Source organism: Myotis lucifugus, unplaced genomic scaffold (genome assembly GCF_000147115.1).
Source record: "Myotis lucifugus unplaced genomic scaffold, Myoluc2.0 scaffold_11, whole genome shotgun sequence".
Lineage (NCBI taxonomy): Eukaryota > Metazoa > Chordata > Mammalia > Chiroptera > Vespertilionidae > Myotis > Myotis lucifugus.
In genome coordinates, this window is record NW_005871059.1 from 2,559,654 (window position 1) to 2,631,742 (window position 72,089).

Sequence of the window (72,089 nt, forward strand, 5' to 3'; positions counted from 1 at the left end):
GGAGCTCCCCAACCCCCTGATGGGCCCTGCTCTGTGCATGACAGGGGGCAGCGCCCAACCCCCTGATGGGCCCTGCTCTGTGCATGACAGGGGGTGGCGCCGCAACCTCCCCATCGACCCCGCCTTGAGTGTGACAGCGGGCGGTGCCCCAATCCCCCAATCGGCCCTACCCTGAGCGTGACTGAGGGTGGCATCGCAACCTCCTGATCCACCCTGCTCTGTGCATGACAGGGGGCGGCGCCCCAACTCCCCAATCAGCCCTGCTCTGAGCCCGACCAGGGGCTGCACCTAGGGATTGGGCCTGCCCTCTGCCACCCGGGAGCAGGCCTAAGCCAGCAGGTTGTTATCTCCCAAGGGGTCCCAGACTGCGAGAGGGCACAGGCCGGGCTGGGGGACCCCCCCCCCCCGAGTGCACAAATTTTTGTGCACTGGGCCTCTAGTCTATATATATAAAAGGCTAATATGCTAAGTGTCCAACTATCCGACCGGTCGCTATGACGCACACTGACCACCAGGGGGCAGACACTCAATGCAAGAGTTGCTGTGACACACACTGGCCATTTACATAGAAACGGTACCGTGGACCTGGCACCTACAAAGTAACATTCAGCTTCCCCCAGGAGGGACACAGACCCTGCCACCACCCTGGAGCAACAGTCCACCAAATGGCAGCCGATACTGCCGAGACCCCATGGCGCAAAATGCAGCCCCCAGCCCAGCCCAGAAACGGTCGCTGTGGGTGCCGGGTAATGATGTCACATAGCAATGCCCGGCTTCCTCTCCCTAGCTACAACCAGCCTCCTTGCAGTTTCTTCAGCACAGGAACATGACTTGCTTTATAGCCAGGTGCAAACATTTCACACTTTAATCAAATGTCTGTGAAGCGTTTTCCCGTGCCTCATCTCATTTGATCCTCGCAGAGTCCTGGAGTAGGTAGATAGGAGACTCGGTGGAATCCTATTTTTTCCCCCCAGAAAATGGAGATTTAGAAAGTTTAGAAACTTGACTCAACTGAAAAGAAATAAGAAAAGGTGGACCCTGAAAATGACTTCAGGTTTTCAAGCACTGCTGCAGTTAAATATTTTACCCTTTGTTCTCCCTGCGTGATCTACAATAATAATCTGCTTCAAGTTGATATTTACTGCTGTGTTGCTGACAATTACCTGAAAGAGAAGTTGAGGTGCTTCACTGGGCTGGAAAAAGTTTAGCTAAATCAGAAAGCAGGTTTAATTAAGAAAGTTTACTCTCTATATATAAAAGGCTAAGTTGACTTGTGCATGTGCAGTACATATAAACCTCTCACTGAAGCCAATCACATGCGTATGTTTCAATCTGTCATTGTCGATCATGAATTTGGTTGGCACTTCTATTATAGAGAAAGGGCAAATAGTGATATTAAAATATTCTAATTAATTTCCTTTCAATGTGCACAATCTGTGTACCAGGCCACTAGTTGTTAATAAAAGTTGATATAGTTTAAGTTATCCAATGTTCTAAGTTATCTGTTCTAATGAAGAATATCTGACTTTATAGGCATTTTTATATAAACACTTCATTTCAATACATTGTTATTACCATATCAGCAAGAAAAATAAGAATCTATTTTTATTGAAAAGGTATTAATAAATATATTTTCTCTTTCTTTACACAAATCAGAAAAGATTGATAAAGTATGGACTTAAAAAATTTATCCAATAAGATAGTTGTTTAATGATACGGTTGTAATAAGATTTTGGTATCTTTCATATATTTGTCAGCCACTTGATTTCTTCTTTTGTATGGAGCTTATTCAGGTCATCTGGTCATCTTGCCTATTGATTTATACCAGTATTTAATATTCTGGATAGTGGGGTTTTGTTTTTTTAGTAATATGTGTTCTAAACACTTTCTCCATTTTGGTTAGATGCTCAGGTGGACGACGCCACAGCCAGTGTTGTTGTTGCTATTATTATTATGACTCTAGTCTTATCTTCCACTTCCTATTTAATCTGTTAACAAATCTCTAAATATAAAATCTGGTCTTCTCCTTGGCCCAGATCTTTGTATCTTGATTGAAAATACATATAACGATGGGTCTCCAGCCTCATTCTTCTGCACCTCAGACCTTTGACCAAGTGTGTATTCAGAGGTAAATTAAGCATGTGGGAAATACACTTGTCATTCATGTTATCCAACATCATGAGTATTTGTTCCCTAGACACCTGATATTGAAAACACATAGTATTACTAAAGGAAATAAAGAGTTGATATAGCTACACTAATCTTAGCTTTCTAATTGTACTGATGAAGGAGAGGGAAATAGGCTGGCATAGATTTTATACAATTTCTGCATCACACAAACTATAATTCAGTGTGTTCATATAAAATAAAAATACTGTTTCCTCCAGGCCAGTGTGGTTCAGTGGATTGAGCCTGGTCCCATGCACTACAAGGTCACTGGTTCCATCTCTGTCAGGGCACATGCCGGGGTTACGGGCTCATCCAGTAGCCAGCGTGCAGGAGGCAGCTGATCAGTGCCTCTCTCATTGATGTTTCTATCTCTCCCTCTCCCTTCTTCTCTCTCTAAAAAAAAAATCAATTACAGAAAACATTAAAAATACTGTTTTCTCCCATGAGGTTCTCAATTCTGCAGAGAAAAACACCTCTGTGAAGTACTTAGCTGACACAGTGAGTGGCCTTCCACTCTGGAGGAGAAATTACACAAGAACGTCACCACCACAACCTCCAGAGTGAAAGGTCTCTGGAGTCACATCACAATCAAGGAGGGATCCCAGAGCCGCAGAACACAGGGCAGCCGCAGGGAGCCACCTGAGGGAGTCCCTGCGTCATCCCAGTGACTTCCTGCTGCGGCCAGGCCAACGGAGATGGGGTGGCAGAAGACAGGAAAGAAACTAGACCCACAATTAGCAGGTGGCTGGCCAACGCTTGAGGGAGAAAGTAACTACCTTAGAAAATACTTGCCTAGGATGCTCTTTCTTAGAATGATATTAAGGGTTGTTAAATGTATCCTGATGCTAGAAAAATTAAAATTTTATGTTTCTCCGGTTGAGTAAGAAAAAAAAAATAAGAAGAAAAGTAGGGCTCTAAAGAAGAGGTATAGTTTATCAATGATAAAAATAAAAAACAGAAAAAGTCAAGAACCATATATGATTTCACTCATATGTGGGATATAAAACCAAAACTCGTAGACACAGATAACAGTATGGTGTTTCCCTGAGGAAAGGGGGTGGGGGAGTAATAAAGGGTAAAGGGAGTCAAATATATGGTGTTGAAAGGAGATTTGACTTTGGGTGGTAAACACAATGCAATATACAGATCATGTATCATAGAATTGTACACTTGAACCTATATAACTTTATTAACTGTCACTCCAATAAATTTAATAAAAAAGAACACACACAACAGCACATGTTTCTTTTCAATATTTACACTGAACTTCCTTCATCATCCCAAATGCAACCTTATGAACTTGAGGTGGTGAGTCCTTAGGATTTGTACACGTCCCTGTCTGCTCCCCCTGCTGGTCAGGAAGATATTCGAAGGCACACTCTGTGGGTAACTCAATAGATACTGACTGAATTAATGTTTATGGAATGAAACCATCAGCTCTGCTGTTAATATCATCCTTATTTCAATTCACTGACCTTTATCCTAAGGCCAAAAACATTACCATCTTTACACTTTGTTAAAACCATCTCTGCAAAGTTGGCAGAAATTGAAATGCTATAGTAAATTAGAGTTAGTAATAGTCTCCACATGCATAATTTTTTTTAAATTTTCATAAAATTTTTGACATCAAACCTCAAAGCATTTTAGGAAGAAACACTGTTGCATCTTTTTATGGGAAAAAAAAATAGAATGCAATCTAAATAATCGCCAATATGAAATTAGTAAGTAAATTATAGTAATTGATAAAACAGTATACTATGCAGTTTTTAAAATTATGATGCATTTCTATTAGAACCCTATCCTTGGAAAACATTTTATTTTAAAAAGCAGTTTAAAATATGTATAGTAAATAGCTTTTTGGTAAAAATATGTATGGATATAGAATGAAGAAAATCAAATTGAAATTTTTTTCTGAAAATCAGTCAATAAAATTAACACGTAAGTTGACCATTATAAAAGTATAATTCAAAGGGAATGTTCATACCAGCACAGTATGTTTTGCATGCAGTGAGCACTCAATATACAGGGTGGAGCAAAAGTCGGTTTACAGTTGTTTGTATGGAAAATAAAACATTAATAAGTAATAATACAAGAGGAAGAGCTGAGAGGAGGGGGCAAGGAGGGGAAATGGAAGATATCTGTAATACTATCAACAATAAAAATACATTAAAAAATAAATAATATAAGAATAAACTCTGTTTTGTGTACTCACAATTGTAAACCTACTTTTGCCCCACCCTGTACATTTAGTGATAGATTCCAGGTAAATTTATTTTAAATATGAGAACTGTTGCTAAAACAACACATTCAAACATGAGAAATCTCATTTGTTGAGACAAAAAATACGATTAAAATAAATATAAAATACAGATGACAGTGTGAACTGTAAGATACAGTAATTCGATAGCCACCATTAACTTTCTGATTAGAAACATGTGGAAACGTCTTTTGGACCTGCTAAAACTTGTTGATTCACTCGGATGGAAGACTGGCTACAATTTAGCCATCCTGATAACAAAAAAAACAACAACAAACCACTGCCCGCTATAATCCTAGTTTTTGCACTCCAAAAACACATTTATGTTGATGCAAAAGGAATGCAAAAAATTATCAGAGGCTTTTGTTTTCTGAAGAGTGATAAGCTTCATTTTTCTAAAAGGATCAAAGGATGAGAGATCTGTATTGAAGTTTCCTTTCTAAGAGAAAGTAAACCTTGGCTCCAAGTTCATTTTCCAAATCAGGAAGCAGGAAATTTTTTAGGAAAGCATTGAACTTGAGGAGAAAAAACCATTTTCCACTGGTTAATTATTTTTATAATTTGGTTCTAAAAACATCAGCACTTTATATATATTTCTAAAAAAAAGAAAAGATTTCAGGGTCTAATGTAATCAGTAATGCAGTCACTTAAAAAGCATGTGGAAATTGCAGAGCTAAAGAGCGGACATGTATTTATTACACTTGGTCCTGCCCATACTCTGGGGAGAGCCACATGTGTGTATAGTCCTCCTTTGTCTCCTCTTAGAAACCCCTCTAGAGCTCTGTTATGAATTATATTGTTTAAATATGTCCACACAATTTCGGGAGAGTTATTCCCAAGTCATTTTCAAACTGAACACATGTTGCATCTGTTTTCTGTTTGTGAATACTGAATGCTTGGCACTTTAATTGGGATATTTTTCTTGGGAATGAAATAATTTCAAATATTCACTTAATCAAAACATCAGTTTCCTTTTCCACTTTCCATCGTGGATTGTTGGTAGGGTTCCCAGACCTGGTCTCCTGTGCGTGGGGCGGGGAAGAGGGCCCCGCCTCCCTGGTGAATGGGAGGGAACAGAAGGGAAAGCAGGCGAGAGGGGCCATGGCTCCGCCCTTGTCCACATCCTCTGCCTCGTCACATTCACCTGCTTGAGGGCTCATGCGATTCAAGTACTCGTGAAGGTTTTAACTGCTTCGCCTTCTTCTGATAGTTTATCATCTTTTTTTTCCTTTGAAAATTGCAATGGAAGCAGAAAATGTTTTGGCCACAAGCTAAGGAAACTTCACAGACCCCCCCTAATCCGCACCCCCCCTCTCCTGCCAGATCAAATCAGAAGCTAGGGTCCTGGTTTGGGCTTTATATGTGTTTAAGAGAAATCTACCTGACAGCAGGGTATAGTGCGAAGCAGGGCGATTGAAGCAGAAAGAGACTGGAGGGAAAGAAGACAAACTAGACATGCTGTCGCCTGGGGAAATGAGAAGGTCACTGCAGAGGAATGGAGAGAAAACATGTGTTACTGGCCAAAGCATGGGCTTCGGAGTCAGAAGGTACTGCTGGGATCATGCATGAGCTCCGTGACCAGAAAGGTTCCGTCTTCCCTAAACCTGTTTCATTACTTAGAAAACAGATGTGAAATTACCTGACATAATTCCTGTAAAGATTAAAATGCCTAGCATATAATAGAAGCTCAATGTTAATATATGATTTTAAGTGGACACATTAGAAAGACATGAGGGAAGAAACAATAAATGCCAGTGGGTTAAATGCAGGAAATGAAAGAAAAAGGTATTCCAATATGCAAAGGTATCTAGCTCATTGACACACATTTCTCTGATTTACTGACCACAGAACACTTTATCTCCCCACCTCCGTGCTGCCCCCCAGACACCCCCCTTACCCCGACAGAAATAAATAATTTATACGTACCGCACGCTAGTGTAGGTAACTAGGAATGAGGTTAACTTGACTTTCATCAGGCATTAGTAGTGACAGAGACAAGATTCCAGTTTTGGCCGTTAATTCACTCTCTTCCCTTCCTTAACCGTCTCTTTCTGGAAAAAAAAAAAAAATGATCCAAAAGATTGTTAGGCACGCAGACCAAAGTAGGCCTCCAAGTGGGTTAGCAGGGTCAGAGCAGGCGGAGGGGGCATCCATCCCATCGGGGAGCAACGTGACCTTTGGAGTCAGTATGAGCAGGGGATGTCCATCAGAGCTGAGCTGGGCAATCCTCTCCTCCCCAAGGGATTGAGAAGCCACTGGCTGGCCCTCCCTGGAGGATGGGCTGGGCGGGCGGGCGGGTCCAAGATGGCCTCACACATGTGCCTGGTGCCTTGGGGGTGGGGATAGTGGCTGGAAGACTGGGCTCAGCTGGGACTATCAACTAGAGCACGTGCACGAGCCCCTCCGGCAGGGCAGTTACGTGTAGTCAGACTGCCCACGCGCCGCTGGGTTCCCCCAAAGGGCATGCCCAAGAGCACAAAGAAGAACCTGAAAGGTCTCTGTCTGACCCAGCCTCAAAAGTCCTATACGTCAGTGCTGTATTCTCTTGTTGAAGCATAAGAAGCCCACCTACACCCAAGTGGAGACAACAGACACCACCCCTCGATGGGAGGGTTGTCAAGAATTTGCAGGCAGTTTTTAAAATGCCATGTCTCCCAACTGATCTCACTGCTTGCATTCCTGTCTCTCAACAATGTATGCACCGCACAGCAGCCAGAATAATCGTTTTAAAATGTGAATCGTGCCATGCTACTCTCCTGCTTCAACCTGCTCAGCGGCTTTAACTTTCCCCAGAATACCATTGGATGGCCCTCTCTCCAGCTCCATCTGGCACCTGTCTCTTGCCCTCTGGGCCCAGCTGCACTTCTCCGCTTTCTCGAATGCGCTGAGCTCCTTGCGCCTCCGGACACTTGACATGCTGCTCCCTGGGCCTGGCGGGTGCGACACCCAGCTCCGACTCCTCCTTACATCGCAGCGAAGTCACTTCCTCAGGCAGGCGTTCCGGACACCGCTCTCCCGTTATCCCCTCCCCTCGCCCCTGCCTAACTTCTTTTCCTCGCTATCCTCTTCTGCCACACCTGTTCCTTTACTAGTATATGGCACTCACACCATTGGGACTCTGCATTGGTCAACCTGCTTGCTGGTTTAACATCTGTCTCCTTCATTAGATTAGAAGAAAGCAGAGTAAGTTTGGGGGCAATGCTGTGAACACCACAATACATACATCATTTAGGAGCAGGCCCAACACAAAATAAACATGTAACTGCGCCTCTTAGAGACAGCAACCAATCTTCCCACGTTCGCCTGCAATCAGCGTTGCAGCTTTCATCCATGCCTCCCTTGGAAGCCTGCCTGGAGTTCCGGCAAAGAGGAGGAGTTTCAGGCACTAAGCTCGTATCTCATTTTTTCTCATTGTATCTATCTGAAATTGGTATTGTCCCCATTTTATTTATTTTATTTTATTGTTATTTTTGTTAATCCTCTCCCAAGAATATTTTTCCATTGAGTTTTAGAGAGAGTGTAAGGGAGGGGGAGAGACAGAGAGAAATACCAATGTGATCGACACATTGACTGGTTGCCTCCCGCATGCGCTCTTGACTGGCAGGGCTGGGATCGAGCCTGGTACATGCCCTTATCCGGAATTGAACCCAGGGCCCTTCAGTGCATGGGCTGACACTCTAGCCACTGAGTCAAACCACTAGGGCAAGTATTGTCCCCATTTTAGAGATGAGGAAACTGAGGCTTGGGGAGTTTAGGAAACTTGTCCAAGGTCACAGATGGTGAGTGGTGGAGCCCAGTTTCAGCGGCCTTTCTACTATTGCAGATAGCTTCAGTAAGCATAGGAAGACACAATTTGCCTCAGTGTCATCTGGCTTCAGCAAGTGTTCTAAAACAACTTCTGTTGTCCAGTCCCCTCCGTTTCCTACGGCAGTGATCAACAAGTTCATTCCCCAGGACAAGACAGGTTCATTCCTTTAACCTTCACTCAAACTCAGTGTTCCTACAGACACAGGAATCTGTGTTAGACAGTTACTAGCAAAAGGTCAAAAGGCTGTAAAGAAGAAACCAACTAGTGGTGACAGTGGCTGAGAGGTAACACTCATGCAGAAGGAAGAACAGGTTTGCTTCTAGGGAATGGAGGGCAAATGACCTGAGTCTAGCCAGCTGGAGCCCATAGAGAGAACGGCTGATGATTTACTCCCCCATCCACGCAGCAGCCAACACAGAGTCCTTGGGAAGGGGAACAGGCCCGTTACCAGTTTATTGCCTCTCAGCTCCACATTCCTCCTGCATGGCCTGCACTGCAGTATTAGTTGAATCTTTTCAGTGTTCACGGTACTAAGCTCTGTCAGTAGAAGGTGCTAGAGGAGGCAGGGGCTTCTCTCCTCTGGTTCTGGTGGGATCTCCGCAGGCCCCGGCGGCTTCCCCAGCATCTGACCTCCATCACCAGTCAGGTCTCCAGCACTTGGCCCTTGCAGAGCACGAGGGCCAGCGGCACCCGCAGCTCGCTTTCCCAGCCCTGCTCAAGCAGCTTCATAGCAGAAGGCCTCCCACGGACACTTTTCCCTGACCAGCGCCCCCTAGCACCTAGAGGAAGATTTCTGGCAACGTGCACCCATGCGATACCCCAGTGACCTCTCTGCCATCCAGGGAGCCATCAATGTGCCCTGTCCAGAGCCTGGATTTCAGTCTTGGGTGGGGGTGGTTCTTTGGGGTCTCTCTCAGCCCTAGGGGTTGCACCTGCGCGCTCTCTCTCTCTCTCTCTCTCTCTCTCTCTCTAGCATCCTCTTCACTTTTTACTAGGCAACACCTCATTACTCCAATCCCGCTATAATAAGTGATTATATTTCCTTTTCATGCTCCGTCAGTGTGGTTCCTCTCTCCTGACTGGACTCTGACACAGGGAAATGCTGGTCTCTGTAACCTTTCTATTATTGCAATAGCAATTTTTGGCATAATGAACTGATTTAAGTTTACAAATGAATCTCGCTGGGTAGTGTTTAGATATGAGGAAAGATTAACATTGAAAGAGAATTTCTAATGACTATGTCATATTTGACAACCAAGAAATATAACACATACCTATTATGCATGAAGACATAAAGGCACACTTGGTTTTGGACTGGAAAGATCTGGCAGCACAGGGCCAGCAACAGCTTTTGTCTCCAATGCCAGCTCCGATGACTCGTGGTGGTGATCTGGGTTGAGAAGGATTTTTAGGCCAGAAAGCAATGATCAGGTTGTGATATCTACCCCACAAAAGTGGAAAAGCATGGTTATGTGCCAGCTGTTACCTAATGAGTCCTACAGATTAGTGAACTGAGGCAGAGGTTTCAATGACTTGGCAAAGCAAAGCTATAATGTAAAGGTTCATGTTTATGACCTCCTGTGCACTGCTCTTACCTTCGGCTTCTCTAAGTGGTGATGGTGTTTTGAGGTCACTTACGAAGCACAGACAGGTTTAAGAAGGGGCCACTTATCTTACCTAACTATTAGGGCCCAGGGTGCACAATATGGACAATCAGATTGATTGCACACCTTCGTAACTCTAGAAATAGGTTGGCAGAAGAGTCGTTAAATTAAGAAAGCCCAGTGCATTGCCATTTACTTAAAGATATATCAGACCTTAATTTGGGTTTCAAACAGATTTCAAAATGGCATTCACCATCAGAAGGGAATAGCACAGAAACTGGACCAAAGCCTGTTACCTGTAAACATGAAACCACACAAATAAATGTGTCTGAAAATAATACTTGTAAAAGTAATTCAGCACAAGAAGTTTTATTTGCATTTGATTGATGGGGAGGATGATAGCTAATAATAGTTTGGACTTTGGATTGTAGAGAAAATCTTTTCCTGGAAAATAGTGTATGTCTCCTTCAGGGAGATCCAGTGAGAATTAGAAACCCAGCTCTTTTAGCCCATGTGAACCATTCGGAGTATAACTTCTAAACCACTAAGGACTCTTGCACCTGGCAGGCTAATATCCACCACCAGAGGACCCAAGGGTGCCCTCAAGCATGACAAGCTCACCTAGAATTTAGTCTCAGGCAACACAAATTCAAAGTCTCCCGTTAGGCTGCAGAATAAGAGTTTTGAAGTACCTTTCTCGCCTAACGACATAGCCTACGTGCAATTTTAAAAGCCAAAGGAGAAATCTTGCCTCTTTAAATCAGTTTATTGGTTGCCAGACATGATGACCTTGTGTTGGTATTTGCTAAGCAGAAGCATTTTGATAATGTTTTCTTTTAACTTAGAAACCGCCTTTCTATACCTGCCTGTTTATTAAAGTTTTACCTGTACATCAGCCTGTTAATTACATAGCAAGTGACTGGAGGTCACCCTTAAAATGTTGGTTTCTGAAGAGACAAAAACAGGTAAGAAGTTAGGTAATACGTAAGAAAAGCTGGGAGCTTCTGATTTTATCAATGGACTAATAATTTACAACTCAAAAGTGATTAGAGTCTTAGATTTCAATTCATAACTTTGTTCAACTCATTCCTAAACACACATACCACTGGACCCAAGATGGGCCTGGCAAAAAATTGTACCTATTCAGAAATCCATTAATCTTATTTTAGAAATAATTAATTTATACATATCTGCTCAACTTTTAAACATTCTTAAATTATTAAACAAAAGAGAAAATAACAGAATCTAATCAAGGAATGAATCTACTCTCCCTCCTAATTTATTCCACCAGAACAGAATTTATTAATACTAATCACGACGCTGTAAAGTGTCATAATTTAAAAGGTCAAAGAGGTTAGGTACTTAGTTTAGTAATAGGAGTTATGAAACAAGAATCCAATGCCCCTGAATATTAACATCACTACACTAAGCTATTTTCCTAGAAATGAATTTCAATTCTCCTTTTCTATTATGTATGTAGGAGAGGCCCGGTGCACAAAAATTCGTGCACTGGGGATGGCGGGGGAGGTCCCTCAGCCTGGCCTGCCCCCTCTCACAGTCAGGGAGCCCTCAGGGGATGTCCTACTGGCCTGCCTCTGCGGGAGGCGACCGGGAAGATCATGGGAAGGCACTGCCCCATCACCCTGCTGCTGCTGCCCCTGCTGGCCACTGCGGCTGCTGGCCCTTGGTCCTTGCTTCTTAGCGCTGGCCCCGCCCCCTGCCCACTGGTGGGTAGGGGGCGATCTTGGGCCAGGCTGGCTGGGGGAGAGGCTGGGGGAGGTTGAGGCATAGCAGGTCACACCCCGTCCAGCCTCTGCGGAGGCATGGCGCCGGGACCGGGCCTGCACCGCTGCCTCTGTGGCTGCCTTTGTGGAAGGGGCATCACTGGGACCGTGCAGCCCCCTCTCCCGCGTCGCCTCTACGGAAGGGGTGGTGGTGGTGACAGCTGCGCCGCCTCCTCTCCCATGGCCTGTGAGAAAGGGGCCGCGCTGCCGTGCCTCTCCCACGCCCCTCGGCCCTCGCAGCCACTGTGACTGTCCGGATGGTCATCCAGAAGACGTCCAGTCTAATTAGCATATTACCCTTTTATTAGTATAGATTAAATTATTCCACCCTCAGCCAAAATAGAAAACTATTCTGGTTTTAATATTCATTTCCATTCCACTTTTGACTATAAAGTCACAAGAACTGTTTACTACCAGGTACACTACTGTGTTTTATGCATGTACAGTTCATAAGTTAGTGTTATAATTTCTCTACTTAAAGAAAAACCCAAGCCTGGCTGCTGTGGCTCTGGGGTTGAGCATCGACCTATGAACCAGGTGGTCATGGTTCAATTCCAGGTCAGGGCACACACCTGGGTTTCAGCCCTGATCCCCAGTAGGGGAGGTGCAGGAGGCAGCCGACTGATTATTAGCATTGATATTTCTATTTCTCCCTCTCCCATCCTCTATCGGAAATCAATAAAAAAGAAAAACCTAAATCAGTACACCAATTTGTAGTTTAATTCAAGTAGTATTAAATCCAATATTGCATTCAAAAGAACTTGTTATATGTGTTACTCAACTCATTAAGTCACCAAGTGAATAGAGGGGGAAACAACAAAATAATAGAAAAATATTTAAACAATGGAATATCTGCCATCTTGTGGTGGAGTGGAGAAATGCAGCAATTGTTGAGCAGCTTCTAAATACCATAGCTCTTCTAAGCATTAGATCGTCACATTAACATTGCTACTCATGTAAATAGCCAATAACAATAGTCTTGTGTTTTTTCTACAATCCATTCACTACCATTTTGCTTGACAGATTATCTTCAAATAAATTGCAATGGCATCAAGATCCCCCTAAATTTGACAAATCTTATTAGTGTCCTTGCCAAAATTAGTTCTCAAATGATTGCTTCTCTCTCCACCACGACCTAGTACAGTGATGGCGAACCTATGAACTCATTTTTTTGGTTGATTTTTCTTTGTTAAATGGCATTCAAATATATAAAATAAATATAAAAAATATAAATCTTTGTTTTACTATGGTTGCAAATATCAAAAAAGTTCTATATGTGACATGGCACCAGAGTTGTTAGGGTTTTTCAAAATGCTGACATGCCGAGCTCAAAAGGTTCGCCATCACTGACCTAGTACTTTGATACTAGTAGGCAACAAAAGGCTCAAATGCAATCCATTCGATGTCTAAAGAACACCTGAAGGTTTAATTCCTCCCGTACCCATTTCGGCCCCATCTACCTCCCTTTACCTAATATTAGAACCACTGCCACCACGACACTTACTGAGCATTAACTAACTCAATCCTCACAACAATCCTTTGAGGTAAGAACTATTATCCTTTTCCTCATTTTAAAAAAGAAGCAACTGAGGCACAGAGAAGTTAGTACCTTGCACAAGATTATGGTGAAGAAAAAGGGATCTTAAGCCATTGAAACTTGTGATGGCACACAAAGAAAAGTTTTTATTTAAAACCTTGAAAACCCATCTCATTTGTATCACAATATAAATAAGAAATGTCATGATGTCATGAATCCCAGATACCAGAGAAGCTCCAGCAGTATTTCCACTGAAGCCATAAAACCAGAAGATACAGGTAAAAATGCAAGAACTTCAAAGAATCTCTTAGCGACAGAGTGCTAGTAACTTTGGTAGAAGGGCTAAGACTAGTTAGATATAACCAGCATTAACCCATGCCATGAAGAAAAATTAAGGACAACACAGAATGTCTTTATTAAAAAAGAACTACCCTCCGCCCCTAGTTGGGGTCTTAAAGTGTCATTTTTAAAAATGAAATGACAGGCATATTAGCATAACCAATGGACACAGACAGTGGGGCGGTGGGGGCTTACCCAGGGTGGGAATGGCTGGGGGGCGGGAGGTGTTAATCAGGGAAAAAGGAGACGTATGTAAAACTTTAAACAATAATAATAAAAAATGACAGCAATAGTTGATAGCTACTTTACCCCGATTGGAACACAATTCTCTCAGATGATTTATATAATCTTGTCTTTGGTATTGGGACTTTTAGTCACATGGCAAGTCTTCCTAATTGTAAGAATTTATACTGTCACTGCTGTACCAGTAACACTGACCTGAATATATACCTGCAAGTCATCTCAAGACCTAATTTGAGACAAGGCAAAGAAAGCTGTAAGGTTGTGTAAAATTTCTATCCTTTTGAACAGAAATTGTGTGCTTCCTTTTTTTATTAAAACTTTTGTATATTCACATGGTCCGGCATGCAAATCCTCATTAAAGTAGCCAGTGCTCCGATGGTACCAGATTCATGGTCATCTTTCCTAGATGTTATTTATAGAACTGGTTTTGTGGATTTTTTTTTTTTACACAAAAGGTAGTATGTCATATCCCACATCTTCATTGCTTTTTTCCCCACTTGATAGTGAAGATCTTTACATATATTATAGTATGTAGTCCTCATACTTAGGCCTGTAATCTTTTGTATTCTTCATCCATCCTTTATTGAACATTAGGTTGTTTTAGCCTTTTATTTTCAACAATGTTGCATTAATTCTGAAACTCACTTTGCAAATGAAGTATGTTAAATTTTCCAAAATGAAATTTTGAGTCAACTATTTGTAACCTTGATATAGAATGTCAAATTAAGCTCAAGGGGTTATACTGACTTATGTACCCTACTAAAATGACAATTTCTTCAAACTTTTTATAACATAGGTTTTAAAAAGTAGGTTAAAAAATTAAAAGTATCTTCATGGCTCTTAATTTGCTAAGGTTAAAGATCTTTTCATATTTAAGAACTATTCATATTAACTTCACATCCTTTATGCTAAAAAAATACACAAAAAACAACACTCACCTCTCTACAATCTTTAGATATTGACCATTTGAATTGTGAGAAGTTGCAGTCCTGTATACTCACCACCCCACTTTTCTTAACGAAGTTTGTTTGCCTACAGAATTTTAATCAAACCTATTTGTTTGGGTTTGCCATCATACCTAGGAAGGCCTCAGTTCCTAATATTTAAGGTTTTATTTTCCCTTTCCAATTAATCCGATATTTCTGGTGTAAGTCATTACCTCCCTCTTCCCCCAATTTGGCTACCCATTATCCCATCACTTTAAGGCAGCGGTTCTCAACCTGTAGGTCTCGACCCCTTTGGGGGTCAAACGACCTTTCACAGGGTTCGCCTAAGACCATCAGAAAACACATATGTAATTACATATTGTTTTTGTGATTCATCACTATGCTTTAATTATGTTCAATTTGTAACAATGAAAATACATCCTGCATATCAGATATTTACATTACGATTCATAACAGTAGCAAAATTAGTTATGAAGTAGCAACGAAAATAATTTCATGGTTGGGGTCACCACAACATGAGGAACTGTATTAAAGGGTCGCGGCATCTAGGAAGGTTGAGAACCACTGACTTAAAGAATAATCTTTTTTTCCCTCGCCAATGAAATATTTTTATCCAGTTAATTTCCAAGTGTGCTAGGGTATTACATCCACTGCTACACTGATCTCATTATATACCAGAACCATCGTTTTACACTTTTACTTCTGGAAATTGTTATTGCTATTGTAAAGCGTTTCTTTGTTCTTCCAAGGTATCTTCTTGTTAGATTGCTGGCTTCTGTGTATTATCAATGTAACAACTCACCTGGCTGAATTTGCTCATTTCATACTCTTGAGGCTTTAGTTTTATATAAATGCTTCTGTTTGTAAATAGAACAGAACTTGAATGTGCCCAAGGAGGTTCACTGCAGTACTGAAATGTCCTTATAATAAGTTATAGATGTGCACATATGATACCATGTTTAACAAACACGACAGTTCACTATTTCCTCAATGAAGGACTGCGTCCCATAATTCTAATGCCATAAAGGTTAGCATGCTGACAGATATGCAACAAGAATAACAACATGGTAAGATATGCACAAGTTTCAGAGTACTGGTTACTTCAAGAGTGGGGAGGGGGGCAGTATTAAACAGCAAAGTGCATAAAGAATGCTTCAACTCCTCTGTGTAATTTATTTAAAGAAAGAACTTGAAGCAAACATGCCCACAGTGTAACATGTTAAATCCAGGGATGAATGGTTGTTCATTACAAAACTCCAGATGCTTTTGTGAATGCCTAAAATACCTGTCAAACACTTGGCTTTTAGAGATAAATTCTTCACTGATATGTCTTCTGGCATTGCTAATTTTTCTCTTAAAAGAATCAATTTGGACATGGCCAAAGAGAGATTTCACTAATTTTGGCAAGTTCCTAAAATGTTTTCTCCTTTGTACACCTTACAGAGAAGAAATTACCTCATTTGTCTGTTTCCTACCACTAAATGTAAGCTGTGGGTGCAGGCATTTTCCCATTATGTTCAGTTGCATACCCAAAACCTTAAAATGGGTACACAATCAACTAGTTAAAAGATAAATTACTTTTTAAAGTATCTCCTTGATTTGGAAACCTGGGTGTAACAGTGGAACCTGGATGTCATGTAAATTCAGTAAAAACACCAGGTTTTGTCAAAATAGCAGGTTTTAGATGAACTTAATGTTAGTAAGGTTTTGACCAAACACAACCACATAATTCCTTGTTTACTTGGTATATAGTGGGAGTTGGAAGTCTACAGGTTCCTTGTGTTTATGGATTTCTTGTTTCAATTTAGAATTTCCATTTCCAATTTTGGGGAATCTTTGGTTCAGCTCAAAGATAATGCCTATGTCTCAATTATATAGTACAGCTTGTACTATTCATTTGAGATAAATGACTACGAGATGTCAATCTTCCAACAATATTGACTGGCCAACCTATAGAAGACAAGATGGTAGAACTCCCATTGCATTAAAATCACTACTGTAAATATCTTTCCTGAAGAAATAGTAAGTGGATGTCTTTGAAGTTGTAATCAGTATCTTTCACTTCTGATGAGTCTTTTTTTTAATCCTCACCCAAAGATATTTTTCCATTGATTTTTAGAGTGGAAGAGAGGGAAAGACAGAAACATCCATGTGAGAGAAACACATTGATTATTTGCCTCCTGCAGGTGCCCCAACCAGGGCCCGGGCTGGGGAGGATCTGCAACTGAGGTACATGCCCTTGACCCTTCAGTCCGAAGGCCAACGCTCTATCCACTGAGCCAAACCGGCTTGGGCTGATGTGTTCTAATTCTAAAAAAATGGTTATATCATTCTATGAAAAAGAATTTCATGTTATAATAAATAGACAAAAGACAATCCAAGTAAAATTTTTTAATAAAGATAATTACAAAAGATGGAAAAATCAGCTCAGAAAGGCCAATTACTTCTTTAATAGATCAGTTTTTGACATAATAACTCACATCAATTTTAAATACTATCACATAAAGCATGGTGGAGAAAAGAAATTTTGCTTCATAATTAGAAACTCACACTAAAACTTGCCAAGAACAAAAACAAACCAAAGAAAAAAGCCATTTTGAAAATAAATACAGTCCATGCCAAAGTAGTATAAAATGAAGCCAGAAGTCTTCAAAAAGAAAACACTTTTCTTGCCAATATTTTCTTATTTTTTAATGTTTTCTGAAATTGGAGACTTTCAAATTCAAGGGTTGCTGAGCTGTTCTGATTTGGCTCTGTTAAAAGAGGCAACATGAAAGATTAAAAATGACACAGTCTCAATTTAAATACACTGACCAATCTATCGATCAGGTCCTGTACGCTCATGCCAAGCAACACGTAAGCTGATAATATGCTCTCAGTGTTTTTGGAGTACTGACTGCCTTAATCTTTCTAGTGATTTTATAAGTTTTTCCAAGTTATCCTGTAAAGGCTAGCACAAAATTACGTGGCCAAGCATTCAAATAAGCTTTCTGATAAAAATCTCCATTATGTTTTTTAAAAAAACTGTATGTTTCTTAAATTTACCCATCTCACAATAGTAAAAAGATCACATATGTAGAAACAAGCACCATGAAAGACCATTAAGTGCCCATATAAAAATAGCAAAAAAGGTATCATCTATAATCTATAATAATAAAAGCATAATATGCTAATTAGACCGGACGAACTTCCGGACAAAGCTGGGGCTGCGAGGGAAGCCCTGGTCCTGGGTGCCTGCCAGCGGGACCGGAGGGAAGCCCGGGTCCTGGGTGCCAGAGGGAAGCCGGTGCCGGCAGCCAGGGGAAGGAAGGCCTACTCTTGCACGAATTTTGTGCATTAGGCCTCTAGTAAATTACATGAAAGAATACAAATTGATTCAGTTTCAATATTAATTAGTACTGGTCTTTGTGACTTTTTTAAGGCAAGCTACATCAATGATAGATGAGTAGCTAAGCAGATGACATAAATGATGGTTAAGATGTCATATGTTGTCTTATGAGCCAACATAGATAAAATTCAGAGCATCTCATACAACTTACTGATGTTCTCAGGCTCAGTTCAGTAGTTCTCAAAAGAATACATACCCAAATAAATGTGTTTATTGTTTATATAGCATACAAAAAATTACTAGTTAAGAAATATAATTTACCCTTTGGTATCTGTTTTTTCACCACTATTATCCTTGGATTTATCTTCTTCCTTAACATCTATAAACAAAAATTAGAAGAGATTAAAACCTATTTTGAAATATAAAACACTTTAAAGTATACCTTACTTAAAATATAAAAAGCTGTCATATATATACACAGGGTCTCCCAAAAAATGTATAGACTTTACAGCTGATAGCTCAATTGATGTTTCTTTTCAGATTTAACCCATTGGAATTAATAAATTTTCAAAGTGTGTATACATTTTTTTGGGACACCCTGTATATTACTATTTATTAATTCAGTAATTGAATAAGCTTTGTGCTAGGTTCTGTGTTAAATGATAGATTCACAGTATCCATGTAACAGTACAGTCCTTGTCCTGCTGGAAGTTTTGTTTCTGTGGGAGCACAGTGTTACAGCTGGAATATGTGCTGTGAAGAAATTAAGCCATGAGAAAGAGCACAGCACTGGAAGATCAGAAAAGGTAACACGAGGAAGTGACATTTAAAAGTTTCCTTAAGAATAGCTTTGGGTGAAAAGGAGGAAGTATTTTGAACAGAGGGAAAATTTAATAGAACTTTGAGAAAAGAAGGAAGTAGTAGGTTGCTGAGAAAAACTGGAAGACCAGTATCACTGGAATATTGTCAGAAGGGGCGAGAATTAGATAAGTCCAAAGACAAAGCAGAGGTAAACCCTACTGTTTATAACATTAGTTTTTAATCCTTGTTTTCTTTTTTAAAATATTTTATTGATTTTTTACAGAGAGGAAGGGAGAGGGATAGAGTGTTAGAAACATAGATGAGAGAGAAACATCGATCAGCTGCCTCCCGCACACTCCCTACTGGGGATGTGCCCGCAACCAAGGTACATGCCCTTGACCGGAATCGAACCTGGAACCCTTCAGTCCGCAGGCCGATGCTCTATCCACTGAGCCAAACCAGTCAGGCAATCCTCAGTTTTCTATGGTAATATTTCACCTGCAGGGTGAGGGATTTTTAAAAAATATATTTTTATTAATTTTTTACAGAGAGGAAGGGAGAGGGATAGAGTTAGAAACATTGATCATGTGCCTCCTGCACAACCCCACTGGGGATCAAGCCCTCAACCAAGGTACATGCCCTTGACTGGAATTGAACCCGGGACCCAGCAGTCCGCAGCCCGATGCTCTATCCACTGAGTCAAACCGGCTAGAGGAGGGTGAGGGATTTTAACAATTGCAAGGCCCTTTAAGAATCTTATAAAAAAAGTTTTTAAAAATTTTTAAATTAATATCAGCAATATAATAAGTACAGAGGAGGTAAAAACCGTGAGATTAATCTACTATCAGGACATTAAACCGAATCAAAAGGTACTCTCATTTTTAGCTAACAGCAATGAAAGACAAATACCCTAGTGTACCCACTTTCCCATTTGAAAGAAAAAGCAACAAAAAAAGGTTTGAAAATGAGACTAAACACCAAAAACAAGACAAGAAGACCTACTGACTGAGAAAACAAACAAACAAACAAACAAACAAAAACAAAAATCCTACAGCTAAAGTCTAAGTCCTTACTTCAATCATAACTCAAATTTCTGGTGTCAATCAGTACAGAAGAGCAGAATGAACCATCACTGTATCACTGCAATACACTGGAAAGTTAAATTTATAAAATGGAAGAGAACAGTAGCCTATAGAGGAGTAAATCCATAAAAGAACAAAACTAGATGTACCAAGATATGCTATGAATTCCTAACTCTACTGAAAAAGAAAAAAAATACCCAAGAGCTAGCTTAGTGGAAAACTTCAATGTGACAGAGATAAGGTAAGGATGCTGGACCAGTATCTGAGTCAGTTTTCCACAGGCTAAAGTGTCAAAATTAGCAGGCCAGCTAAAATTCATGCCCACCACCATTACTTTTATAGGGGTATCAGGTATCCATTCAGGAAATTCACCAAGTGCTGAAAATACAGATATTTAAGACAATGCGTTCCCCTGGTCATAAGCAGCTCTATCTAGCAGGGGAATTATGTAAATCGTGTAATGAGGCACTAAATTATGATGTGTTAAATAAAATGACTGAGATATGTATAAGTGCTCTGGAAACTCAGATAAAAGATAACCGATTCTCATAGCAAATTCAATGCCCTAAAGCAGGGATCCTCAAACTACAGCCCGCGGGCTACATGCAAATACAAATATTGTATTTGTTCCCGTTTTGTTTTTTTTACTTCAAAATTAGATATGTGCAGTGTGCATAGGAATTTGTTCATAGTTTTTTTTTAAACTATAGTCCGGCCCTCCAACGGTCTGAGGGACAGTGAACTGGCCCCCTGTTTAAAAAGTTTGAGGACCCCTGCCCTAAAGCATCTATTTTCTCAATAGAGAAGCTGACAGGGCAAAGTACTATCTCCTCCCAAGCCAGCTCCTCAATTCCTTCCTATCTTTCCCGTTTTTGTTTTCTTCAAACAATTTCTGAAAAAGTCTATTCTCTGAGCTTTTCCAAAATGATCCAATTGGTCTAAGGATAATGTAACTTCTTATGTTTCATTCTCAGCAAATAAAATTTAGGGAGTTAAAAATTATTTTAAATTTCAGCTTTGCTCACAGCCTGTAAAGGATCTATAATCACTTTGTCTTTCCTCTCACCCAATCTATGTCATAGTGCAATGTTCCCTATGTTAAGCCCATGTCAACCAAGAGAAGGTAATAAGGTTTCCTATATTATAAAAGCAAATGTGACTAATAACATTTAGAGAGCTTTAAATAAAAGATAGTTAAGAGCTAAGCACCACTTATATGGGTAAAAAGGTCACCTACCTAGTACCCCCTACCTCCAATATTTGTGTAATTGACTCCAGGATCTCATAAAAACCGCACTGCTGCTTACTTTTAAAAAGTTACAATTTTATTATTATTTTTTAAAATATATTTTTATTGATTTCAGAGAGGAAGGAAGAGGGAGAGAGAGAGATAGATCAATGATGAGAGAGAATCATTGATTGGCTGCCTCCTGCATGCCCCAATTGGGGATTGAGCCCGCAACCTGGGCATGTGCCTGACTGGGAATCCAACTATGACCTCCTGGTTCATAGGTCGACACTCAACCACTGAGCCATGCCGGCCAGGCTAAAAGGCTACAATTTTAAAACACATCTACCAAAACAATAAATCTCACCAGCTTTTTTGTCTTCTGTTTCCTTCTTGTCTTCCTCAATTCTAGCTTTCTTTGCTCCTTTCTTATGATCAGCCACATTTCTACGACCTCCTTCTCCTTCATCCTCTGAATCTGAGAATTCTTCATCACAAGCTATCCGTTTGTCTGATGCTCGAACTGATATATAAAAATTAAAAACAAAGTTCTGATAAAAGTAGTCATAGGTTTTTTCACTGTCACAGCGTACTTTGTACAAATGTACTAACCGGTCACTACATTTAAAAGTACAGGATAAGAAATACTTAATAATTTTAAGGTTAGAACTTAATGCATGGTTTGCTAAATACTAAAAATTTAGCTTTGATCTAGGAAGAAATATGAAAAACATTTCGGAAATCTCAAAAAAAACTTTGGAAGAAAAAAATTATGTTCTAATAGGAAGTGAGAGGATGATGTCATTATTTAAAAAGTAAACTTTTATTTCAGAGCTGAGAGGGAAAGCAAACAAAATAAAAAAGCCGTCAACCAAATACGTCAATGTCTACACCAACAGCATACCATTAGGCTATACATCGGGCAATCATTAAGTGGATGAGACTAGAATCAAACAGAAGTGCTTCAGGTCATTCAACTCACTCTACTTTAAATAATTTATTTTCCAATTTATTCCCAAGTATACGTAAATAGATAGTTTGTGGAAACTTCTGGTCGTATACAGGGGTGGGCAAAAGTAGGTTTACAGTTGTTCACATGGAAAATACAATTAATAAGATAAGAATACTCCGTGTTTTGCATATTCAATAGTAAACCTACTTTTGCCCACACCTGTATATTCTATATATATATATATGTAAAAGCCTAAGAGACCATTATTACTGGAACGACTGGTCAGCCAGTTGCTATGACGTGCACTGACCACTTGGGGGCAGACGCTCAATGCAGGAGCTGCCCCCTGGTGGTCAGTGCGCTCCCACAGCCAACCTCCCATGGCCAGCCAACCTCCCGTGGTCCCTCCCCTCCCCAGTCCAGCAGCTGGTAGGCCCCCAGGCCCTGGCCGGCCCCCATCGGAACTGGGCAAGATGGCCCCAATAGGCCCTGATTGCCAGCCAGGCCTAGGGAACCTACCCGTGCACAAATTTCGTGCACTGGGCATCTAGTAGTCATATAAATTGAAATCACTGACACTCAAATTAGTCTTCAAGACATATGGAAGTTAAACTATTTAAGATTAAAAATGGAAGAGAGACAAAAACAATAGTGTGCTAATGAAACATGACCCATTGTGTTCTTGGGCAATTAAAACCTTCAGTTTGTAGTGTTATTTTAATAAACCAGGAAAATGTAACAGAATACACATCAAAGCATTATCTTACTAGAAATTCTCTTGTCTGGGTCTTCTCCATCTTCATCTCCACTGTCTTCATGGACAGCATCTTCTGGAATAGCTTGCATTTGGACACCAGGTGCATGAGGCAACATGCGTAAATTTTCAAATAAACGCTGTCTAAATTACACACGCAAAGCTATTAGACACAATTCATTCTCTTTCAAGTTCCTTTTAAATGTTGATGAAACACATTAAGCAAAAAACTTCATCTTTTATTTAACTTAAACCTCTGAATTAAAATAACAAATTAACTTAGCACTGATACTTTACATATTATAAACCCATCCAATCTTTAAAACTTACAATGCAGGTACTATTTCATCCCCATATTTCATTGGTAAGAAAATATAAGCACAAAGGTAAATCAGCTTGCCAAATGTCACAGATCTAGAGAACACAAACCCAGGCCTAAGTACTACAATGTCTATGAAAATACATTTTATTTCACTTTCATGTAAAGCAAGAGTATAAACTTTACAGTGCCCCTTGCAAACTAAAAATAGAAAATTAAAATATTTTTGAGCTATGAAGCCCACATATTTGCAATTATGTTTAAAAATTAAAGAAATCAATAATCTTAAGATTTCAAATGCTTTTGAAAAAGACAAAGGGAATATCTTATGTAGAAAGATAAAATGACCTACTGCACTTGGCCTTCTAAAGATTCCTGAAGTTATAGCAAATGTTTATCAAAACAATTCACTGATGTCTTACTTTATCTTTTCCATATATTCTGGAGTGTTCTGGTTTGTCATATTTGAAGGACTAATATGCAGTTTGAAGTCTGGTCCAAAATACTCAAAGTAATCATTATATGGCAATTCTATTAAAAACAATGAAATAAAATTACATATTAAAAGCTTAGTTTTCACACAAATCCATACACAAAATTCCAGATTCAACTTGAGAAATATTTCCAAAGAAAATGTTTAAAAGTGAATGCAAAGTGAATTCATTAATTGACTGCTCTTCTATTTACATGGTTTTGGAATCTAATCACCCACCCATCTATTTCTGTATATTGACAGCTCATCCAATAAAAATATAATAAAAATACTTACCATTAGGAATCTCACAATCAAGGGCAACTGCAGTCTCATATGTCCAACAGCGAGCAACGTTACGAATTGTGTATCCACCTCCCCCAAGCATCAGTAATGGTAAATTGAAAGTTTTTACAACTTCTACACATTTAGCATGACCTAAGACAAAGAGATTTGGGCAACAATAAGTCTGCATTGTTAGAGTTTGAAAAATAAAAATTAAAAAAGATAACAAGATTTTAAAAAACCAAAATGGCATTTCAAAAACAAATAATATGTAAAAATTTCAAGAAATTTCTCATCTTAAATTTTTAAAATAAAACAATAAAGAAAACAAAACTGTTTTTTATAAAAACACCTTTCACAATAATATACAAAGCACAGTAAGACATAACTGGCTAGTTTAGCAAGTGTCCCTGATAGAAAAGTCAAATATACAACTACATTAAGATCAAAATATAAATACAACACATTTTTATTAAACAGGAAGATATTATGTGATATGAAGATGTTTTATTCATGTGTAGTTACACAAGGGAAAAGAAATCAAGTAACAATGAAACATTATGCACAATGAAAGGCTATCCAACTAAGTTTAACTGTAGGTTATCTTTAGGTAGCAGTATTATAATTTTCTTAACTTATTGAAAATTATAAAATTAATACCTATTACTATTAAAAACAAGTTCAATAATTTTCTATGTGTAGAAACTCGTATACAAAGTAAACATAATATAAAACCAAAATATTTCCTTTGGATAAATGTTATAATAGTCAATAACAAGTTACCGGTAACTTCTTAGAACATCATCACTCAGACACATAAGTCAATATTTTAAAAAAGAAAAAAAAATCTTTTATTTATAGAAGCCATGCCTGTTAAAGAATTTGGAAAAAAAAATAGAAAAAGTACAAAGAAAAAACTACATAAAACTCCATCATCCAAAGGTAATTAAAAAAATATATTCCCTTTCAATTCCCTCTCAATCAATTTTTTAAAGTTTAGTGATCTTGTTACTGTATATTGTGAACATTCTCATTAAGTATTTTTCAATAGTTGTACTATATGATTCATAACTCATTTTTTATTATTGCTACTAGAAAAACATAGCTTTCTTATATTAGACTAGAGGCCCAGTGCACGAATTCATGCATGGGTGGGGTCCCTCGGCCTGGCTGGTGATTGGGGCCAATCGGGGCATCTTGCCCAGTCCCAATGAGGGCCGCAGGAGGTTGGCCGGTTGGGGGGAGGGGCCGTGGGAGGTTGGCTTTTATATATATAGATAGACTGTTTGGATGTTTTATAAGAAAACAGAAAGTTAACTTACAGACTTCCAAGTAAATATAGCTGGCTAGACAAAGAAATTTACTTATATCTCAAAACCTGACAAAAAAGGATTATAAAAGGATTTTCTAAAAAGGCTAAATTCCACAAAAAGAAAGATTGAGACAAAACAGACATTAACACTGTAAAGGTAGGAAAGAAATGAACAAGAGGTAACTGACTTTAGCAGACCTGAGAAAACTGAATAGAGGATGGCAGCAGAGAAAATTACAATCAAGTTTAAGATTTGGGATTATAAATCTTATATGCTTTATATAACTAAAATGCTATCAGTCAATTAAAATATATAGATTTATTATTGTAAGAGTAAAATGCTGCAGTTTATAATTATGAAAGCTATTGCTTTTAAGAATGAAAGCATTGAGAACTTTCAAAGAGTTAAGACAAAAAATTGACAGTTAACATATATCTTAAGAGTGCATTAGGTAGATCATTTTTGGGAAATCATATGCATCTTGAGGCAATAGATCGTTATCAACACATATGAAGTTACAATATGAAACTTGCTATTTGGCCATTGTTACTTAGAAAAGTGGCAATTAATTTCATATAGTTCAACCTAAAAATGTAGAATAGATTATACCATAATTCTAATGTTGCCTGGTATAGTAACAAGCATAACATTAAACAAAAGAGCCTTTAATATCTGCACTTATTTAATTCCAATTAGGCCAATAGTTATTCTGGAAAAGTTCTATTTGAGAATTCTTCACATCTCTGAGAGAATTCAAAGCAAACATCAACTTGTTACCTTAAAATTCACAAGGAAAACAACTCCAAAATTATGTCCAATATCCATGATGAATTACTACTGATCCATACATAATATATTAAATAAAATTTCAGATTTATTTTTATTCCTTAGAAGTCCATTCCATAATGGTCATTTTTCTTTAGTTTGGTCTAGACTTCTTTATGTTGATTTCAACACCTGGTCAAATATAAGTGTTGAAATCAACATAATCTCCTTATCTCCCACATGACTTTTCTCAGGCAGCCACTTGAAAATGTGCTCCACCAAAATGAGAGACAAAATTAAGAGGAAATAGCAATCAGGGGAGCCGATTCAACAGAGAAGCAAAGAACAGCTTACTTTCTACCAGGTCTAGAGAGGAGACTCATCCAAATAGGACCAGATCAGAAGGCTGTTCTTGTTCTCCAAGAAGGTTAAACTGATAGGAAATGACAGAATACTTGATGCATCTGAACATATGAAGCTACTTAGACACTGGCCATTTAGTAATATGTAAAGAGAAAATTAAGGAAACGAAAAACTGGAAAAAGCAAGTTATGCAATAAAAAAAATTGATAAGCTAAAATGTACTTTAATGTTATTGATGATGCTGTAAAACAGTGACTACCATACCAAAGTTCTGTTATAAATACCAGAGTTATATGGTAAAAATGAAGCTATGAGAAGGGTGTGTGCATATTAGTGATAAAGTGTGAAAAGGAACGGAATCCCTCCTTTCAAAATAAAAAGTGAATATACAAGACTAAAATAAAAAACTGAAAGTAGGAAAGTTTGCATGTTTCTTAGAGAAAGATACACACACCAAAAGAATCAACCAAAAACAATGAAAATAGCTGCCCTGGTTGAGATTGCAACAAGCTCTATAAAACTATTCATGTATGACTGCATACATAAACTTGACAAAGTGAAAAAGACCTAAATAAGACCTTACTGAAATAAGAGTAATTGTAGTTAGAAAAATCAATTTCAAACAAACACATACATAATTTTCTGGAACTATCACCCTTTAAATTGCTTACCTTTGACTGTCAGATTGAAGCAACCAAGTCTATCACCAGACAGCGAGTCTGCACCACACTGTAGCACCACAGCACTAGGCTGATACATCTCCATCACTTTTGAGATGATCTATGTACAAAATAACAAATGTTAATATTTCTAAAAAGATTTTCAAATTCATGTTGAGTTTGAAAATAGTAATACTTACAGGCTTAAATATTTGCCCATAAGATTCATCATCTATACCATCTCTCATTGGAAAATTGACAGCATAGTATTTGCCTTTTCCTGCACCAATATCCTAAAATAGAGAGTTAAACAGATGTTAGAAAATACTTCATAATAAAAAGTTTGACAGATTTTTTTAAAATTAAAATATTTTAGGAGATTAAAAGAACAGGTAACAAAAAACAATTCTGAATTCATCATGTGGTTGAGAAAGGAAATAATACAGAATAGAATAAGGGCATATTTTAACATTAATAGACTGCTAATAAAGCTGAAAAGAACCAATTCCAACAAACTTGTAATGATTTTGGGAAATTTAACATAAGCAGTTAAAAGGCAATATTAAGTTACATATTACATTAATCCAAAAAATTCATCATAAACAGAGAATGTAAGAAATTTTTATGAGTAAAACTTACAGAAGATACACTCTGAGCCAAAGGACCCTGTCTCCGTAATGCAGAATCCTTCTTATGGCTCACAATCTGGCAGACTTTATTGATATTTTAATAGCTTCAGACTAAAGCATCAAAATCTCTAATTGGGTTTGAAATAAAATTCTTTCTACTTGTTCAATAAGTACCACTCTAGGCACTTAACACCTCCCAAAAGAAGCAAAGGAGAGAAGTTGATGTCTAGATTCCAGCTATACACACACTATACATATATATACACATATACATACTTGTATATGTATGGATATATACAGGTATATATGGACATATTCCTAGAAGAGATGGGATAGGGGACATTTCTACAAAATAGTGCTTTAACAACACCAAAGGATTGGAAATGACTGATTCTTATGTATTTTAAATTATGTCTCAATAAATATGAATCTTTAGGGTTAACACCTGTACAAGTTCTTCCCTTATCTCTCATGGAAAGATCCTGCACTAAAAACACAGTTGGAATATACTCTGACAATAAGTACAAGTTGATTAGGAGTTATCACTCTAGGTAGGCAACTCAGAGCTACTGCTTCTGTTGGACCAAGCTGTGTCCCTTTCATTTCTTTCACCACTGCTCTTTTATCACACCTTTGTTTTATTCTACTATCTAGTCACTACTAATCTAATAAATGCAAGCAGGGTTTTAACAATGATCTAAGCTCAGAGTAGCCTTTTCTGATTTACAATGAACTGTCAGGTAGAGAAGGGAATGTTCATTAAAATAACATCCAAAGACACACTGAAGTTTCACAAAAATCCAAATACAACTACACATATAATGTAATGATTGACTTCAGTTTCCTTACAAAATTCCTTATATCCAAAAGGAAAAAATTATGAAGGCTTTTCATATAGTGGGTATAAAATCTTAGTGAGGAAGAGATGTTCAAAGTCATTCTTAAATATTTTTAAAACATGCATTCTCCAACAGCTTCAATCATAATACTGACAAAAAGAAAACAGAGACCTCCATTTGCCATTTCTGAGATTAATTAGGATTACATTACAAAACCACTATCCTTCCTTAAGCTTAACGCTGAGAAGGCTTTAATTTCTACTGGGATGCAATGACTGCAGACAAATGAATTCTAATGGTTTAGAGCAGTGGTTCTCAAATGTTAATGTGCAGAATAACCCTGAGACCCGAGGAGATGTGCTTCTAACAAGTTCCCAACAGATGCTAATTTTGCCAGGTTAAAGGATCATACTTTGATAACCATTGGGTCTATAAAATCAGACCAAGTGGGGAAAGGCATAGAAGTAGCTAACTGGCATGTAACTGAAAATATAAATTTGCAATTTTAAAAACCACATAATTTAAAATGAAATATATTGACTTCCCACCTACTTTTAAGTAAAAAAAAAAAAAGGTTTCACCATCACAACTATTACTGAAAGAGCATCATCAACTTGTAGTCAAATAGTGAAAAGCCACACATTTGAATACTTTAAGGCCACACTAACCTTTTGGTTGGCTAATGATATATCGATTTGAAAAATAACTTTAATAGTTTAGAATTAATGTTGAATGCTACACTAAAAGAAATCTCCCCTATAATCCAGACTGAATGAAAAAGTTGTTTACATTTCTGAATTAAACTTCAACAGGCATGTGTGAACTCTAATGAAGCAAAAAATTTCACGAAGTTTGTAGAAACAGGATTTGATCATTGCTTTTTACATTCATGAAATATAAGAGTGCCAAATGAAAAAAGATAATAGATATATAATAGAAATAATTAACTTAATGTAATAGGTGGGATAAGCTATGGTATTTTCTCTTCTGACAAATGCCAGAAGCCTAAGAAAAATAGATTAAAATTAGACCTATTAAGTCAAGACCAATCATAAAAGGAGAATAGTACAAGAACCTAAAAAACTTAGTAAATTACTTTATTCTAGCAATCTTTCTAATCAATACCAAAGTATACTACCAATAAGTAGGTTTTGAATATTCAAATTAAACCTCAAGAAAAGTGCTCCATGCTTTGCTGATTTTCAAAAATAGCTATTCAACCAAAGAAAATAGTTGAGCAAAGGAAAGTCCTGTAAGGTATCATTAAATTTTTACTTATAGTATGTGAATTCTAGATGTTATAGCATATAAAATGACTCAACTCTGCATATAAGATTCAAGTTAGTGTCTCAGGAAAATATTAGTTCAGGTACAGGATTACTAGCCTCTCATATTTATCCAGACAGAATTCAGTCATACCCTTAAGTCTCCTGTTCCAGGAAAGTATTCCCCGTATTTATGGAATGATACAGTCATTACACGATCTGTTGTATAAAAAGCTTCTTCAACACCATCACCGTGATGGATATCAATATCAATATATAAGACTCTCTGGTGATACCTGCAAAGAAAGCCGTAACTAAGTTATTTAAAGGTTTTAAGATGGGAAGAACCACCATGGATTTAGAAAGCCTATTTTTGAGCTCTTAAATGCCAGAAGGCTTAATCCCCTTTCTTACTTTATTTCTAAGAGACCATTCAAATATCTGTACTTATAATATGATCCTGGACTAATATCCTTTAGTCCAATATAAGTGAGAAATTGTACTTGCTGTGAAATCTGTCCTATTCTATGAGCTTAAAAAACATAGTAAATACACATTTCTTTTTATTAACAACTAAAGAATATACAGTAGGTCCTCAGGTTATGTTGGAGATCCGTTCCTATGGTGCAACATAACACGATTTTCGCTGTAAGTCGGAACCCACCTACATAAGCACCTACATCACTCACATGGAACACATACACAGCAGTAATGAAGTTAAACAGTAAAAAAAATGTAAAAGAAAGATAACAATTCCTGACCTTTACTTGTGGTAAATAATAAAAAACATAAAGCACATATGTACATACATCGAAATGACAGAATTTTTTTTTTTTTATAAATAAATGGGAGATGGCAACGTAACCACGAAATGACGTACGTCGAGTGTGACGTAACCTGAGGACTGTCTAATGATGGCAAACCTTTTGAGCTCGGCATGTCAGCATTTTGAAAAACCCTAACTTAACTCTGGTGCCGTATCACATATAGAAATTTTTTTATATTTGCAACCATAGTAAAACAAAGATGTATATTTTTGATATTTATTTTATATATTTAAGTGCCATTTAACAAAGAAAAATGAACCAAAAAAATGAGTTCGCATGTCACCTCTGACACACGTGTCATAGGTTCGCCATCACTGGTCTATACCATATTTAAGATTGTTACTTTAAAGCATCTCTCTAGTAAATATTCAATCTTATAAAAATAGAGTTTGGGAAGGCCTGGGGCAGGGGCAGGGGCAGGAGGGGGTCAATAGGGAATAAAGAGGGGAACATCTATATATATAAAAGCAAGTGACCATTAAGACCGAATGACCAGAACGACCGGTCGCCCAGTCGCTATGACGCGCACTGGCCACCAGGGGGAAGGCGCTCAACGCAGGAGCTGCCCCCTGGTGGTCAGTGCACTCCCACAGCCAACCCTCCGCGGCTACTCCTCCCGGCCGACCAACCTCCCTGACCCTCTACCCCCTGACCCTGCCCAGCCTCTCGCAGTCCCTTCCCCCTGACAGCCGGCCCACCTCCCGGGGTCCCTCCCCCCTGGCCGGCCGGCGCCCCAATAGGCCTTGATCACCAGCCAGGCCGAGGGAACCCACCCGTGCACAAATTTGTGCACCAGGCCTCTAGTCTATAATACTTTCAGCAATAAATTTTTTTAAAAATATATTTTTATTGATTTCAGAGAAGAAGGGAGAGGGAGAGAGAGATAGAAACATCAATGATGAAAGAGAATCATTGATTGGCTGCCTCCTGCATGCCCCCTACTGGGGATCGAGCCCGCAACCTGGGCATGTGCCCTTGACCAGAATTGAACCCGGGACCCTTCAGTCCACAGGCCGATGCTCTATCCACTGAGCCAAACTGGCTACGGTAAGATAAATTAAAAAAAAAAAAAAAAGGTTTGGAAATTTATGGGCCACAGCCTAAATTTGGCCAATGGCCTCTTTCTGTACCACCTTTCAGATAAAAATAGTTTTTAAAATGTTTTTTTCCGCCTGGCCAGCGTGATCGACCTATGAACCAGGAGGTCATGATTTGATTCCTAGTCAGGGCACATCCCCAGGTTTCGGACTCGATCCCCACTGGGGGGCATGCAGGAGGCAGCCAATCAATTATTCTCTTTCATCACTGATGTTTCTCTCTCTCCCTCTCCCTTCCTTTCTGAATCAATAAAAACATACTAAATAAAAAAAAATAAAAAACAAAGCAAGGATTTCAAGTGGTTTCCTGGGCTCTTGATCAGTCAACTGACACTGCCCAGTTATTTATTTGGGGAGTCAATACCAAACTTTAAGTGACTGAAAAAAATCAGCCTCTATAAAATAGTATGCATGGAATAACTACAGGTAACACATTTAAAGGTGAGAAAACACTAATTCACTACAATTTTAAGTGGAATCTGCTAAGACATGTTACAATGAATGGTGGTTAAAAAAAAAAATCTAACTCCAAATTCACATATACCTTTATAGATATCTCTCTCAAGCTGTAGTCAAGGATAACTTTAACACTAACTCCTTTAGCAACTTAAGAGTAATAATACCCATTTTTAGATAACAGACAGCCCCATTCTACAATAGCTATGCAGTTATCTACATTTAATTCAATAGCTAACCAAATTTTCTTTAACACAGATTTCAAATATTTGCCATCAAAAGTTAAAACTTATAAAATGTTAGAAAATAAACTTCCAGGGTCAATGTCATTTTTCATTAGTTGAAACTATAACTCAAATCAAAATTGCCAAACAACTTCTAATATTTTTTAAAGGGGTAATAATCGGGAGTTTTAGACACTTATATGCATTTCTTAATCTTAAAAATCGAAGGGTTGGACAAATTTCTATTATTTCTAAAATGGTCCATAATAAATCCATTGAAGATTCACCATTAACCACGTTCATGTGATTATTACTTTTGATGTTGTTTTAAAAAAACGATAGATTTTTATCATTTTAATTAAAATATTTTTTCATAGGAAAAATACCAACACAAATGAACTTACTTTAGTAATTCAAGGATGGCAAGCACAATATCATTAACATAACAGAATCCTGATGCTTCTGATTTCTTAGCATGATGTAATCCTCCAGCCCAATTAACAGCCATATCAGTTTGTTGTCGGTTTAACTTCACAGCTCCAGCTAAGAAACAAGACAGGATAAAAATTTTAAATGTTTAAAATTTAAAATTAGAAAAACTATACAAAAACCCTATAAGAAAGAGTATGCCATAGGTAAGCCAAGAGTATCCTATATAATAAAAGGGTAATATCCAAACTGACCCTAACAGCAGAACGACTGGGAATGACTGGTCACTATGACACAGACTGACCACCAGGGGGCAGGTGCTCAATGCAGGAGCTGCCCTCTGGTGGTCAGGGCGCTCTCACATGGGAGGAGCTCTGCTCAGCCACAAGCCAGGCTGATGGCTGCCAGCACAGTGGTGGTGGCGGGAGCCTCTCCCACCTCCTCAGTAGTGCTAAGGATATCCAACTGCAGCTTAGGCCTGCTCCCCACTGGCAAGTGGACATCCCCCAAGGGCTCCCAGGCTGCCAGAGGGATGTCTGACTGCCAGCTTAGGCCCGATCCCCTTGAGAGAGGGCCTAAGCCAGCAGGTGGTCACCCTCGAGGTGTCCCAGACTGCGAGAGGGCACAGCCCGGGCTGAGGGCCCCCCCCCCCCCCCCCCCGCCAAGTGCACAAATTTTTGTGCACCAGGCCTCTAGTAAAATCATAAAAGGCAAGAGTCATTGTTCAGTGTTCTAGGTTAGCAATTTCTCCTTAGGAAAATAAATTTTTTTCCTACAGCTTTGATCTGATTAAATAAGAGCATATATGGAAAGTGGTGGTAACAGTGGTAGTTAGAGTAACACAATGGTAGCTTGAAGAGAGGAAGGAAAAAGAAGTCTGCAAGTGAAAATGAAATGGCAGTAAGAAAATAAAAAATAAAATAAAAAGCTGGAGTCATTATGATCATAAAACATGGAAGGTTTTTGATTTAAACAAATAACCTAAAAGACACATACCATGTTTAAATCAACTTTAAGTCTGACTAAATGAGGACACTTACCAACTGAGCCACCAGTTGAGAGCTGACAAAACTCAAAGAGTCCATCAAACACTGGACAATCTTCTCCAACATTAACTGTGAAAGATGGATCTCATTAATTTCAACCCATTCTGTGAATTACTAAAAGCCCTTTCTTACATAAACCATTTCCTACAAATATTTTATTTGATGCAACCATAAAACATACACATATCATAGTAGTGATGTAAAGTTTGTAATTTAAACATATAATTTATCATTTTATCCAATACTAGTGACCCCGTGCATGGATTTGTGTACAGTAAAAGGAAATTAATTAGAAGGTGACTGGTGGGATGGGACTGGGCGAGATGGGCTGGACACGCCCTGGAGCCAAACTCCCGCAGTTGGACTCCTGGACTGAGAGAGGGTGCAGGCTGGGCTGAGGGACCCCCCCCCCCCACTGAGTGCATGAATTTCATGCACCAGGCCTCTAGTAAATAACTAAAATAGTATTTTATATCAGGAAAAATCCCATATAAAAAACCCCTAATATGCAAATTGACCGAACCGGTGCTATGACGCGCACTGACCACCAGGGGGCAGACGGTCAACGCAGGAGCTGCCCCCCGGTGGTCAGTGTGCTCCCACAGGAGGAGCGCCACTCAGCCAGAAGCCGGGCTCACGGCTGGTGAGCGCAGCGGTGGTGGCGGGAGGCTCTCCTGCCTCTGCTGCAGGAGGGCAGTAAGGAGCAAGGGGTCCCGGACTGTGAGAGGGCACAGTCCAGGCTGAGGGACAAACCTCCCCTCCCGTGCCGTGCATGATTTTCGTGCACCGGGCCTCTAGTATAATTATAAGCTTCTAAAAATACTCAATTTTAACTAATCAATACTAATATAAACTTTTAACAAGAAACGTACATCTCTGCATCTGCTTACTATACTCAGACATGTTATCTGGTCTTATTGAACGTAGAAATTTGATGTATTCATCACTGTGGTATTTTGTCATTTCTTCAGCAGTGGCTTTATGGGGCCTCTGTGAAGTAAAATAAATGTTAGAATTGTGGAATTACAACTGGTTATATCAGAGTTATCAAACACAAAGTACACAATTTCACCTAACAGTCATCTCAAAAGAATTATATCTTCCAGAACAAATTAAATTCCAAAGCAAATCTAAATTTGTACATGCAGGTTTTAGGAAAATAATCCATTCCAAAGCTAATTCATACTACTTTAAAAGCATTAGACAGGTCTAACACAAACTAAGACTTAATCACTACTTTTATTTTAATGGAAATGGGTCAACCCTTAGAAATCAAATCCATGCTCATAAACACTCCTTTCCTATTTCCATCATAAACCTGCTCTGTATCCACTGATTTTATCAATGAAGTCCGAGAAAGAGACTCATTCTCCATTTTAAGTCTTTGTTGACAATCTCTCTTCCTTTTCCTAACCAAATCATTCTTATTCAGAAGAACTATTTCATTTATGACATACTTCTTCCACAAGGCTTTCTGATTGAAAGTCTCATCCAACTTCTCCTTTTCTCTAAATGTCTATATCCAAAGAAAATAACTCACACATATTCCCTAATATTGTTAACTGCTTCCCCAAATAGATAAGAACTGCTGTGTCTTGTATCTGTTTATATACACTCCCATCTTTATCTATAAAAACATTTAAGGCAGTTGTTGTAGCTTATGTTATTTTGTACTCTGCTTGTCCACCAACAGTGTTCATATACCAATAAATATTTGTAGGATTAATTTCCTCTGTAATTACAAAATTAATTTCCTCTGTAATTACAAATTTATTTTGTAACAGTCTCAAATCAACTCTTCACCAGCATAGACAGATCAACAATTATTTAGCAAAAATATGTAGTATGCTGAATGGAGTTGTTCTCCATAAATGCAAAAACCTGGAGTAGGGAAAACTGTTTTTAAAAATGTTGATGGGCCCTATCTGGTTTGGCTTAGTAGATAGAGCATCAGCCAGCAGACGAAAGGGTCCCGGGTTTGATTCTGGTCAAGGACACATGCCCAGGTTGCAGGCTGGATCCCCAGTAGTGGGGCGTGGCGTGCAGGAGGCAGCCTATCATTGATTCTCTCTCATCATTGATGTATCTATCTCTCTCCTCCCTTCCTCTCTCTGAAATAAAAAATATATTTAAAAAAAAATGTTGATGGAAGAGAGAAAAAAGAGACTGTAGGTCCCACACTGTAAATAAAACAAAATGAAAAGTTTCCATTTTCTTCTAGACCTTTTCATCTGCTAAATGTCCTCCACCAAGGAGAATAATAGTAGTTAAAAAAAAAATCAGTGCTGAGTATTTACCAAAAGGTATACTCACATATATTTCCATTTTTCTATATAAGCCATAATTTAGCAGCAAGTTATGGGTCATGCGGATTCTATGAGGTTTCATAGGATGGCCTTGTCCATAGTAATAGTTTCCAATATCACCTAAAAACAGAAGAGACAAAATGATCAATACAAACAACAGTATGTTCACCATTAAGAAGGTATTTACCTCCTAAACAAGATTTACTTAAATTCCTAAATAATATTAGATGTTGCAACTTTCAAACTTTGAGAAAACCAGGATACTATTATGCACACTTTTAATATGCTGACAACTCCATTAATACAATATTTATAGATTAAAGCAAGCAAACTTTTCTGATTTACAGTTTAATAAAATTTCTCATTAGTATTAGCCCAAATGAAATGCACTTTACTCACTTACAAACATAATTTCTGTTCCTTAAAGTGATACCTGCTTTTAGTATTTGTTTTTAAATTCAAATGCTTAAGGTAAATTCTCTGGTATGATTTGCGTTTCCAGCAAATATGTATTATTTCTTGGATGATTTACTGGTATTTCTGAAATTCCTTATAGTTAGTATCAGGGCGACTAAAATGTTTTATACCCATATCAGTCCGTAAGGGAAATTTTGGTAACTGAAATGTGGATCAAATGAAAGTTTTGCTCTGATGATATACTCGTGACATATTTCAAGGTAATAAGGGTATTTTGTCTTATTCTTCACCATTGAAATTACAATTCCTACCCTATCTTTTTATAACATCTTAAAACTTATACATAGATTTATTTTAAAATAAACAACTAAACCACATATTCATCTACAAAATTTCAATGCAATCAATACTTTCAGGTAAAGCTCTAGTGTTTCTGTAATAAAGTTTTAAGGAAGCCTCATATATATACTATTTTTCTAATGTAACGGGCATTTTTAATTTTTACTTTTTAGAGAGAGAGAGAGAGAGAAAGACAAATTGATTTGTTCTTCAGTTATTTGTGCATTCATCGGTTGATTCTTTTATGTGCCCTTACCAGGGACTGAACTCACAATCTTGGTGTACTGGACCAATGCTCTAACCAACTAAGCTACCCAGCCAGAGCTGAAATGGACATTTTTTATAATAGCTTTTATGAAAAATTACTTTTAGTAGTAATTCTAGTTTTAAATAAAGCAACTCCAAAATTTTGTTAGGAGAGCCAAGCTGATTTTAATGGCTTCAAGTCATTCATTTCAACATGGGTTTACATAATAAAAACTAAGAATAAATAATGTCATTTACTCACCTTTAGGATCAAAAAAATCTTTCAAAATCCCGCCTAAACACACACCTTTTTGTTTGTTTAGTGGAAACTGAGAACTCAAAAAAACTTATTTCTCTCATAACTTTGATAATAGTCCATTGATTTTGTTGCTATCACACCTCTAATTTACTTAACCCTTCGGTTTCTAAATAAGCTCTCTTCTGAAAACAATTCATATATACACCGTCATACGGAAAGCCACCTTTCTCAATGCAGGTGCTAACAACAAAACTAAGACAATATAGACAACTAGCAAAGCAGGGCAATGTGGATGTGAAATGCCTTTGCATTTATCACAATCTACCTTCCAAGGAAAGCTCGTGTCCTACAAGGTGGCAATATATATAGTACCTTGAAATCAGCCTGATCTCAATGAATCTTAGATATGAAAAGCCCAACAGAGTTACAAAGCATCATATTTACAAGTTAATGCAAGGAAGGTATTTCTAAGTTACCATCGCCACCAATGATGATCACAAGAGAAGAATAAAACTCTAGTCTCCACATAACTTCCACCTACCTCTGTGAAGAATTACTAATGTGAAATGTGTATCTTAAGATCAAATACTCTGATTATGGACATACTGAAAATCCAATGAAAAGCCAGCAATAATCTAATAATGGTAAAGACCCCAATAATCTGTATAGAAGGTATAGTAAGTACTGTTGCAATTTCTCAGCAAGCATGTTTTTTTTATAAAATAATGGTGACAGCAGTAATTAGCATTTAATTAATGGAATAATTTATTTTTCAATCCCCACTGAGGACAAGCTTATTGATTTTAGAGAGTGGGGAAGGGGGAGAGTGAGAAACATTTGGTTGCCTTCCCCCTAGTGCCCTGACTGGGGATCAAGCCCACAACCCTTTGGTGCATGGGATAAGGTTCCAACCAACCAAGCCACACCGGCCAGGGCAGTAATTAGCATTATTGAGTGCTTACTAGGAGGCAGTATTCTACACACTTCACACGTACTATCTGTTAATATTCTCGACTCTATGATGTAGTAATTATTATTACCGTTCCTATTTTATAACAATGAAGAAGGGTGAGATGTAGACTAATCAGGTAATATTGTCAAGTCACAAAGCTAGCAAGCGGGAGGCGACCGGGCTGATCAAGGGAAGGCGTCGCCCCCATCACCTGGCTGCTGTTGCCACTCGCAGCCACCGGGGCTCACGGCTGCTGGGGTTCACAGCTGCCTGAGCCCCGGGCTTCGCAGCTGCTGTGGCTTTGTCTGGATGGACAGACTTCTGGAAGACGTCGCCTTAATTAGCATATTACCTTTTTATTAGTAAAGATGGCTTTTCATTCAGCTTATTTAAATGGTCAGTAATATAATTTGGGCATTTTATTTACTTATTGTATTTAATATGTTTTTTAAATTAATCCTTACCCAAGGATATTTTTCCCATTAATTTTTAGACAGAGTGGGGGGTGGGGGGAGAAGAGAGAGAGAAACATCTATTGGTTGCCTCCTACATGAGTGCACTGACCATGGCCAGGGATCAACAGAGCCTGTAACCAAGGCACGTGCCCTTGACTGGAATAGAACCCAGGACCCTTCAGTCCATGGGCCAATGCTTCATCCACTGAGCAAATGTCATCCTGATTTTCATCAAAATAATCAAAAACACTTTACCAGCTCAGCTGGTGTGGCTCAGTGGTTGGTGTTGACCTATGAACCAGGAGGTCATGGTTCAATTCTGGATGAGGGCACATGCCTGGGTTGTGGGTCAATCCTCAGTATAGGGGGTGTGTGCAAGAGGCAGCCTCTCTCATCATTAATGTTTCTATCACTCTCTCCCATCCTTTCTGAAATCAATAATATATTAAAACATACATACACACACACACACACACACACACACACAAACCCACCCCTCTACCAATGAAGTAAATTATCCAGAAAAATTAGCTCAAGGTGGCTTCTTGAATCAACAAACTTTGTTACTGTGCCATAAAGAATTAGTTATCTGAAAAGATACAATACCATAAAGAATTAGTTATCTGAAAAATTTTAGAAATCGCTCTCTTCCAGAAGTTATCAGTATGAAAGTGGCTATTAAGGTCTATAGTCTCTTATCCAAGTCGTTGGGACTACATGTATTTCAGATTTTTTTCAGGTTTTATAAATGTAATGTTACACCTGCCATTATTTATGTGATGTCCTGGAATCTGGACAGCATTCTATAATCACACTTTAATATTTCTGCAAAAATTCTGTAAATATTCACAATAAATGGAGTAAAGATCATAAATATTAATTCAGGTTAAGCTTTTGATTCCAAATGAGTCCCCCCTCCCATTTTCAGATCATTTTGGATTTCAGGAGTGTAAAATATACCTTTACCCCTAAAGAAAAGCTGACTAAAAAAATGATTCAAGAAAAAGATTTTTAAAAAAGCTACTGTATTATTTTTGCTTTCCACAAACTACTTAGTCCACTAGCATCTTTAACACACTGGTCACTACTCCTCCTTGAATCACTGAGTCTTGACTTTTACTGAGAGTACCACTTTCTTGGATTCCACCCCTACCCATAGCCAGTCATCCACCAACATTCAAATATCAGGGTTTCACCCGTTCGTTCATTCATTCACTTAACAAATCAAGAGCCTACCATGTGCCAGGCATTATTCTGGGTGCCTGGGTAAATCAGTGAACAGGAGTGCTGCCCTAAATCGTCTTCTCTCAGGAATGAATCACTTAATTGCTCAATCTAGAAACTTTTAAGTTATTCTTTATTCTGTACCACCACTACCCAGTTCCTACACCATTACCAATCCATCAACAAGTTTTATTGGTTTTACTCACCCAAACCTTCCTTTAATGTATGTGTCCGTGTCTGTCAGCTGCAACCATTATATTTTACTAGAGGCCCGATGCACAAAATTCGTGCAAGATAGGCCTTCGTGCCCCAGCTGCCTCAGAGCCCCGGCTGCCGGGGACCTCGTGGCCCTGGCTGCCTCTTGTCTCTGCATCCCCCCCGCCCCCCCCCCACCTTGGCTGGGTGCTGCTGTCCGAGTCCACTGCCACACATCCCCAGTTCCCCGGACCGCCACCCCCCTCTGCGGGGCGATGGCCGGGCCCCCCAACCAATCGCACTGCACCCGCCTTGGCTGGCTTGGCGCCAGTGCGTGTCATAGTGAGGTCATCTGAAAGGTCGTTCTGCTGTTTGGTCGTTTTACATATTACGCTTTTATTATTATAGATGTAGACCAACATGTATTTAATTCTTGCTTTCAGTCTTACATTCTACCACTCTTTACCATCCTTTCTCCACTTCAAGAGTTCTCTCTCTTAAAAACCTTCAATGGCTTCCTAAATCGCTTACAACAAAGTCTTGTGTGGTGTGGCCCTTTACTATCTAGCCTGGCTCCCCATGGTTCCCCTATGTCTTCCTCTTGGCCTCTTTTTGGTTAAGTGCACCAGGTTCTTTCTACCAGGCCAGGGCAGTTTGCAATGTCTTATGTAGAAAAAAACTCTTTTACAGCTAGCCCATTCTCTTTCTTCAGGCCTTACCTTGTCTGATTACCCTATAAAGGTGTCCTCTCTAACCATCTAACATACACTCTTTTATTTCCTTCTTAAGACTCAAATAATCTTTTGTCTACCTGGTACAGAAATACCACTTGGTATTTCTGAACCCAAAACTGATTTCATAAACAAGTATAAGCCAACTGCTATTAAAATAGAGAAATAAGACTTATTAACCAGTATAAACATCCTTATACCTACTTTTAAATCTGGTCTCATCCATGTTTCAATACTATTATGATTGCTACCTCCCTCCTCCCCAATTCCAGCTGTTTCCTTTAAGGATTTGTTAATAGAAGCATTTAAAGTTTTGTTAAAGGGAAAGAAATAACTACTAAAAAAATTTTTTTCTGGTAGCAAAGGAAATCTTTTTGTAGCAGTGAAAATAGGCCCACTCTTGTGTCAACAAGGGGGGAAAATCTTTAGGCACCAGCTGTTAACCTCTCCTGCTACAATAAGCTAGTCAATGTGGAAAAGGATAAGGGGTGGACTGAGGTGAACAGGGATATCAATCTACTTTCATCGTAAAACAGACAAAATGCCCCTCATCCTACCTATCTGTAACTTGTGGTAGGAAGAATTAGAATGTTAGTACTGATCTCTATATAAAAACATAAGGAATTAAACATTTATTCATCAATAATTTAAAACTCCTTTACTTTTAAAAAATTTAGATGGTGGAGGTATAGGCATAAGCAAAACAGACTCTGATATCATGAAGCTTTTACTAGTATCCATGAAGGAAGACAAGTTAGGCGGTACTAGTGACAGGGAGAAAACCAATATTGGGGTTAAGCCTCTCTGGTAAGGTGAAATTTGAAGGAAGTGAATAGTAAAGAATATCAGGGGGAAGAGGACCCAAACATAGGAACATCCCAGTCTTATTTTAAGTGTTATGTTCTACTATCATTAAATAATGATGTGTAATTAAGACCACTGGTATGTATGAACTTCTGTAATTCACCCAGCACATTCTGATTTACTCCCAGAGAAATGATTACCTATTTTATGGATAATAAAGATTTATAGTAGAGCTAAGAAACCAAGCAGTTGTATTAAAGGATATCTAGCAAAATACTTTGGCACTATCGTTATAAATAAAAGTCTAAGAAAACCTGTCAATAGTTGGCTGCCAAGTGGAATTCTTATACAGTAACCTGCTACAGTAAACTAGGAGTATATCAGTAGGCATGATCTTGGTTAACTTTTATATTCTATCTCTGTATAGTATTGAGTGCTTTTCTCTGAATCACTTCTCTCCAAACATTTTAATACACCCTATCAGATGAGGAAAAAAACAGAGCACAGACCAATTATATAAATTATGTACCCAGTTGACTCTTGAACAACGGGAGGGTAGGTGGGTTAGGAACACGGAACCCCTCCCTTTTGCAGTGGCGAATCCTCCTATAACTTCTGACGCCCCCTAAACTTAGCTATAGTACTCCCTTGGTATCTGCAGGAGACTGGTTACAAGATCCCCTCAACTGCCCCCATGCCCAATGAACACCAAAATCCCCAGAAACTCAAGTCCTCATATAAAATGACATAGAGCCTGGCTGGTGTGGCTCAGTGGTTGAGCATCAACCCATGAACCAGGTCACAGTTCAATTCCTGGTCAGGCCACATGCCAGAGTAGCAGGCTCGAGACCCAGTAGGGAGCATGCAAGAGGCAGCAGATCAATGATTCTCCCGTCATTGCTGTTTCTATTCCTCTCTGAAATCAATAAAAACCATAAAATAATAAAATAAGATGACATTGAACAATGCATATAGTCAGTTCTCTGTACCCGTGGATTTCCAACCATGGACTGAAAATACCATTTTTGATCAGTGGTTGGTTGAATCCACAGATATGGAGTACTGACTGTATTTATTGCCCTGTCGGTTAATCAGTTTCTATGTCTCTCTCTCACATCAATGTTTCTCTCCCTCGCCCCCCTCCTTTCTACTCTCTCTGAAAATCAATGGAAAAAAATATCCTTGGGTGAGGATTAAAAAAGAAAAAAGTCTGTATATAAGTGGATCTGTACAGTTCAAAGGTCAATTGTATACACATCCCTATCATATTGTATACATAGTAAAACAGGCATTTAATGTAATTGGTATCAAGTTTAAGTCAAAACAAAGAATAGTTAACACTTCTAGATTAAGGATTAAAAACATACTGTAATCATGGTCTAAACACAGCTTGGTTTACTAATTACATTTAAGTACAGAAATCACATCATTTTAAAGCCAGAAGGAAACTCAGTGACTGAATCTGTATCTTTTTACAGGTTATTGATAATCTTGGAGTATATACAACAAGATGGCCAAGTTTTAGAAATATGTTTTTGGAAACTTTGGAGCTATGAGAAATAAGAACTTCTCTTAACTTTTCCCAACGGTTAAAGGATAGCTCATTCATCAATGCCTTGAAGTTTACTTGGAACCAGCATTCCAATGATCTAAGGGTATAGTACTTAAGACACACTATAAAGTATACAGAGAAAAAAAAATACATGTCTCTAGAAGTCCCCTTCACTTGCGAGACAAACATTGTCTGTGTCACCAAGAGTGTGCCTAATGGTCCCAGTAAGCCTAAAGGTAGGATTCCTGTGGTTATAGAACTTGCTACCGCCCTCTTTTTTTAAAAACCTTTCTTCCATTTTCTGTACCAACAAATTAAAACCAGTTAATTCAGGCTAGCAGATTATTCAGGCCCTATTACTACTGATACTGCCCATTCCCAATCAATTCCATGTTGCATATATCTTCTAGTCACAGAATTCTGTGGCACAGAAGCTGCATTACTTGCATCCTCTTTCTTTACATTTACAAAAAAGAAAAAAAGGAAAAAAAACCACCACTATTGGTACCTTTATATGAAAGCTTTTGGAATTGTGCAAAGCTTAGCATACTATCACATGCTCATAATTAGCATGGTACCAATCCAATTTAATAATCTCTGCAAAATATTGTATTAGCCTTTCTCCCACAAAAACCCAAAGAATATTCCAAGTGTAAGTGACTACAAATTCCATTGTAAAAATGAACCAAGATTGAATCATATGACCAAAAACAGATAAGCTAACCAGAAATTTCCAAACATTCAATTATACAGCTGTTGGCCACCAGGTAAAGCAGTTGAATAGTTCTGCAATAAAGTACTGATTAAGTCAGAACCATGAGATTTAAATTATTTCCACTCTTCCATTCCACCTATCAAGCCTCCATCCCACCCTTGGGACCAGTGCTTGCTCCCATTTCCTCAACAGAGGCTCAACATAAATGTGTCTAGGAACCTACAGCTGTTCATAAAACCGCTACTTAAGTGTACCTCCTGGTTCTGCAGTTCAAGCCTGGTGACAAAAATCACTGTCAACAGCAACTAACAGCGGCAGAAAGAGCCTTAGCACCAGAAAGAGCCTTAGCACCAGTTCCCCATACCTTTTAAACCATTCTCCTTTACCCTAAGCTCTGACAATACCGTTTTAAAAATTAACTTACACACATGGTTATTTACTTTCCAATATGATCAGGGAATGCAAGGCCAGGGTTTTGCCAGTGACCCCAAATATGCATGAATTCTTAAAGAACGAATTTTAAGAAACTTTAATAGTTGATGTTAAAATGAAAATGTAATCCCATCGCCACTCCTCCACGATGGCGTAATTTCAAACTAACTTGTATTACAGTATTCTCAAAAAATGTTTTTAAAACACGGCTGTACTCTTTAGTATTAGTTACATTAAATATCAGATTATTTAGATTTCTTCTGCAAGATTTTAGATTTTTTCCACAAATGACACAGGTGGTTATTTTATATAAACAGGCATTAAAAGATTCATCCTTGCCCATTGAAAAGTTACAGTGTGCCCATCTTCACATTAAAGTCAGATTTATTCTGACCTAGTCCTCTAAGGTCTTTCCACCTCTATAAAACGTTGTGACTTATAATCCACCAAATGTAGGAAACAGCTTCCAAAATGTGTATTGCTTCAGACAAATCAGATAGGACTTTCAGGTCCTTTGTTAAGTTGTAGAATTCCTACTCTGGAGCGGAACTTACTACACACCATTTACCACGGTAGGTCTTTGTGAAATCTGTTAAACGGGTTACTACTCCACCACTTAGTGTAACTTAGGCTGGCTCAGAAAACAGGGCTCGGAGACTGAACAGTACAGCTCAAACTGCAAATGAGATGAGACCCTGCAATGAAAACCTGACGGTTGTGATGCACGTACAGTGAGCTCGAGCTCCCCGATCCCTTGGCACTTCCGCACCTGCCCCAAGTTTCCCTACACCGGGACTCCCACCACCGGGACACAGCCTCACAAGCAAGATGCCAGCGCTCCCCGGGACCTCCGGAGCCGGGCGCTATTTCCTGATGGAACAAAGAGCAACAAAGGAGTGGGTGGCAGCCACCCCTCCGAGGGGCAAGCCGGGACCCATCGAGTCGGATCCGCGACGCGAACAGGAACAGCTCCACCTTTCCCTCCCACCGCCCCATTTCCCGCGAAGGCTAACCCGACTCACACGCGAAAACCCTCGTTTTTACGGAGGAAGCGAGACGTCTCCATTTGAATACAGAGAAAGTGGCGCTCAAAGAACCGGCAAACAAAAGAGAGGGGATGGAGCCCACGCGAAACACCGGTGCGCGCGTGCCCCGCGCCGGGCGTGGGTCCCCGCCCTCAGCAGCCACCCGGCAGCACCGACCCGGGTCGGGGGGTCCGGGGTGAGCCCGGGGGCGGAGATCCGGAGCTCAGACCCGCCGGGGACAGGGAGGGAACCAGCCGGGGACTGGGAGGGAACCAGCCGGGACGGGGGGGCGGGGAGGACCGAAGGGGCGGAGCTCCCGCGGCCGCCGGGCTTTGTGTGGAGTCTGGGCCCGGGCAGATGTCTGGACCTGGGGGTAGGGGGTGGGTGCAGGAGACCCGAGCAGGGCACCCCCAAGCCTCCGCTCCCATGAGTGGCGGGCGGGAGCGATGCCAGGGAGGGCCGTCCCCTCCGCCACCACCACGAAGCCGGGAAGGCCGGCGCGGACCGCGCTGCCGGAGAGGGTCCCGGGAAAGCGGGGCGCCCCCCCGGCTCCCGTCGCAGAGGCCCCTGCAGCGGCTCACGGCGAAGGGGCTCCCACGAACAGGATCGGGGCCGGAACGGGTTAAGAAGCGGACGCGCTTCGACCCCTCCTCCTCCCCACCCCTCAGCACGGTGCCCACCCGCCACGGCGGCCTCCAGCCCGCGCCCCGGCCCTGCCCGCCCGCCCTGCCGGCCTCTCAACCATCGTAGTAGTAGCAGACTTTCTTTTTGCCGCCTCCCTGACTGTACGCCATGGGCTCCCCGGCCGCCGCCGCCTCCGGGCTCCTCCTCCTGCTGCTGCCGCCGCCGCCGCCGCCCCGGCTCCGCGGGGAGAGAAAAGGGCTGTGGCTTAAGTGGGGGCGGCCGTCTCGCGGGGGGGGGAGGACGGGCCCGAGGGAGGAGAGGGTGCCGGAAGGGCTCGGTACGGCCGGGCGGAGGGGCCGAGAGCGCGGAGCGGGGGAGGCCGCGGCGCCAACTCGCGACACTGGGGAGGGGGAAGGGGCGAACCACCTCCGGAGGCGAAGGGGAGATGGGAGGCGTCCACTGTGGCTTCCACGGGGAAGGAAGGGGCACGACTAGAGAAAAAGGCCCCTTCAGTCTTCAAGCACGAGGCCTTCTAATAAATAACAACTTGAAGAAGGACGGGGCAAATACAGTCTTCGAATTGGAAAAAAAGAGCAGGCTTTCGCTTTTCAAGGAGATGAAAAGGAGCATGGAGCGGGTGGCTGTCCTCCCCTTCAGATCTGCGCACAGTGGTTGCGCCTATCTCGAGCATGCGCAGTCGGGGGGCTTTCCCCAACTGTAGCCGGGGCCGCCCAGGCCCCCTCCGCGCAGTCCCCGGCGTCCCCGCCCCCACTGTCGCGAAGCTCCCGCCGGAACCGACCACGTGCCGCCCGCAGGCCGGGGTGGGACGGCTTTGGCACGGCTTCCGGCACCCACCTCCCCGCCAGTCTACAGCCTGGGGCCCTTCTATGGTAGGTCGCCTCGATTTCCTCATTTATTCATTTCTTTTTTTTTTTTTTCTTCTTTCTTTTCTTCTCACCAGTGCGTGCTCCGAGGTCCTGAGGTCCCGGGTAAGTGACATCACAGACGGTGAGGAGAAGAGCGCGCCGCCTGGATTTGAATGAGCGCCTGTGGACGCCTTTCTGCGCGAGGCACGGCCCGAGCGTGTGCTTTTATGATGTGTTTCCCTGATCCCTAGTTATAGTAGAACGCCTGTTAGCTCATTTGAGACTTCCAACAGCTCTGAGACGTTTGATTTCTATCCCTTCTTTATAAACTGGGATGAAGGAACTTGGTCCTCGCAACTGTTGATGGTCCGGGGTTTGAATTCAGTCTTTCTCCCAAACCCACACACCCTGCAGTAATACACTGCGCCGCTGCCGCTGCCGGGACGCCGGAGACCAGAGCCGAGAGCTAAGAGAACGATGTGCAAAGCTCACGGAAAGGTGTGAATACCTGTGTTCAAGTCAACGTTCATCAAGCACCTGCGTTAGGCCAACCACCTTGTAGGTGGGGGGGTGGGCCGCTGACAGTCTTGAGTGTAGCACACTTATTCCAACTGTATCATTCACGATTTTCTCCAAATACATATTATACTATACCCCCCCCCCCCACCACCACCACCACCAATTACAAAGAAAAAAAAAAGCCTTGTTGAAGCAGGAACCATTTGGAGTCACTAAAAATATTTATTTTGCTATTTGACTTCAAAATCCCTAAGATGGTCACACTTAAAAGAGCAATTTCCCCCCAAGAAATTTAGGAAAAGTAAATCCAGGATAATCCTTTACCCACCTCCCTCCAAGTCTGTATTTTAAAAAATATATATTTTATTGATTTTTTACAGAGAGGAAGGGAGAGGGATAGAGAGTTAGAAACATCGATGAGGGAGAAACATCCATTAGCTGCCTCCTGAACACCCCCTACTGGGGATTGAGCCTGAAACCCGGGCATGTGGCCTTGACTGGAATCGAACCTGTGACCCTTCAGTCCACAGGCCGATGCTCTATCCACTGAGCCAAACCGGTCAGGGCCAAGTCTGTATTTTTAACAAGCATTTCAGGTAACTGATGCAGTTGGTATAGAAGCCACAGTGTGAGAGACATTGGCTTAGAGGTAAGAGTTAATTACATGGTATTGACTTTTTAAAATTTATTTTTACCAATATAGAACATTTTTAAAAAATCAAACTTATTTCACAGCAGACCCTGTCCCAACCTTCTACACAATCAATTTCTACTCTGCAGATACTTCTTATCTTTTAGCTCTCCTGAGATTTATCTTCATATTTCTTAGTAACATCCTTATACTATTATTTCTTTGTGTGTGTGTGTGTGCAATTTTTTTTTTTCATCTGGGAGTAATTGATTTTTTACAGCTTGGTCTATTGTTTTACTACTTCCTATAAGAAATCAACTATATATTTATACTCTAATACCCTCTCATAAACATTATTTTTTTATCTTCCATCCCTCAATATATAGATATCACCTTACTTAGATAAATCACAATTCATTATATTATGACTGTACCAATTATTCATAATTGATAAATTAGCAATATTAATACATTTTGCTTCCTTTCCTATGCTTTCTTTTTTTCTCTATCCAGTCCAAAATCAACTTGGTATATTCTGAGAATAGAATTAAGTTAATTTAGTAGAAACTGATGTTCTTCTCAGGGTCAATATAGTGAATTCTGAAAATGAGACTTCCACCCTCCCCTCAAGTCTGTTTCCTGTGCCCCTATGTGGAGGTTGTACCCCTTTAGCTCAACACTTGCCCAGTTACAGTTGCCCACAACTTCTCATTAGAATAGAGTTTCAGGAGAGGAGGGACCAGGTCTGTCCTGCACATGATTGTATCTAGTGCCTATGACTGGGGACAAGTCACTTAAACTTTTTAAAATCTGATTTGCCTTACCTGTAAAATGGGGCCATATTACTTAGACAATAAGTTCTCATATGAATATTGAGTAACTCAAGAAATATGGAATAGTTTTTAAGGAGTAAAGAACTATATGAATATATTATTATGATTAATCTGTTATAGTAATAACAATTATTAGTATTATTGTTTTCATAAACAGCACTTAGCCTTGAACTTGTGAGAACAACTTGGACACATTTTGATTGGTTGAGGAACTTGTTATTTTGTTTATTATTTAATACTTTTAAACAACAGAAACAAATTATTTTACCCTTCAAAACTTGCTTTGGCCCGGCCAGCATGGCTCAGTGGTTGAGCATTGACCTATGAACCAGGAGGTTATGGTTTGATTCCCAGTCAGGGCACATGCCTGGGTTGCAGGCTCAATCCCCAGTGTGGGGTGTGCAGGAGGCAGCCGATCAATGATTCTCTCTCATCATTGATGTTTCTGTCTCTCTCTCCCTCTCCCTCTCCCTCTCTGAAGTCAATAAAAGTATATTTAAAAAACTAAAATAAAATCACAATGCTTTGCCTGAAGCCGGTCCATCCTTGCTGCTTGACACAGTCGCTGCAGGGAAGAAACATCTGCACAGCATATGTTTCAAGGGACCTGGTGTATATGGCATACTGTTCTTAATATGTTTGCTCCCCTTCTTGGCGCTATGTGTTTTAACCAAGGTCACCTCTCCGAGAAAGGTTGTTTCCCCAGGTAGGGATTTTTCCCTGAAGTTAGGGAGGGAATAAAACCCCTTAACTAAGTGCCAGGCGGGTAGTTAATCACTTTAACTACGAACAATGACACTTAAGCTACATAATCTTTACTCCCTGGAATGGAGATAAGAAACGCCCTAACCTTTGGAATAGAAATTGATAGGATTAAAATCAACTGGTATAAATACAGATGTAACAAGACAATCAAACACAGAACCGAATGAGTCGTTGGCGTGGCCCGCACAGTTCTCCAGTTGCTGGGCGGAGGGCTCCAGTCTGAGCGGTGATGGCGGCGGCAGTGGCAGCGGGGGCTGCATGTGGTCGGGGCTCCGGGCCGGGGCCGCGGTGCCATCTTGTGCCCGGGGCGGGGAGGCCGGGGAGGGGGCCCCGGGGGCGCAGGGGACTACGGTAACAGCCTGGAGTCTGAGGAACTGGAGCCTGAGGAGCTGCTGCTGGAGCCCAAGCCAGAGCCCGAGCCTGAAGAGGAGGAGGAGGAGCCGGGACTGGTCGAGGGGGACCCGGGGGACGGCACCATTGAAGACCCGGAGCTGGAAGCGATTAAAGCTCAAGTCAGGGAGATGGAGGAAGAAGCTGACAAGCTAAAAGAGCTGCAGAACGAGGTGGAGAAGGAGATGAATATGAGTCCACCTCCAGGCAATGCTGGCCCAGTGATCATGTCTATTGAAGAGAAGATGGAGGCTGATGCCCGTTCCATCTATGTTGGCAATGTGGACTATGGTGCAACAGCAGAAGAGCTGGAAGCACACTTTTATGGCTGTGGTCCAGTCAACCGTGTTACCATCCTCTGTGACAAATTTAGTGGCCATCCCAAAGGGTTTGCATATATAGAGTTCTCAGACAAAGAGTCAGTGAGGACTTCCCTGGCCTTAGATGAATCCCTATTTAGAGGAAGACAAATCAAGGTAATCCCAAAACGAACCAACAGACCAGGGATCAGCACAACAGACCGGGGTTTCCCACGAGCCCGATACCGATACCGTGCCCGGACCACCAACTACAACAGTTCCCGAGCTCGATTCTACAGTGGTTTTAACAGCAGGCCCCGGGGTCGTGTCTACAGGGGCCGGGCTAGAGCGACTTCATGGTATTCCCCTTACTAAAAAAAGTGTGTATTAGGAGGAGAGAGACGAAAAAAAGAGGAAAGAAGGAAAAAAAAAAAAGAAACAGAAGATGACCTTGATGGAAAAAAATAATAATAATAAAAAAAAAGCTGAAACCGGTTTGGCTCAGTGGATAGAGCGTAGGCCTGCGGACTGAAAGGTCCCAGGTTTGATTCTGGCCTGTCAAGGGCATGTACCTGGGTTGCAGGCACATCCCCAGTGGGAGATGTGCAGGAGGCAGCTGATCGTGTTTCTCTCTCATCGATGTTTCTAACTATCTCTCTCCCTTCCTCTCTGTAAAGAATCAATAAAATATATTTTTTAAAAAACAAAAACGTTGTGAAAAAAAAAAAGATATACTGTGAAGGGGGGAAAATCCCATAACTAACTGCTGAGGAGGGACCTGCTTTGGGGAGTAGGGGAAGACCCAGGGTGTGGGGCAGGGGGCTGCTTATTCATTCTGGGGATTCGCCATGGACTCGACTCAGCTGCGCAAGCTGCTCCCACTGTTTCCCTGTTCCACTTCACCCCTTTGGGAGCTGCTAAAGGGTAGGTGGGCATGGATGGTGGGAGGGATTTTTTTTTAAACCCAGGGCTCTGGAAGGACACCAAACTGTTCTGCTTGTTATCTTCCCTCCATCTTCCTCACTTTCACAGTACCCTCCTGCCTGCTCCTGTCCTGCCAGGTCAACCAGCCACCCCACCCCTCTTTTCTGGCTCCCTGTTCCTTCAGATTGCCTGGTGATCTATTTTGTTTCCTTTTGTGTTTCTTTTTCTATTTTGAGTGTCTTTCTTTGCAGGTTTCTGTAGCCGGAAGATCTCCGATCCGCTCCCAGAGGCTCCAGTGTAAATTCCCCTTCTCCCTGGGGAAATGCACTACCTTGTTTTGGGGGGTTTGGTGACTTTTTTTGTTTTTCAGTTTTGTTTTTTTTCCCTTTGCTTTTTTTTTTTCCCCTGGAGGGAATGGGAGGAAGTGGGCACAGGGAGCTGGGAGGTGGATTTTGTTTATTTTTCTAGCTCATTTCCAGCGGGTGGGAGTTTTTTAAAAATGTGTCATGAATAAAGTTGTTTTTGAAAATAATAAATAAATAAATAAATAAAACACAGAACCCGGCTGGAGATCCTGGATAGAACCAGGCAAGAGAACCCAACCATGCTGATCAACTGAACGCTGCCTCCGTGTCATTCATTCCTTCTTCGCCAACTCCGCCCACACCTTTGGGAACCCCTGGACCTGCTGGGGCTGGACCCCAACAGATGGCGCCCACCTTTGGGAATCCCTGGACCTGCTGGGGCCAGACCCCAACGATGCTTAAAAAAAAAACAAAACAAAAAACTTGCTTTGGAGAAGTTTAATCCAGTGGTAAGAGCTGGCCATAAGAATTATGTGCCTAAACATCTATAATTAGCTTTAGATCAACAAAGGTAAACATAGAATCAGTTACTAAACCTATTAACAAGCTCTACGCTTCACTTACTGTTTCAAACTTGTCTCTATCAAACCTTTTCACCATTAGAAAAAAAAGGAAGTTTTAGATAATATTGAAGAATGCAAGTTGAGAGCATGGTTCATTCATAGAATGCTTAATTGAGGATTGTCTTTATTCTTAAACTATTTTTCTTTAGTTCCTGCTCTGTCTATATGAACTTATTTTTCCAGTTCTGAGATTATTCAGTTAAATGACCTGTTAAGCATAAATGGATTATTTAGAAATAGGACTCTAGTCATGCACCACTTAACAATGGGGATATGTTCTGAGAAATGCGACATTAAGCAATTTCATGGTTATGGGAACATCATAGAATGCACATACACAAAAGTAGATGGTGTACACATATAGTATACTACACACCTAGGCTAGCTATATGGTGTAGCCCAGTGGTCGGCAAACTCATTAGAGCCAAATATCAACAGTACGTCTTCAAAATAGACTCGCCCAGGCTGAAAACCGATTTTTGCGCATGGGCCACGAAGTTTCAATCGCACTGTAGGCTCGCCTGCACGTGGTATTTTGTGGATAAGCCACACTCAAGGGGCCAAAGAGCCACATGTGGCTCGCGAGCCGCAGTTTGCCGACCACGGGTGTAGCCTATTGCTCCTAGGCTACAAACCTGTACAGCATGTTACTGTGTAAAAACACAATTAAGTAAAGCACAAGAGACGCGGTAAACATGAGCTGTAAGAAGCTGTTGCCAGTGCAACATGTATACTGTTTTCTAGCAAATATTTTTTTCACAAGTAGAGAGAGTACACTATAAAGTAAGGGTTAAAAGTATACTGTAGTAAAAACATTAACCAGTAACATAGTTACATGTTATCATTAACCAGTATTGTGGAATGTATATAATTTATGTGCTATACTTTTATATGACTGGCAAACATTAGGTTTTTTTTTTTACACCAGCATCACCACAAACATGTGAGTAGTGCATTGTACTATGATGTCACTAGGTGATAGGAATTTGTCAGCTCCATTCAACCAAGGATATGCTTTTTATTGATTTGAGAGGGAGGAAGGGGGAGAGAGAAACATCGATGTGAGAGAGAAACAGCCATCAGTTGCCACCATATACACCCCAACCAGGGATTGAACCCGAAACCTAGGTATGTGTCCTGACTAGGAATCAAACTTGTGACCTTTTGGATGTACGGGATGACGCTTCAATCAACTGAGCCACCTGGCCAGGGCAGCTCCATTATAATCTTATGGGACCCCTATATGTAGCTCCATTGTTGACCCAAATGTTATGTGGTGCATGGCTATTTAGAAGCCGATTGCCTCAGCTTACGTTAAAATTAAACCCTGCTACCAACTGCTGCAGATCATTTAATTTTTAGTTGTTACAGAAGAATTATATAAGCTTGTTTCTACTCTAAAGAAATTTAAATTTCTTAGTGTTAAATTCTACATAGCAGTTATACAACATAATACAGAAATTAATACAGAATGTAATACAGAAGCACAGTGCCTAGTGTGACTGCCTCCACTTTACTGCCTGTTAATGAGGAAGACTTGGGAAGGTATTTGCAGGCTAAATACCAGAAAGTAGGTTTAATGATAGACACCAGAACAGTGTACTGGTGGTTGTAACTTTCCTCCAAGTGGCGAGACTCCTTCACCATGTTGGAGGTGCTGTCAGCCTGTGCTCTCAGACTTAAGTCAGTCCCACTAGGAAGCCCTAACAATTGTAATCAACACTTTCTTTCTAGAGACATCCTATTCACTCCCATCACTGTACTTCTTGTGTGGAAACCAGGCATTAATTTCTCCACTTCCAAGATCACACTAACACCTTGTTGTTGTCATAAGAGACTTTCAAGTGTTTAAGGAACCACCAATAGATCACAAAGCCCTCTGATGACTGTGGAAATCTCTCTGAAATAGGGTCACCCTTAGTTACTTAGAGGAACTCCCTGGAGCAGCGGTTCTCAACCTGTGGGTCTCGACCCCTTTGGGGTTGAACGACCCTTTCACAGGGGTCACCTAAGACCATTGGAAAACACAGATATAATTGCATATTGTTCTTGTGATTAATCACTATGCTTTAATTATGTTCAATTTGTAACAATGAAATTAGGGGTCACCACAACATGAGGAACTGTATTAAAGGGTCGCAGCATTAGGAAGGTTGAGAACCACTGCCCTGGAGGGATAACTAACTCATTTATGTGCACTCCAAAAAGATGGAGTTCTCCTCCATTCACAGGCCTGAGTTGTTATAGATGATAGACTTGCCCTAAATGGCAGATTCTGAACCATCCCTGCTATATCCACCTGTACTTGGATTAATGCCTCAGACCAAGTAGAAAGGTCAAATCAAAGCTTTAAGGAGAAAGCCATTGGCTTTCTAAGGTAGACCCTGATGGATTATGGGATTTCAGGAATCTGAGGGACATGATTGAAGTCAGTACTGCAGATTGACCTCATCCTGCTGCTTGGCTATTGTTGTTAGTGCCTTAAAAAATGCCCCATGAGACACATGGGATGAAGCTCTGTTAGATTGGTCAGAGTGGTCAACAGAGTCATATTTCCACATGAAAATTTCAGTTCTGCCAAGAATGTGTGGGGTGGATTATTTGAAGAGGAAGGTCTGTCGTGCCTTGAATGTTCCTACACATTCTTGCTGAATATGCCAGATCATGAGGTTTCTCTGTCAACTGACACTGAGCAGTTTCTGTAGCTAGTCACGTAGACAGCTAAGTAGGTCAAGGTGACCATATCACAACTGTCATGTCACTGTCTGCGCTTAGGGGAAGGGAAACTGGCTTGTTCGCTGCTTGCTCGAGAAGTCTGACCCCTTGGTCCTGGATTTCTCTTGTGTAGTGCAACCCACTCTGTGTGTAGGTGTCATCTTTGTCCACTACATATTCCCAGTAGGACTTGGGAGCAGGAGGAACTGACACAAATATGTTCATGTTCATTCCTCTTGCTGTGCTGTGAGCAATGAAGTACTTTGTCTCTGACTCAGGAGTGTCGAGACTTCAGCCAGATTCCATGAAACTAGCACAATAACTTACTAGCTTGCAAGAAGGGATAAAAATCTGAAATGCTTCACCGTTTGTCACAACAGAATTCCAAAGCATTGTCAGCAATGAGAAATATGTCCTTATACTGCGAACCCACAGAGATTGTATTTCCATCTCTGGGTAAATCCTAGGTTGTTCTTCATGATCATAGGGGAATAAAGGCAAAAATTCCTAGGAAACTGCACATTAGTTTTGGACAGGATTTACTGGAAAACTCCATCAGACTAGTAGTAGTAGAGAAAAATGGATATGCTCTTATTTGTGCTGATTTTTTTAGTGTTTGTTTTTGTTTGTTTTTATAATCTTCACCTTGAGGATATTTTTTCCATTGATTTTTAGAGAGAATGGAAGGGAGAGGGAGAAACAGAGAGAAACACCAATGTGAGAGACACACATCGATTGGTTGCCTCCCACAGGCCCCTGACCAGGGGTGGGAGCCTGCAACCGAGGTTTGTCCCTTGACCGGAATGGAACCCGGGACCCTTTGGTCCGCAGTCCGACACTATATCCACTGAGCCATACTGGCTAGGGCTATCAAACCTGCTTTAATTTAATCACTGCTTTAAAGGCTCTATCTCCAAATAAAATCACATCAGGAGTGCTGGGGGGGAGGGCCTCAGTATATTAGTTTTATGGGGACATAATTCAGCCCATCACAGGAGGAAACATTTATCTTCAGATTTGGGGTAACTGATGTTAATGTAAACAAGTCTCACTTTGTTCTAAGATTAATCCAGGCTCTGTAACATAAAATAGCCTCATCTATGTTGTAATACTTTATAAAATATACCACCAAACTTCCCTTAAAACTTCCTACCTTGGTCAGCGTTCTTGGTTGCCATTTCTGGTTATCATAAGCATAAAAGAATGTATTAGAAGGGTATAGAGAGCTGACAAAATTGATGGGAAAGCAAAAACTGGAACAGGCTTGGAAAGTTAACGGAATCAACAGATTTAAGACAAGTAAGACACAGCTAAATATCTTTATGTGAGGGGTTTGGTTACAGTGTTCCTTTCTCAAGGGAATTGGAAACTCACTGCTAGTACCACCACTCCCAGCTGCAGACCTTGGAGTCAGCTGCCACTGTCCACCAGTGGCACACACTGCCCCTTCCTGCTCTGTGTATTCACTTCAGGATAAAAGCCCTGGGCAGGAGCGTGCAATAAACAGTTCTTAGGTCATATACATCAGCTGTCAGGAATTAATAGAAGCACGTATCTGGCCTTTTGGGTGGGAGATGGGAGCTTGACTTCCATTGAAATGCACCAATGATACTGCCCCCAAATAAGTAGAGGGTAAAAGTGCTGGTCAGCCAAAAAATGTACACCTTTGATATTTGTGTTTTTTTTTTGGTTGTTAATCCTCACCTGAGGATATTTTTTCCATTGATTTTTAGAGAGAATGAAAGGGAGGGGGAGAGCAAGAGAAAGAAACATCAGTGTGAGAGAGACAAATCGATTGGTTGCCTCCTGCACGTGCCCCTGCCCTGATGGGCTGGGGATGAAGCCTGCTACCAAGATATGTGCCCTTGACCCGAATCAAACCAACAACCCTTCAGTCCGCAGGCCCATGCTCTAACCACTGAGCAAAATTGGCTAGGGCTGATATTTGCTTCTTGATACAAATGGCTGATAATTCTGATGGTTTTCTCTGTCTTATACTGCAAGGCTTATCTTTATTTTCATAAAATAACTACTGTTTATCTCATAGACATCAGATTCTACTTAGGTCATGTGATGGTTAATTTTATGTATCAACTTGGCTAGGCCTCAAGGTGCCCAGATATTTGGTTACACATTATCCAACGTGTTTCTATGAAGGTATTTCTAGATGGAATTACCATTTGAATCAGTAGATTGAGTAAAGCAGATTGCCCTTCCTAATGTAGATGGGCCTTATTTAACCAGGTGAAGGCCTGAATAGAATAGTGACCTCTTCCTGAGCAAGAGGAAAGTCTGCCAGCAGATGGCCTTCAGACCTTAACTGCAATGTTGACTCTTGGTGTCCAGCCTTGTGGCCTTTGGACTTGGAGGACATCAGTAATTCCCTGGGTTTCTAGCCTAATGACCCACCCTATTGATTTTGGATATGACCACTTCGTAATTGCAAGAGCTAGTTTCTTTTTCTATAAATCTCTTTCTATAAATAAACACATCTTGTTTATTCAGTTTCTCTGAATTGTATTAATACAGTTGAGTTAATAAAGATGGATACTCTGTCACTGAAGAATAAATTGTGACCTGCATAGCTAAAATCTGGTGCACTACAGCTCTCCTATGTTAAAACTTTCTATATATCTTTATTGTTGAAAGTATTACATAGATCCTTCTTTTCCCCCTATAACCCTCTTTCAGCCGGCTCCTGTCCCCCTACCTCCCCACCCCAGGCACTCACTACCCCATTATCTGTGTCCACGGGTTACACATATATGCGTACAAGTTCATTGGTTGATCTCTTCCTACTCCCCTCCCCTGCCTTCCGTCAAAACTTTATTTAAGCTATTAGGATACCATAGAAACTAAGGAAGAAAATAACTGAATAGCTAATTCATGTATTTTGCTGAGTTTCCTTTTACACTGTATCTCCAAGTAATTTAAAAGTACTTAGAACGGGCAATAAAGATTTTTGCTATTTCAAATGGAAAATTATTCAGTATTTTTATAATAAAGATCCACCAGAATTTAGCTTTGCTCATTTTATTCTATTAGACAAAACTTTTCATTAAATTACTTCTTTTATTACTCACTGCTTTCCATTACATTACTTGCATGCACTCATTGATTAAGTAGAATTGAAGCAGGGTTAATTATTAATCTTACTTTTATTTCTTCATTTAATTGTTATTCTACTAAAATTTTAAATAACAGGAAATGCCTAATATTGTAGATTCCCTAAAAGTTAATTTGCAAATTGAACTTTGGTATATTAAAATTAAATTTTAAATCATTTAGAGAATAACCTTGATAGAATTTTTTGATTATGAAAGTGCTTGCCCTGGCTTACTTGGTGCCTAGCAAAATTCTAATAAATTTTTCTTTCTTCCTTTTCCTTCCTCCTTCCTTTCCTTTTCTATTTTTTTTTTTTTGGAAGTGTCTATACTTTCAAGATTATTTTGCTGAAACACAAATATAATCCTAGAATGGTTTCTATAATGTGAGTTTTTGTGGATTTTATGACTTTTAATCCCTACATATTTGAAATGTATTCTTCTGGGGGGAAAATGTTGAACCTTATATGTGATAAAAGTATTCTATTTTTCAAATTAAAATATGTTTAACAACAACTTACAATTGTCTGATTAATGTTCTCATTGAAATGTTAGACAAAAGAACTGTGCTATTGATAACATACAGGCACTGGGAGTACAGTGATTCTCTCTTGGCAGCACAGTCACTTTCTGTCTCATACTGTCCCTACCTTACGATCTCTGAAACAGGTGGTTAGAGTGTCATCCTGATATGCCAAGGTTGTGGGTTTGATCCCTGGTCAGGGCACATACAAGAATCATCCAATGAATGCACTAAGTGGAATAACAAATCTCTCTGTCTCTCCCCTCCTTCCCTCCTCCCTCCCTCCCTCCCTCCCTCCCTTTCTAAAATCAATAAAATAAAAATTAAAAAATAAAACTGTAAATATATACTGCTTTAAATTTGCCTTTCCACTCCCAATAATCTATAATAATAAAAGCGTAATATGGTAATTCGGCCAGAGGTCCTTCCGGATGACCTTCCGGATGAAGCCGGGGCTGCTAGGGAAGCCCGGGTCTTGGGTGCCAGAGGGAAGCCAGTGCTGGCAGCCTAGAGAAGGAAGGCCTACTCTTGCACGAATTTTGTGCATTGGGCCTCTAGTTTCTATATAAATAAATGCAAAAACATTCCATAAATAAGATAAGATTTGTTTAAACAAACATCTATTAGGTTTTCAAAAATCTTTGGCTTTTATAACATAGTGTATTCTTTAGATATTTATGCATTTTTTAATATTTACCTTAAAGAGTTTTTGATATATAATTTTCTATGTTTGGGTCCATTATAATTATAAAACTGTCTTTATGAGCATAGGGGGAAATTGTAGCTATAGTTTTTGTCTGTCAACCTCCTCTTTTCTTCTTTCTTCGAGTTCTTGGGGTAAACTGTATCCCGTAACATTCTACTCTGCCCCTCCACCCTGGGCCATGATCTTGGTTGTAAATTACATACATGGCTTTCTCTCCCCTCCTCTGCCCCCCCCCCGCCCCGCCCAACCAGGTATGTGTTTGTGATTCAAACTGAACCAGTATCCCCCCAGACATTGCTGATAGTGCAAATTGAGAGACTTATTCTATTTCAGTGGTTTTCCCTGGCCTTAAGGAGAGGGCTGTTGGTAGAGAGAACAACTGAGAAATATAAAGACGAGTAGAAAAATGATGGATAATAGGAAGGCAGGCAGGCAGGAAGGAAGGAAATAAAGAAAGAAAGAGGAAAGAAGGAAAGAATAAAGGAAGAAAACATTTAAGCCTCTAGCCATGTCTGAGAGTTAGAACTACCCTCAGGACGCCCCAGTTATCTGAACCAATAAATGACCATTTTTGGCTTAAACTAGTTGATTTGGATCTCTGTCATTTATAACCAAAACAGCCTTGATAGTACATAAAGCATTATTTAAAAAACTAATAAAAATTCTTGTCAACACATTATTTTAATAGCTACAAACACATTTGTTTCCTGTCACGTCCACTATTTTAAAAACATAGAATTTCTGCTCTCAAGATTGCATGGTTTATCACTAGTCTCTACCTAGCTAAACATCTAACTTTTTAGGAATACTGAACTTTAAGATAACATGATTTTTTTCAGAAACTAAAATTGGATTAGATATCGGAAAAGTTGGTATGTTTTTACATCTCCAAATGTTTATTCTATAACTAGGGGCCCGATGCACAAAATTCGTGCATGGCGGGGGGGCAGGGGGGGGGCGGTTCCCTCTGCCCGACCTGCACTCTCTCCAATCTGGGAGCCTTCAGGGGAGCCCTCTCCAATCCAGGAGTTTCTGTCTGTCTTTGCAATCATATGAGTGAATTGTCTGAGACCCCAACCCAGTTTGGTTTTGTGCTCACAGAATAGTAGAGGTCTTTTTTTTTCTCTTTGCTCCATTGGTGGAGATTTCCTAGAAGTTGCAGGATATCTTCCCTTTAATTTTTCCTCGACACTGACTTTACTTATGTCTCTCACCTTTGCTCTCCCTCCATCCCCCACCTGCAACAGTAACTTGCTCCAGGCTGACTTTGCTCTAGTGCAGCAGTTCTCAACCTGTGGGTCGTGACCCCTTTGGGGGTCGAATGACCCTTTTACAGGGGTCACTAAGACCATCAGAAAACACATATGTAATTACATGTTGTTTTTGTGATTAATCACTATGCTTTAATTATCTTCAATTTGTAACAATGAAAATACATCCTGCATATCAGATATTTACATTACGATTCATAACAGTAGCAAAATTACAGTTATGAAGTAGCAACGAAAATAATTTTATGGTTGGGGGTCACCACAACATGAGGACCTATATTAAAGGGTCGTGGCATTAGGAAGGTTGAGAACCACTGCTCTAGTGTCTAGGAGATCCTGCAACGCATCTGCCACCAGAACTACGATTCCCAGAATTCCTGGTGCTCCCTGCGCTTTTGGTTTTCGCTTCCGGTCCAGGGGCTGCAAGGACTGGGAACTTCAGCTGCCCCCAGGCCGGGCTGACAGGACCAGACACTCAAGTGGTGTCCCTGGGACCCCGGCCGCTCGGCGCCTGCGTGCATAGGCCCAGAGCGGCCAGGGGGACAGGAACGCTCTCCGTGTCATCATGGCGATGCCGAGGGCGTTCCCGCCCCGCCCCCAGCTGCTCTGTGCCTGTGCATGCATGTGTGCGCTGCCCACAGGCCCGCCATCTTTGTTGGGTTAATTTGCATACTCACTCCTGATTGGCTGTGGGCGTTGTGAAGGGATGGTCAGTTTACATATTTGTCTATTATTAGTATAGATATTCTTTTAAATGTTTCTGAGTGAAATGAAAATATGGTTTCAATTATGAAAATTCAATTTATGCCCAGCCAGCCTGGCTTAGTGGTTGAGCGTAGACCTGTGAACCAGGAGGCCAGGGTTCAATTCCTGGTCAGGACACATGCTTGGGTTACTGGCTTGATCCCCAGTGTGGAGCGTGCAGGAGGCAGCCGATCAATGATTCTCTCTCATCATTGATGTTTCTATCCCTCTCTCCTTCTCCCTTCCTCTCTGAAATCAATAAAAATATTTTTAAAAAATATATTTTATTGATTTTTTACAGAGAAGAAGGGAGAAGGATAGAGAGTTAGAAACATCGATGAGAGAGAAACATCAATCAGCTGCCTCCTGCACGCTCCCCAGTGGGGATGTGCCCGCAACCAAGGTACATGCTCTTGACCGGAATCGAACCTGGGACCCTTGAGTCCGCAGGCCGACGCTCTATCCACTGAGCCAAACCAGTTCAGCCAATAAAAATATTTTTAAAAATTCAATTTAGTCATAGTTTTTCAAGAACACATATTATGCAAAAAGACTGTTACGTAACTTTGCTTTGAAGTTGCACTTTTCCTATTCATGAGAACTTGCCCAGTTGTATTTTCATCATCTAAACACACAACTGTTGTACAGGGCTAAGAAAGTGTGATTGGCATCATCTTGTAAACTTAACATACACAAACGGTTACATCTCTTACTTTTTCCCCCCTTTCTAATTTGAAGACTTACATGCCATATTTAGTAGGGAGCAAAATGTCTCCACCTTTACATCTCTCCTCCGAAATTGCCCAAGACCTGGGAGATGACTGACTTCAGAGGTTAGTCCTGGCAATAGAGAAGGTACTGAAATCTGCAATAGCTCTTCATTGCCACAAGATGTCAGAGAAGGAAGAGCTTGCACAGTCTGCCTGACCACCCACCCTCAGTTAAACCGGCATCCCTGCTGGTCTACTGTACAGAAAAGTAATTCACTGTCCAGAATCTGTGACATCCCTATGTGGTTTGTTCTCATTCCCTGAGTGTCACCCACTTTCCCCCAAAATACAGCCATCCTATGAGCGTTGCTGAATTCAGAGACCCTTCTAGGAGTAAGTATTGTCTGTGCCCAAACTAGCTGTATCCCAGAACACTTAGGTCCTTCTCTTCTTTTAGGGGGTTGGAGAGAGCTTTATATTTTCATAAGATTTTAAACTGTCAGAATAGTTGCGAGGATAGTATAAGAAACTTCTGTGTACCGTTTTCCCAGACTTGCCAATTATTATTCACATACACATTTTTTTCTGAACCATTTACAAGTAGACATTGCTTTACATAACCAGAGTGGAGTTATCAAAATTAGGAGAGATGATATTTATAAATACTATTATTTACTCCAAAGTCAATACTAAAATTTCTAAAACTATCATATTTTATAGTTAATTTCCTCCAGTTTAAGAGCAAATCCAGGATTATGTGTGACATTTAGCTGTGATGTCTGTTTAATCTACTTTAATCTGGAATAGTTCTTCAGCCTTTTTCTTGATCTTGTCATTCTTGAAGAGTACAACCCAGTTATTTTATAGAATGTCATTTTTCTTTAAGTTTATATGATGTTTCTCATTATTAAATTGAATTTCTTCTTGTTGTTGAAATACCACTGAAGTGAGGTTGTATCTTTCTTAGTGCATCACATCAGGAGGCACATGATATTTATTTTTCCCAGTTAGTGGTCAAGTTAACTGGTTCGCTAACTTGGTTAAGGTGGTGTCCACCAGGTATTGCCACTGCAGTTTTTATTTTTTCCCTTGTAAATACAGTGGTAAATAATTTGTGGGGAGATACTTTGAGGTCCTCCATGTGCTTGCTTAGTGTTTCTCACAGCATGGTGGCTGGATTCTAAGAATGAACATACCAAGAAAACAGAGTAGAAGAACTTGATATTTTATGATCATGCCTCAGAAGTCCCAGAACTTCACTTTTAAAGCACGTTCTTGGATGAGGCAATTACAAACATGCACCCCCAATTCAAGGCTGGGGGACACAGAACTCACTATTCGATGGGAGGAACATCAAGGGCGCATTTCAGAAAAACATTAAGGACTGACAGTGTTAGCCACACTAGGTAACACCATGCCTACTGAACCAGCCCTTTTCTCCCAACAGTATCACCCCTCCCATTGTGTCCAGTCTAATTGTAGGCCTCTGTGAACCCTATTAAGATTGGAGTTCTCACCCTAGTTGGTTTGGCTCAGTGGATAGAGCATCGGCCTGTGGACTGAAGGGTCCTAGGTTTGATTCTGGTCAAGGGCACATACCTGGGTTGTGGGCTCGATCCCCAGTAGGGGCATGCAGGAGGCAACGGGCCAATGATGCTCTCTCATCATTAATGTTTCTATCTCTCTCTCCCTTTTCCTCTCTGAAATCAATAAAAATATATTTAGAAAAAAAGAATTGAAGTTCTCAGAGGAGCCCTGGTCTTAACTCCAGTGGATTTGTTGGGGACAGTCATTTGTGTGACTCTTGCTACCATCCAACACAGCCATCCAGGATAGCCACCCAGATGAGAGGTGGCATATTCCTCTGAGCCCTGTTGGCAAGGAACACACGCAAAGAAAGACCCTCATCCTGCCCTCAATTCCAGAGCCACTTACAAGCAGTGTTGGGCTTTATAACCTCCTTGTCTTCAGTTCCCTTTGCACACCACTTTTATACTGTGGTCCTGGGATATGTACATATCTAATAATAGTTGATTTCTTCCAGCTCCTTTTCTCAGCGCCGTCTAAGTTTCATACTGTAAGATTCCTAAATCAGTGGAAACTTTTGGAGTCTGACTCCAGTCTCTATGTTCTATTCCTTGAATAGGCTGAGACTTGAAATGTTCTACTAGTGAGGAATGTTCAGCAGCTGTGGAGATGAGGGCTTGGAGGATGGAGTGATCTACCTCAACATATTGATCAAGTCTGAGTTAGTAAAAAAATATTTTAATTAGAGATTATCATATGTATATTACAAATGGGCAGAAGATCTAAACAGATGCTTCAAAGAAAATATACAGATGTCAATTAAGCCCATAAAAAGATGCTCAATCACATTAGTCATTAGGAAAATGTACATTAAAACCACGAGATGCTACTACACATAATAGAATAGCTGAAATAAACAAAACTGACCATACCAAATGCTGGCAAAGATGTGGGGCAAAAGGAACTCTTATACACGACTGGTGGGAATATAAAATGATACAACCACTTTGAAAGACAATTTAGCAGTTTCTTTTAAAAAGTTAAACATATCTATCACATGATACAGCCATTCCACACCTAAGTATTTGTCCAAGAGAAATGAAAAGATATGTTCATACAAATATTCAAACATGAATGTTCATAGTATCTTAATTTATAATAGCCAAATACTTGTAACAACTCAAATGTCCATTAATGAGCAAATGGATAAACAAATGTAGTATATCCATGCACTGGAATACCATTCAGCACAGAAAGTAATGAACTGTTGATATATGAAGCAGAAGCAACATGAATGAACCTCAAAATAATTATGCTGAGTGAAGGAAGCCAGAAAAAACACTGTTTAATTCCATTTATATAAAAATTCTAGAAAATGAAAAATGATTTATAGTGACACAAAGCAGAATAGTGGTTGCCTGGAGCTGGGAGATGCAGTGGGGAAAGGCAGGAGAGAGAGAATGATTACAAAGGGACAAGAGGAAACTTTTGAAAGTGATGGATATGTTCATTATCTTACTAGTGATAATTTCTCAGGGGTATATGCAGGCCAAAGCTCATCAAATTGTATACTTTAAATATGTGCAGTTTTGTACATCAATTATATCTTAATTAAACAGAAAATAAAGAGTACTTTGTACTTTGATATAATATTCATTATACTTATAATATGAATGTAATTCAATTTTCAGGGTGGGGGATAAAAATGATGATATTTCTTTTTAAGGAACTGCCACTTTCTCTGTCCTCTGATCTCTTCAGGCTCTCCATTGTGATACATTTAAGAATACTGAGGGCACTTCATCCAAAAGGGCCATAGCTGCTATTGTGAGGAAGTCCTCAAGGAGCCAGGTAAGGAGAGGCTCCAGCATCAGCCACACCCTGTGCCCAGGTAATTCCCAAGTCCTTTAAATCTGCACAGGTTATTTGCTCCATATAAGTACTGAGGTACTCATGGCCTAGAAAGCATTGCTGGTACTGGCTTGATTAATATTAAATAATCCCATAAGAGGGCCACCACCTACATTTCCTTCTACTGAAAACTTATTTTTTAAACATTTTAAAAATTAATTTTAGAGAGGGAGGGAGAGAGAGAGATAGAAACATCAATGATGAGAGAGAATCACTGATTGGCTGCCCCTCCTGCATGCCCCACACTGGGGATCGAGCCTGCAGTCTGGGAATCAAACTGTGACCTCCTGGTTCATAGGACAACAATCAGTTACTAAGCCACACTGACCAGGCACTTATTTCCTTCTTCTTCTTCTTCTTTTTTTCCCCCCCTCACTTATTTCTTTCTTGATTTTTTTTTGAGGGAAGGTTCTAACTCTACGCTCAATCAATGTTTATTGTTCTCTAATTCTTATGATCCTAGGATGTAGCATCTGTCCCAAATTTTCTTTTTCTTTTATTTTAATCCTCACCTGAGGATATTTTTCCATTGATTTTTAGAAAGAGTGGAAGAGAGAGGGAAAGACAGAGAGAAATACCGATGTGAGAGAAACACATCGATTGGTTGCCTCCTGCATGCACCCTGACCAGGTCCCAGGCGGGGAGGAGCCTGCACCCGAGGAGTCGAACCTAGGACGCTTCCATCCACAGGCCAATGCTCTATCCTGAGCCAAACTGGCTAGGCCCTAGCCAGTAGGGCATCTGTCCCAAATTTAAGGTGACCTCAAACTAATCTCTGATGACAATGGATGATTACTACCTTTATCTTTGTACAAATAATCCCATTAAGTTTTTCCAAATGAAGAAGAGTTGGGAGAGCAATGAGCAACTTATGAAGATCCTCCCGTGTGACTTCCCTGGCCCTTCCTGTCTGCAGCAGCTGTGTACTTTTGACACCTTTAAAATTCTCACATCAGAGGAAGCAGAATCGGTCATGGGCCATCTTGAGGGCACGGGGCTCCAATGTCCACACAGATACTGTGTTCCGTGAACTTGAATTTTTTTACAGCAGACCTGGAATTGCCATGACAGAGTTCCCCATAGGATACCAAAGAAGCAGTTACACAAAGAGTGGCCCTCAGGCTTCCAGTAGCTCACACCCTGAAATTATCCAGACCTATGGAAGGGCATTAAATACGCCAAGAAGCAGAACTATCTAAATGAGGTGCAGATGGAGCAGTCTCTAGTAGCAGCAACCTTGGCCATGGAAGGGTTAATGAGGATCTGAGAAGAACCTGAAACCCCAAATGTAAACACTTACTAAACACATGTTCTGCTTACTAAATGTGTGTGTAATACTTTGCATTTCATAGCACAGTATTATTCTATGAATTATAGGGTTGAAAATCTATAAAATAGAAACAAGACACTAAATCAGTTAGGATGCTTTGGGCTGAATGTAATAGAAACCATAGCTCAAAAACAGCTTAAACAATAAGACCATTTATTATCCCTCTAACAGGGAATCTAGAATATGGTGGACTTCAGGGCTGGTTGACTCAGCAGCTCAGCCACTTTGTCAGAGGCCAGGCTGCTTGGATCAGTTTCTCTATACCACCCACAGAGTCAGCCCCACCCTAAGGCTGGCATCAATTTGGGCAATGAGCTTTCTTTTTCTCATTGATGTGCCTAGAGAAAGACACAATGGGGTGCAAGGCCTTCTGGTCAATCAGCTTTGATCACAGGCCCATTTGAATTTGTAACGATAGCTATGGACAGAGTCCAGAGCTTCCCACCTTGTGCTGAGTCTGGGTCAAGTGTAGAGATACTGACCCCTTCAGGCCGTGGGGCTGCCATTTGTTCCTATATGGAAGCTGTTGCACATGTGGCTAATCATCTCCAGCCAGAGTGGCCTGTTCCCTTTATGCCACTGTACCATACATCACTATCACTTTCCACATTTGTCACATCATGAAAAAGGAAGGAATCGGATGAATTTGTCTATCTCTAGATAATATAAAGGGTGTCCCAAAATTCACGCAAACAGTAATTTTGATAGAAAACACAGGTTTATAATTAAAAATTGTAAAATTTTTATTGATTCATAAAGTATACAGTATAGGGTTATGTATGGAATAGCATATCAGGTAAATGGCCTCCACGGCTTTGCTGGCACATACGCACTCTTTTGTTATTGCCTGAGTAGCTGCATTTTCGAAGAAGAATGGTCTGATGATGCCTCCAGGCCAAAATCCGAACCAAACAGTGACACGTTGTGTATGCATTTGTTTCTCAACAATCACTCGTGGATTTTCTGAACCCCAAATGTGACAATTTTGTCGATTAAACAAGCCATCAAGATGAAAATGAGCCTCATCGAAATTCAGCCACATTTATGCAAAAACGGTCATGGAAAATTTCAACAAAAGAGTGCGTGTGTGCCAGCAAAGCCGTGGAGGCCATTTACCTGATATGCTATTCCGTACATAACCCTATACTATATACTTTATGAATCAATAAAAAATTTACAATTTTTAATTATAAACCTGTGTTTTCTATCAAAATTATGTCTTGCGTGAATTTTGGGACACCCTTTACGATATGCCTATATGTGGATAGCTCTAATATACTTCCATAACATTAATGTTTTTAATAGAGTAAATATTTTATTGTTTACAAGTAGTTAATACTTAGAAAGCACCCATGTCAAGGCAATACTATATTAATTTATCTAATCTTCACAATAGACCTGTGAGGAGGTTCCATTTCACAGATGAGAAAATGGATAAGTAGAGAGGTTAAGTAATTTGTCAGATGAAACAGCTAGTAAGCACCTGTGCTTGTGATTGAACTCAGTTGATTTAGTTCCTGAGTTCTTCCTCTTATAGTTTGATTTGGGGTGCTCTGGTAGAGCAAGTGGTCTAATCGAGTGGGTATTAAACTTTTGTCTATGACCCACAGTAAAAAAAGAAATTTTTGTTATGACCCATATGAAAAATAAAAAATTTGAAAACAATACTTAATTAATCTCAAGGTTCTAAGAGAACCTTGAATGGTTTTGAGTTGTGAGTGAGTGGCTGGAGACAAAGAATATTTGAAAACCAATCAAAGCTAACAGGATGAGATCACTGGAGAAGAATGTGCAAAGTGAGAGGAGAGGCCCTGGACAGGGCACCAACATTTATAAGAGAATGCAAAAGGAAAAAAAAAGAGTCTTCAGGAGCAGCTGGAGAAACAGGAGGCCACAGGAAAGTGTGGTCCCAAAGGAGTGAGAAAGTCAAGAGAGGTTGGGAGGTTGGTGGTGATAGATGCAGCAGAGCCATCTTGTATCAAAAGCCTTGAAAAACGTCTATTAAAAAATGTCTATTGGATCTGTAGTTATGATTCAACAGCTGGTGGGTACTGCCATGAATCTTCTTACCTAAGTTTTCTCTTTGAGTTTCCAACCCCTGCTATTTTAGACTACATACGTGGCTGGCAGCTTTGATTCTTTTACTGATTACTTCTTCCTTCACCAGGCAGCTTCTGCCTGAAATCAGCCTTGACTCAGACACATGCATGCTACCAAGCCCTTGTCTGCAGTGGAAATGAATATATATTCCATGTCAACTTTGGGCCAGGTGTACATTCATCCCTTTAGATAATCTCACAACAATCCTGCAAAAAACAGGAATATTTTCCCTCATTTTATGGATAAGAGAAGCAAAGTCATGTATGCCAAGTCCCACAGTTGTTGAATGGTAGAGCCAGGACAAGAACCCAGGTTTGTCTGGCTCCAAAACCAGTACTTGTCCTACATTACTCGTCAGCTTGCTGAGCCCCAAAGGCCCATCTGCCTTTAACCATTATTCTGAGGTGGCCAGGCCTACAGCTCATTTCCCCAACCCTATTGGCTTCTGGCCAGGTTTTTGTCTAATTTTAACTACAGAGTGGTTAGCTAAGTGATGCCAACTATTGCAGCTACCCAGAGTTACCTGCTGTCATTCCCCTCTCAATCCAGTGTTAGTACTGCCACTCTAATACTAAGTTTTCTGCCATGTTCCTCTACCCACTTCCATTAGGGTTCTCCTTCCACTTTTTCACTAGCCTGCCAATGAGGTTCCAGCATGCTCTGGAATAAATCCTCAAGGATTGACATTAAGAGTCTAAATTGACCACAGAACTCGATGTGAGATGAAAATATGAAGCAGCTACCAGAAAAGTGAATGCAATTATAGACTGCATTGATAAAAAAATTATGTGTGGTAAAGATTTTGGAGTATTGCAGATATGAGATGTTTATAAATAATTCTGAAGCATTGCAGGCTACATGCTCAGGCAGTCACAAGTAAGATGGGAGCAGAAAGTGGGGAGACTGCTTACTCCAAAAACATGGGAGGAGATGACCTTTGAAATGGGCCTTGAAATATTGGTAGAATTTTGATTGGTATAGAAGTCAGACATTCCAGGCTGAGTTAATGGTAGGAACAAAGAAATCAAAGAGGAAATATACATGTCATGTGTGCAACAGAAAGTGGGTTGCATAGGAGAAGGTAGGTGAAATCAAGGCTTTGTAAAAAATTGGGGTCAGATTATTACAGACTTTGAATACTACTGTTCTTTACTAGGTAGGCAATTAATAAATTGGTGTTTTGCTGATCAGTCACCGGTGAGTTTGGAAGATTGTCTCAATCCTCAGAGCCTGATTATGTCTGGATGAGCTGTAGGGAGTAACACTACCATCTGTGAGTCTGAGTTCCAGATCCAGGATTTGTGGTGACCTCAGAGGTGTGCTGTTAGCCTGACCAAGGCTAACTACAGCTCACCAAGGTCAGCTGTGAGTCCATCAGACCGAGCTCCCAGCAAGCCCAGCCCACCCTCCCCTAGCAGAGCTTTTTTACTGCAACTAACAGGAGTTTATACAAAAGAGAATTCCGGAGTGTGTCACAGAATCGAAGGGCCACCTTCGGTCCTGCTTTGGGAATAAATTGGAATCAGAGGCTGGAATAGGAACAAGGATTCTGGCTTTCCCTCCCATCTCATTGTTTTCTTCAGTTCCAGTTCATTCATCTCTCTCTGTAGACTGGCCTCCTCTGCTTCTCCCATCCCCATGCTGAAAACATGGCCACCAACAGCTCCAGAATCCACCCGAGAGAGAGGATTTTCTGCCATTTGCCCAGCTTCTGGGAAGAGACTCCGCTCGGCTAATTTTGGCACAATGTTCACCCCAGGGTTAATCATCCGTGGCCGGTGAGGAGGAAAGATTGTGTGAACCTGGCTGTGCAGAGCCATCTGAAAAGGCCTGTGGAGGGAAAAATGCCAGGCCTGTGAAGACAACCCAGAAGCTCTCCATTACATCCCTTGAGAGCTGCGCTGTCCAGTACAGTGGACACTGGCCATATGTGGTTAATTGTTAATGTAAATTTCTCAAAATGAAATATAATAAGAAATCAGATCTGCAGTCACATTAGCCTCATTTCAAGCACATGACCAGTGGCTACTGTGCTGAGCAGCACAGCAGGCCATTTCCATCAGTGCAGACATTTCTATTGGACAGCTCTTGTCTAGAGTTTAGACATTTCAGGTTCTACCCGCCAAAGCCTTTAGTATTCCAGCTACTGCAAACAGCAGATTTTTCAAGTGAATGACTCTAAAGAAGTTACACTGTCCTCTAATAATCTGGAAAGAATTTATTTGGAAACCCCAAAACTAGTTCTCGATTACATCCCATTTGAACACCCAGCAAAGCCTCATAAACCTTGTTGAGGCTGAATTCTTAGTCTGCCCTATTCCAAAACTCTAATGCTAATCAATTTAATCATGCATCTCATCTTTGTTATGCAAAGCCACCAGGAAAATGCCTTTCCTTTAACTGGAAGTTAACTGTCTCATCTAGTTCGCATAATATCTTCTGCTTCTTCTGCTGCTGGTTTCCTTCTCAATTCCATCTATTGTGCCCTCTCAAACCTTCGTGTGGTGGAGATGGCCAACCACTCCTCAACCTTCAGTCCCCCTTTCACAGGGTAGAGATGTCACTTGGAGATGGCTGCCCAGCCAGAGGCTGCATCCTTCAGCCCTTCCTGCATCCAGATGTGGCCACATGACTAGTTTTCACCAATGAATGAGGAAATGAGGAAGAGATTTATGTCACCTCCCAGATGTTTTTGTTTTTGTTTTTTATCCTCACTTGAAGGATATATTTTATTGATTTTAGAGAGATAAAGGAAGGGAAGAGAGAGAGAGAGAGAGAGAGAGAGAGAGAGAGAGAGAGAGAAACATGGATGTGTGAGAGAAAAACATTAATCTGTTACCTCCTATACCCGCCCTAATGGCAACCTAGGCAACCTAGATATGTGCCCTGACTGGAAATCAAACCCACAACCTTTTGGTGAATGGAACTATGCTCCAACCAACTGATCCATCTGGCCAGGCTCCAGATGGGTCTTTAAAAAGATCCTGTGCCATCCCTACTCTTAGCCCTGTCTGGATGGAAAGGATTCACCAGCTTTAGGGGTTGACAGAGCCACAAGATGGAAGGAGCTTGGAGCTCTGAGCTACTTCATGAAGAGTTGTAGCCAATGAAGAATATTGGCAATGGGCTGTTAACCTGGGCATGAGAAAACTAGCCTCTGACATTTCGGGGTTGATTTGTTACAGCCTTTGTCTAG

General features: G+C 40.3%; 1 protein-coding gene, 1 long non-coding RNA gene and 1 pseudogene across 3 annotated transcripts; 1 reads left to right on the plus strand and 2 right to left on the minus strand.

Annotated features, from left to right (window-relative positions):
* Positions 1–6,308: 6,308 nt before the first annotated feature.
* On the minus strand, positions 6,309–10,786 carry LOC106696272. Its single transcript, XR_002828107.1, has 3 exons — positions 10,724–10,786; positions 9,509–9,624; positions 6,309–6,477 (listed from the first exon to the last, which is right to left on the minus strand). It is a non-coding gene; the product is annotated as an uncharacterized LOC106696272 (long non-coding RNA).
* A 6,278-nt stretch (positions 10,787–17,064) lies between these two features.
* On the minus strand, positions 17,065–46,503 carry HDAC2 (histone deacetylase 2). Of its 2 annotated transcripts, XM_023750141.1 has the most exons (14): positions 46,216–46,502; positions 36,135–36,247; positions 34,694–34,811; positions 33,816–33,890; positions 32,751–32,889; positions 29,897–30,038; positions 27,210–27,302; positions 27,022–27,130; positions 23,922–24,062; positions 23,575–23,683; positions 22,847–22,977; positions 21,495–21,650; positions 18,338–18,395; positions 17,065–17,441 (listed from the first exon to the last, which is right to left on the minus strand). In XM_023750141.1, the coding sequence occupies exons 1-14, from the start codon at positions 46,265–46,267 to the stop codon at positions 17,411–17,413; spliced, it is 1,467 nt and encodes a 488-aa protein (XP_023605909.1). In that variant the 5' UTR covers positions 46,268–46,502; the 3' UTR covers positions 17,065–17,410. The 2 variants fall into 2 exon arrangements, with proteins under 2 accessions (XP_023605909.1, XP_023605910.1); XM_023750142.1 differs by lacking the exon at positions 33,816–33,890 and having other exon boundaries at positions 46,216–46,503.
* A 283-nt stretch (positions 46,504–46,786) lies between these two features.
* Positions 46,787–50,838, plus strand: LOC102435586 (annotated as a pseudogene).
* Positions 50,839–72,089: the final 21,251 nt, after the last annotated feature.

Excerpts from the sequence above, each read along its gene's own strand:
- HDAC2 (XM_023750141.1), bottom strand. The coding sequence starts at position 46,267 with ATGGCGTACAGTCAGGGAGGCGGCAAAAAGAAAGTCTGCTACTACTAC. Across the intron at positions 34,812-36,134 it reads ATAGAAAAATGGAAATATAT|AGGCCCCATAAAGCCACTGC; the intron begins GTGAGTATACCT and ends TTTACTTCACAG. Across the intron at positions 33,891-34,693 it reads TAGTAAGCAGATGCAGAGAT|TTAATGTTGGAGAAGATTGT; the intron begins GTACGTTTCTTG and ends CATCTTTCACAG.